Genomic DNA, 70,631 nt, shown 5'->3' on the forward strand with positions numbered 1-70,631 from the left:
TGAGAATCGAATCCACAGGCTTGTATGTGTAGAGCAGGCACTTTGACAGTTGAGCGATTAGAACCATAGACTACTCATAGCACTAACCCCAACTTCAACCAAGACCCTAGCTCATACCAAACTCCTTACCCCAGAACGAGTATTTCCTTGACTTGTTGAATGTATGCTGAATAAAGGGTGTTCCCTTTCCGCCATATCTCGTTTCTGCGTATATTTTGGGGCGACGCCCAACGACGTCCTCTCCAAAATATGTGGGTCTGAGCGTTCACACAAAGTCAGTGAGCAACAGCAATCCCAAGTGTGGCAACTAAATCATTATCAAGCATGTCCAAAACTTGACATCACGTTATAATTCCGGCAATGCAAAAATTGTTTTCACTTTTGAATCATCTTACCATTTGAGTTACAAATACTGTTACATATGTAACCAAAACCCTAAGCCAAGTTCCAACACCAACCACACTAGTCCAGGCAATAACATGAACATGAACGCCACCTAAAACCTGAACCCTAGCTCCTTAACCAAACTTAAACCCAGCATTTGTACTCGCATGACTGGGGATCTAACCGGCAACCCCGTGGGTGTAATGTGGGTATCTAACCAGTTGGGACCAAAACTTGAACCTTGAACCCAACTCCAACAAAAACCATAGCCCTAAAACCAAAGCCTTAAACCCAGCCAAAACACTTTAATAAAATCTGCTTACTCTTTCTCATTCGATGGTTTCTTTTTATTCCACACAGAAGTAAAAACAGGGAAGCCAAGACAGCATCTGTAGAATAGATTTTTTTTTACATCTTCTGGGTCATGGAGAAATGAAAACAAAGAGACGGAGTTTATTTTTTGTTTTTATTGAGGATTGTTTCCTTACAAAAAAGTGACAAGAAACAGCCAAACACGTTATGGATATTCAAGGGAACAGGAAGTGCTGCAGGATATATATAGTGAAAAGAAACACAAAATTAGTAAAGTGAAAAGAAAAATAGCAATGGTGACATGTTTGACTCAATACGGGGAGAGGGGCAGATTCTCAAGCATATTATATAAAATTTGCACATTGGGAATGTTTATCATATTCAATTGAATAAACCAAAAATATTGACAGAATTTTGAGAAGTGAGTTTACATTTTTGATTTTTGTGGATAATTTGCTACACATAAAATGAAATGTTTTGGTCTTCCATTGTTTTAGTTTAGTATGATAAATCCAAATGTAAAATGATCGCTGTATAAGGTGGTAGGAAAAGTAGAAATGATAGGAGTGACCTAGAGTTGAATTACTATCATTTTGTCAGTGCGCAGGGGATGGGAGAGCTTAAAATGAGTCGCATGGCTCAGCATGTGTACAAGCTGTTCAAAATTCTGAATATTTGAGTTTGCGTATATGTGAATGACAATTTCATTAGTATTGACCGATGCAGTAGTCTATGATGATCGACAGCTGCGACACGGTCGGCAAACCAGTGTCCCAATCACAGCACAATGTGTTTCCCCACAGATTCTTTAGCAAATGTAAGACGGAACATTCAATTCAAAAACAAATCTTGCATGGAAATGTTGTGGATTAACTAAGTTAGCTTCAAGCTGCCAACAGAGCTGACAACAGAATTGATAACAAACATCTGGATGTTATGAAGCAATGTTGATACTAGAAAGATGTTGACTGAGCAGAGTTGGGGCGGGGAAAAAACCACGGTTGATTCTGAGAAAGAATATTTTCGGTTCAGAGGAAAACAATACGTAACCACGAGGACACAGTATAAAAACGTTGGGCGCCACTTATTTTGGAGAGGACGTTGTTGGGCGTCGCCCAAAAATATACGCAGAGACGAGATATGGCGGAAAGGGAACACCCTTTATTCAGCATACATTCAACAAACAAGCCACCTTCAAAGTCTGTCTGAGAGACGGTGAGCTTTTTATACTGTGTCCTCGTGATTACATAATGTTTTCCTCTGAATCGACCGTGTTTTTTCCCCGACCCGACTCTGCTCAGTCAACATCTTTCTTGTATCAACATTGTACAGAATTTTTACCGGACAAAAAGCCTTTGCGCGTTGAAGGATTTTATGCATTTGACTTAAAGGATTTTATGCCATCAAATACAAATTACATTTAAATGCAAATTATATTCACTGGCTGACCTGTGGGGTGAGGTCAATGCAACCTGGTTGAGAATGATGTTTACAGGAACAGCAGGGAACTGAGACAAAGGGCTGATAAGATAATCAGCACTTCTCGACACAGAGGGGCCCTGGTCACGTAGAAACGCTCGGGATGTTTTGACCATTTCAGACATTAAGGCGAGGGGGCTTTCCTGGCACGCCCAAGGGAGGAGCCGGCACACTTGCGGGGAAAAAAAGGTGGGATGGGAGAAAAAAGAAAGGAGATCGAGAGAGAACGCTTGACAGAGACTCGAGCGACACTAATTCAGCTAATTCGATGGAGTTCACGTAGTTAAATTATTTAAGAAATTAAATCTGCCCCCGTGTGGAAATGCCGGTCTCTAGTCCATATTTTCCCACCAAGAAACGAGGGCGCATTGTTAAGAGAATGCAGGTTGTGTTTGGTTAATGGAGTCAGATAACTAATTCGAACAATTTGGTAAACGGTCCATTTTAATATCAACTTCCTAACAGCGTATAATCTGTAACAAAAGCAAAAGAGGTAATGTCATCGCCACAAAGATTGTTTTCCAACAAAAATATGCAAGCCAAAGTGATGCAATGTGCATTGGATGATTTGATACTCAAAATTTCAGAACAAAATAGTTTATCCCCGGTGATTAGTATTGTCGCACGCCGCTCCCTGACAATTTACACCGAAAAACAACAGCGACCAAACGATGACGGTGAGGTATCGGAGTCAGATCAAGATTTCTCCCGCTACTGGCAGCAATGTTCATGGAGAGGGATGGGTGCTAGCGGGCTGTACTTGTTGTGGAATCTTGATAATACCTAATGATAAGTATGTAGGCATCCGGTGAAGGTCGTGGGATGACGTTGTTGCAAGAGGTCACAAGCTGATATGTTGAGGGACGACCTTCACGAGATATCATTACTTTATTTGAGAACACTATAAAGACCAATGTTGAACGTGTGGAACTTTGAATGTTTCCCGAATGCAATAAAGTGCGTTCCCTTTTTGCCATATCTCCTCTCTGCGAATTTCTTGGGGCGACGCCCAATGACGATCTATCCAAAATACTTGCCCAAGACACACCACAGGAAGGAGATGCCCAACGAAGCGTGTATTTGAATCGTGATATCAAAATGGTAGCCATTCGCACCAATCAGTAACAAAAAAGGAGCTCTCAGCTTCAAAAAGGTTGGTGACCCCGTTTTACACATATCACTGCCGCCATGAAAACACAAATCTGTTATGGGGTGGTAGATTTCGTAAATGTAAATGAAATCATATCAAGCAGAGTTAATAATGCTATGTTCACCGGCGCACTCGTGACTCTGAGCTTTTTCCTCACTTGAGAATCTCAGACCGCAAACTGAACATCCAAAAGGTGTCTCAACGGTGTGGGTTTTTGTGTGGGATTGAAGTATATTTTTCCACCTGAACTTTTCACCGCAAACTGAGCAGGTAAAAGGCTTCTCACCAGTGTGGATTCTTGAGTGTTTTCTCAAGGTCCCACGCTCAGTGAATTTTCGACCGCAAACAGAACAGGCGAACGGTTTCTCGCCAGTGTGGATTCTTGTGTGTGATTTTAAGCTCCCACTCTCGGTGAATTTTTGTCCGCAAACGGAGCAAGTAAAAGGCTTCTCCCCAGTGTGGGTCCTTTTGTGGTTTTTTAAAGCCCCGCCTTGCGTAAATTTTTGACCACATATTGAACAGGCATAACATTTCTCACCAGTGTGGGTCTTTTTGTGGTTTTTTAACCTGGCACCTTCAGCAAATTCTTTACCGCAAACTGAGCACGGAAAAGGCTTCTCACCAGTATGGCTTCTTGTGTGTATTTTCAGGCGTGTCTTCTGTCTGAAACTTTCACCGCAAATTAAACATGTAAAAGGTTTCTCACCGGTGTGGATTCTTGTGTGTGATTTTAAGCTCCCACTCTCAGTAAATTTTTGACCACATATGGAGCAGACAAAAGGTTTCTCGCCAGTGTGGGTTCTTGTGTGTTTTTTCAAGCTCCCTCTCTCAGTGAATTTGCGATCGCAAACTGAGCAGGCGAATGGCTTCTCACCAGTGTGGATTCTCGTGTGCGATTTTAAACTCCCGCTCTCTGTGAATTTTTGACCGCAAACCGAACAGACGAAAGGCTTCTCGCCAGTGTGGGTTTTTGCGTGTTTTTTCAAGCTCCGAATCCCGGTGAATTTTTTACCACAAACTGAACAGGGAAAAGACTTCTCACCAGTGTGGACTATCATATGGGATTTCAAATAAGACTTGCACAAAAACGTTTTCCCACACTGAGAACACTTGTTATCACCTTCTGACTGTTCGTCGCCATCAGTGGGCGCAGAGTCGCACGTATCGTCGTCATCGTCGGTTCCCTCATGTTGACGGGAAGTGCCGCTTAGAGGTTCCTGCCAGTTGTTTTCTTCATGTTGGCCTCGATCTTCGGCAGTAGAACGAACCTCAGCCGCGAGCAACTCTGTGAAATGTTCCTCTTCTTTAACGTGAATCGGTACCACAGCTATCTCTTCTTTAACGTGAATCGGCTTCACATCTTTCTCCTCCTCTTTAACGTGGAAAAAATCCTCATCGTCATCATCCATTTTAATGTGAACAGGCCCCAGATCTTTATCCTCCTCCGTTTTAATGTCCCCGGGCTTCAGATCCTCCTTCTCCATTTTAATTTGGGGTAACTCTGGTTCCTGGCACGCAAGAGGAAGATGATTTTCACTGACATCTGCAGACACAAGACACACATGGTTTTGGAAAATCCACACAGCTAGAGCACCAAAATATACATATCTAAAAAAAATTTTTTTTCACCGAGAGAGAAGAACAGGCCTAACTTGAATGTAAAAGTATCTCGCAGTGGACATCAGAGGACATCGGGAGCAAAAATATTGTCAAAGATGTTGTAGACAGTGTTAAGAGTAATTTGTTACAGTGTCTGAAACTCAAAAGAAAAAGCGGACACCAGGGCGGACCAAAAGTTGCCTGCCCAGCTATAAAGTTGCTTGCCCCATTTTTCACAACTTGAAACACAATAAGACGACTCATCGAAAAAAAGCACATTGTTGCAAAGTATTAAAGATTGATAATCAGAATAAATAATGAAATTAAGTTTATTATAAATCTACTTATAACATTCATTGCATGTTTATGACATGGCTGTTTTTCATCTGCCATCAGTATGTACCTGTATTTAATCATCTTCATTCATGCGATGTTTGCGTTGCGTTGTCTGCTCCAAGCCACGTGAACTCCTCTTTCCACGATGCTTTTAATGTACGTTTACCTTTTGTAGCGTCATCCATTTTCTTATCTTCTTTTGAATATTTCTCCTGGAGCTGAGGTTTTGGCTTGATTCCTAACCATTTCTCCATTTTTCTTGTGTTCCCTCTGCATCTACTTTGGAAAATAGCATGCAAATGCACGACCTTATAACGCTCCGGAGAGTCGAGGAAACAGGAAGTTATTCGATGCAGGCGTCTGATCGCTGCCGAGTATGCAAATTGCTAAACGAACCGAAATTTCCAAACCGAACTAGGATTTCGAAATCGGAATAAAGCAAATGTTTGATTTGGAAAAAAAAAAAAAAGATATTTTTTTCCCGAAAAAGTTGTCAGCCACCTGGGCGGAGACTTTTTGTAAGTTGTACGCCTGACGTAAAAGATGCAGGCCCCGGGCGTCTGGGCAGACGTTACACTGCTTGTTACAAGATACAGGTTCCTGAAAGTCAAGTCATTTCAAGTCATTTTTATTTGTATAGCCCTAAATCACAAAGAGTCGAAACACAACTACTTTTTTCAGCAACGAGTACAGTACAACATAGTACAATACTTTGCTACTTTTTAAAAGCAGACCGTAAACCACAATGCCCACTGCGATTTGGCGGTTTCTTCTTTCTTGTGAAGTTCGATCGTTGGTAGCAGACAACAATATCATCGTAAATTGCCAATATTGTCGCCTTTCCAATTTCCTCTCATGTCTCAAAAAACATTAATAGCTGGTAGATCGGTAAGTCCATATTGGGTGCTGTTTTGCCAGCAAGACAACTCTGCATACAAATGGGCAAGGCTGGGATGTTTAGATCGACCTACAAAACTAAATACAGTTAGGGTGGCGCCGTCCTTAAGCACAGAGTACGATAACACACCATTTCTCCCAGCTGATTTTCTTTCTACTGTATATATTACAACTATTGACAACAACGCTGGTCTACGAGTGATCCCAAGAGCCAAGAAGAAATCCGCAGGTTCGAGAGTGTTCTCCATTCGGGCCCCGGTGCTGCGGAATGCTCTCCCCCCTGAGATTCAATCTGCAACCTCAGTGGAAATGTTTTAATCTAAGCTTAAAACACACTTCTACTCGATAGCATATGAATAACCTATATTTTATGTAGATATTGTGTCTATTATTTGCCCTCATGTAGGTTTTAGATCAGGGGGATGATGTCATAATAGTCTGTAATAATAGTTTTCAATAGTCTTTGATCTGTGCAGCCCTTTGAGACTCTTTGTGATTAAGGGTGTCACAAATAAACATGACTTGACTTCAAAGTAAAATACTGAAATTAGGGTGTCATCTTATAGGTGCATTTTTGGTTGTGTGTCTTGGTGGGCAGCACGTGGGGTGTAAAATGCCCCGATTCCTTGGACGATTGAATTTCTTGTTTACCTGAGTGGCGATCTACCCCAAGCCAAGAATTCAGCTAGGATCTGATAGATCATGAAGCCCTGCATCAAAGTTGTGGTAGGGATTGGATTATTCCTATGATCTTGTCTGTGGACTCATGAACGTTGATAAACCAGCAATACACATGGATTTGGGATTCCATGAATTGGAAAACGTCAGAATTGTTTTCTCTTTGGTTATTTGATTAAACATCTCGACTTTATTTGCTCTTGTATTTTTATAACTGTCATTGAAATTTGCAGTGTATAGTTGTGCTACTCCAAATTCTGACACACAAAAAAAAGATTTAGGTTGATTCTAAAACCCTATCAAGTGCACATAAATGTAAATTGTAAATAATGGGTTACCATCGGAAATGAGGGCAGAAGACCAATCAAATTGAAAAAGAAATAAAACAGGGTTGGTAAACCTTACACTTATGATTTACGGGTCTTCTTTTATTGTAATTTCTGTTGAATATTGTCTTTTGTCTTTTACTTTGTTATCTATATTATTGGCTTTTGTTCCAATTCTATTGACTCTGATGATTCTTTTGTTAAACCTAGAACTAGTTCAGGAGCTTTTCAACAGTATAGGTGCTACACATGGCTTATACAGAAACAAGGATAACAATGGGGCAAATGTGAGCACAGAATATGCGGCATGAGTGCAGAATTTTGGTCTTTAAATTTGTAAAATTATGTTAGCAACACAACATGCCTGGAGAAATTACAAAATGCTTCTGCCATTACCCAGAAATTGAGAACAAAACATTCGAATGGTTTCAAGAAAAATGGATATGGAGTGTCTCAACTGTTTCCAAGCTCTTAAGATTGCACAAGCCAAGAAAGATTCACCGCTTCCACAGATTGGTGTACACGTTTTCTTATATTAATTTTATCATTTGGCTATTATTTCATCAGTTTTAAAGGGTCAGCTTCAAAGGGAGTATATACAAGGTAATTTGTAACTTCAGTACTGTAGTTACTTTCAGATTAATGCGTTACTTTAGGGTGTCAGTCATCTTGAGGGGTTACGCAATCGCTTTTTAAATGAATTAACTGTGAATAACTATTTTCTTCCAGTATTGTGCCCAACACAAGTATTACAAACAAAAACGACCAACCAACCTGCTCTGTTCAAGACAACTAGAAGCTGCTTGTTAACAGCGTCCGTCTGTAGAAGTTCTCGCTCGGTCTCCTCTTGCTCATCTTTGACGTTTCTTGAGCACATTATCTTCGCATTTGGAGCTCACTCTTGATTTTCGACAAATTATATGCAAGTATTTCTTTTTTTCACATGACTTGAGCAGAACACCACGTAGTCAGAGGTGAGACCGACAAGAGTGGACAAGGGAAGCGAGAGTTGGAGAGCAATACTGCTCTACAAACAGTACAGGCTATAAAATAATAACTTTAAAGTTATCTTAATCTCCAGTTTAAATTGTTGTATATCTAGCCTATCCAAAATGTTCGTTTTCTTATCTCACACCATCTTTTCCGGCGGCCGCCATCTTCTCCTCTACCCAGACAAGACCGCAATGTATTGTGGGATAGGGACCACAAAAGTAATGTACATTGCATTGTGGGTATTTTACTTGATCATGTAGTGGATGAAACGAACTAAAAAAAAAGGAAATGCCCAAATTATATACTGTATAAATGTCTTAATAACTTCACCATTGTATTGAATGAAATATGTCCTTAATAAGATCTCATCTCACTAGCTTAACCGCTTATCCTCAGTAGGGTCGCGGGGTGCCGGAGCCCATCCCAGCAAGTGGGCAGGGGACACCCTGAACTGGTTGCCAGCCAGTCGCAGGGCACACAGGGACAGACAACTCGCTCGCTCATTCACACCTAGGGACAATTTGGACCGGCCAATCTACCCGAAATGCATGTCTTTAGAATGTGGGAGGAAACCAGAGTGCCCGGAGGAAACCCACGCAAGCACGGGGAGAACATACAAACTCCGCACAGGAAGTCCGGTAGCTGGATTTGAACCCACACAAGGGTTTCCAAGACCTTAGAACTGTGCCGCACACGCGCTAACCACTGCGCCGCCGTGCCCCCTCCTTATTAATATATTGTTTTTAATTTTATTTAATGACTTTCTTATGTACAGTAATTTATCTTCCCCTGCGACTTGTTGAGTTTGTATTGTCGCCTGGCTGTTTCATGCTGATTTTGTTTGGAATGATGCAATCTTCCAAGAGAAAAAAACAGTGTGTAATAATAGGTGTCTCTTAGTGGGGCAAAAATCCCTTTATTCATTAAAAAAAAAAAAACCTTGATTCGAACAATGGAAATCACCCTAATTCAGTCAACATGATAATCTTAAAAGAAAGTCAAGTAAGAGGTTCACAATGAGAATACATTTATATGTGATACAAATGAATTAAAGCCACATAAAAAGTCAGCATGCATTTTTTACATGATTAGCAAAAAGGAATGCGGTGTACGATCAATCAGATCTAAATTAAATCTTGGAAAAGATCATCTTTGATTTGTTCAACTCATGTGATAACATGTATCCAAAATACATAACAAAATCTTATATTCGTTTTGGGTATTTTCTTCTACAACACAGTAGAGGTTGCAGTTGTAGAAGATACATATTATATTCTGTAAAATGCTTTTTCATTAAATGTTGAATTGTTCTTAAAATCCGCACGAGGAGAAGATGTACAAGACTGTTCCAAATCACAAAGAGACGGAATCTAGTTACATTCTGTTTTTTTATATATCATTTGACAGAAATAAAAACACAGTAGATAAATCAGTTCCTGTTTTTTTTGTTCACATAAATTAAAACAGAAACCTTAAAGGGACAGTGTGTAATATTTAGTGCCTCCGAGTGGTACAAAGAACTTTCATCCAGTAAAAGAAAAAACAAAACTTTGAAAACTCTGAAAAACACACATGAACTATCATATCAATGTTTTCTTTTTTTATAAGAAATAACTCGAAAAATGTGTATTGTGTTTTCACAGTGGGATCCCTTAGTTGTAGGTTCATTGAATCCCAATCGGAGACATTCAGAAAAGAAAGAGTTGAACTGTGTGACGTTTACACCACGAGTCTCCAATGTGGTGCGAACCAAAAAAAAGCAGCAGTGAAACAAAAATACATATACTGTATAAAATTGTCAACAAGATCACTAAAATACATTCCATTGCACAATATTTCAAAAATAAAGTTAGTAATGAAAATAAAGTGTCAATTGTCTCTTTGGCTCTGTGTGGGGTCTAAAATGACCACTTACGTGTGGGAGAGCTAAGAAAATATTTTGGCTAATCGTAGAAGGAAATTCAGGCAAAGACATTTTGAGTTTTCTAGACAACTGCAGTTGGACAAGGTAGCTTTCGTCTCGCCGGCCGCGCTCCTTCTAACCACCTTCCCCCACTCTCAGTAAATTTTTGACCACATATGGAGCAGACAAAAGGTTACTCGCCAGTGTGGGTTCTTGTGTGTCTTTTTAAGCTCCCTTTCTCAGTGAATTTTCGACCGCAAACAGAGCAGGCAAATGGCTTCTCGCCAGTGTGGATTCTCGTGTGCGCTTTTAGGCTCCCGCTCAACGTGAATTCTTGACCACAAACTAAACAGGCAAAAGGCTTCTCGCCAGTATGGCTTCTTGTGTGTATTTTCAGGCGTGTCTTCTGTCTGAAACTTTCACCGCAAATTAAACATGTAAAAGGTTTCTCACCGGTGTGGGATCTTGTGTGTGATTTTAAGCTCCCACTTTCAGTAAATGTTTGACCACATATGGAGCAGACAAAAGGTTTCTCACCAGTGTGGGTTCTTGTGTGTCTTTTTAAGCTCCCACTCTCTGTAAATTTTTGACCACATGTGGAGCAGACAAAAGGTTTCTCGCCAGTGTGGGTTCTTGTGTGTCTTTTTAAGCTCCCTCTCTCAGTGAATTTTCGACCGCAAACTGAGCAGGCGAATGGCTTTTCGCCAGTGTGGGTTCTCATGTGCGATTTTAAGCTCCCGCTCAACGTGAACTCTTGACCACAAATCAAACAGACAAAAGGCTTCTCGCCAGTGTGGGTTCTTGTGTGTCTTTCTAAGCTCCCGTTCTGGTTAAATTTCTGACCGCAAATCGAGCAGGAAAAAGGCTTCTCACCAGTGTGGGTTCTTGCGTGTTTGTTTAGGTTTCCTTTCAGGCTGAATTTTTGACCACAAACGGAACAGGAAAAGGGCTTCTCACCGGTGTGAACTACCATATGCAACTTCAAATGACACTTGAATTGAAAGGTTTTCCCACACTGAGAACACTTGTTATCACCTTCTGACTGTTCGTCGCCATCAGTGGGCGCAGAGTCGGACGTATCGTCGTCATCGTCGGTTCCCTCGTGTTGACGGGAGCTGCAGCTTAGAGGTTCCTGCCAGTTGTCTTCTTTATGTTGGCCTTGATCTTCGGCAGTAGAATAAACCTCTGTAAAATGATCCTCCTCTTTAACGTGAATCGGCACCACAGCTATCTCCTCTTTAACGTGAATCAGCTTCACATCTCTCTCCTCCTCTTTAACGTGGAAAAAATCCCCATCCTCATCATCCATTTTAATGTAAACAGGCCCCACATCTTTGACCTCCTCCGTTTTAATGTCCCCGGGCTTCAAATCCTCCTCCTCCATTTTAATTTGGGGTAACTCTAGTTCTGGCACACAAGAGGAAGATAATTTTCACTGAAATCTGCAGACACAAGACACACATGGTTTTGGAAAATCCACACAGCTAGAGCACCAAAATATACATATTTAAAAATAAAATCAACATTGGTCTTATACAGCCATATCCCCCTAGTGGGAGGTGACTAGAGTCATTTCTGACTCTTTTTGGGAGATTGATTTAGAGGAAGGGATTCCCAGCCCCCTCGCTCAACCCATTAGGTCATTAGGTGAGCAAACCCCCCAAATTCCAACCCCTAATGCTGAATGCCAAGCAGGGAGGCAACGGGTACCAATGTTTAAGTCTTCGGTATGACTCAGCCGAGGCTTGAACCACAAGCTCCCAGTCTCGGGGCGGGCGCCATACCCCCAAGGCCACCGAGCTGGTCTTTATAGTGTTCTCAAACAAAGTTAAAATATCTGGTGAAGGTCGTCCTTCCCGGCTCCCTCAGCATATCAGCTTGGGACCTCTTGTTGCAACAACGTCATCCCATGACCTTCACCAGATGCTTACATACTTTTTTTTAATAATTGTGTTACTTCAAATTCTGACACACACAAAAAAATGATTTAGGTTGTTTCTAAAACCTTATCAGTGCACATAAATGTCAATTGTAAATAATGCGTTACCATCTGAAATTAGCGCAGAAGACCAACCAAACTGAAATAGAAATAAAACAGGGTTGGTAGACCAAGTGTAACCAAAGTTATGAATTACGGGTCTTCTTTTATTGTAATTTCTATTAAATGTCGTCTATTGTCTTGTACTTTGTTATCTATATTATTGGCTTTTGTTCAATTTCTATTGATTCTGATGATTCTTCTGTTAAATCTAGAACTAGTTCAGTAGCTTTTCAACAGCATATGTGCTTATACAGAAACAAGGATAACAATGGGGCAAATGTGTGCCCAGAATATGTGGCAGAGTTTTGGTCTTTATATTTGTAAAATTATTTTAGCAACACAACATGCCTAGAGGAAATAGAAAATGCTTCTGCCATTACCCAGAAATTGAGAACAAATCATTCGAATTGTTTCAACAAAAATGGATATGAAGTGTCTCAACTGTTTCCAAGCTCTGCTAAGAACATTATCGGGGACCCCTCTCACCCCCATCATGGACTGTTCACTCTGCTAGCCTCTGGGAAGAGGTACTGCAGTGTGCGGTGCAGGACCACCAGGTTCCGCAGTAGTCTAGTCCCCCTGGCCATTAGACTGTTAAATGGTCAATCTAACATATAGTTAACCTAAATCTAAACGGCTGCTAATCTGACTTTTTGCACTACTGGCAGTTCTTTATAGCTTGCCACTCCTTGCACATTTGCTCTCTGCACTATTGTACTTACAGCGTTACTGTTACAGTGTTAATGTTACTGTTTACCTGACTTGTTAACCTGACTGCCCATTTTGCACATCTGGTTAGCTACTCCTCTTGCACTATCGGCACTATGGTAAAATACTATACGTAGCCATAATACAATACAACTTTTATTTATATCTGTACATTCAAGGAAACTGTGCGGGTCAGATGTATCGACATTTCGTTCTGTATACACGTGTACTAGAATGACAATAAAGTAGATCTAAGTCTAAGTCTCTTAAGATTGCACAAGCCAAGAAAGATTCCACGCACGTTAGACGTTTTCTTCTAATAATTTTATCATATGGCTATCATTTTATCAGTTTTAAATGGTCAGCTTCAATGGGAGTATATACACGGTAATTTGTAACTTCAGTACTGTAGTTACTTTCAGAGTAATGCGTTACTTTAGGGTGTCAGTCATCTTGGGGGGTTACGCAAACGCTTTTTAAATGAATTAACTGTGAATAATTACTTTTTTCCAGTAACGTGCCCAACACAAGTATTACAAACAAAAAAATGACCAACCAACCTGCTCTGTTTAAGACAACTCGAAGTTGCTTGTTAACAGCGTCCGACTGTAGAAGTTCTCGCTCGGTCTCCTCTTGCTCATCTTTGACGTTTCTTGAGCACACTATCTTCGCGTTTGAAGCTCACTCTTGATTTTCGACAAATGATATGCAATTATTTCTTTTTTGTCACACGACTTGAGCAGAACACCACGTAGTCAGAGGTGAGACCGACTCGAGTGGACAATGCAAGTGAGAGTTGGAGGGCAATACTGCCCTACAAACGGTACAGGCTATGAAAAATAACGTTAAAGTTATCTTAATCTCCAGTTTAAGTTGTTGTATATCTAGCCTATCCAAATTTTCCGTTTCTTATCTCACACCATCTTTTCCGGCGGCCGCCATCTTTTCCTCTACTCAAACAAGACCGCAATGTATTGTGGGATAGGGACCACAGAAGTAGTGTACATTGCATTGTGGGTATTCTAAATGTGCCACACTAAGATTTATGACTCGCACATTTTTTAATATCCAACAGAGTTATTTTACACCAATCCAAATATACAACATGCATTGACATTTTAATTGTATAACTCAGTGTTTTTCAAGCCTTTTTGAAATAAGGTACACTTTTGTTTATAAAAAAGTTTCGAGGCACATCGTCCGTTTAAAATGTTTCAAAATAAAGTTGTCAAATATGGCCTTTCCATTGCATTTCTTCTTCCCTCTCGCCAGGTCCTTAGCTTGGCCTGGCCTTGGCCTTTGGCTAGGTCCTTAGCTTGGCCTTTTGTGTACTTTCTATGAAGTCACTATCTTTGATTTTTGCATTTCGGAGATGGAATATGAGCTTGCTCTGTCCACTCCACGCATCGGCCCGGTATTGCAGTACCTCCGGGAACGGTGCATTCGCAATGATCGCAGCAAGGCTTTAGGGCTAGGACCTTAGCTTGGCCTTTTGGCTGAGAGTAAGTGTCCCGGCTCCTAGGCTATGTAGCGTATTATGAACTGACCGATAACGGATAATGGATAATGAATAACGAAAATAGATCAATAACCCTTAACCCCCCCCCCCTCACTGTACTACATCCTAAGCAGATAATTACTATATAAAAAGAAGAAAAAAATACCTAAAATAAAAAAGAATGTGCTTTTTTATTTTTACAGTGCAATCTTTGTTAAACAAATTAAGTTATTAAATGTACTGTGCTACCTCAAGAGCAGATAATTAGTCCATAAAAAGTACTTAAAAATCTAATGCCACATACTGATATGGATGACGATTACAGTTCCTTGTCTGAAGAGTGCAAAAATACTGAATAATGGCCTGATTTTTTGGGAAAATTCCAGCGGCACACTAGACAAGGTCTCATGGCACACAAGTGTGCCCCAGCACACTGGTTGAAAAACACTGGCATAACTAACTTATTCATCTTCCACTATTCTTGTTCATCAATTAACTAAAATATGAATGTGAACAACATGTGGAAAGGCCTGTAGCCATTCTGACTTCAACTTTTTACCACAAGAATTAACCAGAATCAACCATTCTTCATTACCTATAAACTACAATCAAAAAACAAGTACTATGATCAGCTACTATACCATTCATCAATGATATATTGTCGCAGAAAATATCAAAACAGCAGCAATGCAGAAGGCACACACACGCTTCTTTAAAATATTCGCCATCAGTCAATGGTTTTCCGTGCTTTGCTATTCAGTGAGCAATTTGTTAGATAGCTACAGTGGTGGTGTTTTTAGCAGCGACAAAAGGTTTTAAGGGTCTGTGTTTGTTTGCTACATGGACCCAGCGCGTTTTAATGTCTCCGCCTTGAATTCATATTCATGTTCCGTCTCGTAATGATGTTTAAATCTTGATGCGCAAGGTACAACGCGGTCGGGGCATAATGCACAAAACAGCACTGTCAGCTGTCCACGCTGGCTGGAAAGAACGAAATGTTTTCGCTCGAGGAGCCGTCATGATTCGTTGAATAATGTCCTACTCTATTCTCCCGAGAGGATAGGTATCGGACTCCACAACGTTATCTACAAAACTGGTGGTCGTAAAAGTACCAAAATAAGACTCCAGAAACAGTGAGAAGAAAGGAGATTGGTTCAATTTCTGATATTGTTTTGTTGAAATCTCGACCTTAAAGACTGCTTTATTACATTGGTATCAGCTCTCACACATCACACAATTTTATTGATACTAGCCAGATATTCCACAAGTCTCACATACTTACACATCGGACCCCACAACTATAAACATAGATACTGGGTTAATCAAAAATAACACAGATTAATTGATTGATTCTTTGATTGACATTTTTGTTTATTCTCTGTTTAACAAATACTTGGTTCAAATGCTAGGTCAAAAAACTTTTGGCAATTGAGATAACAGAAGAGGAAAAAAATGTATTTTCACATGAATCAGATCATGTAATGAACGTATTATGACAAGGTATTTACATTTAGTAGCACGGCGGCGCAGTGGTTAGCGTTTGTGCGGCACAGTTCATGTCATGGGAACCTGTCGTGGGTTCAAATCCAGCTCCAGACTTCCTGTGCGGAGTTTGTATGTTCTCCCCGTGCTTGCGTGGGTTTCCTCCGGGCACTCCGGTTTCCTCCCACGTTCCAAAAACATGCATTTCAGGTGGATTGGCCGGTCCAAATTGTCCCTAGGTGTGAATGAGCGAATGAGTTGTCTGTCCCTGTGTGCCCTGCAATTGGCTGGCAACCAGTTCAGGGTGTCCCCTGCCCACTGCCCGGAGATGGCTGGGATGGGCTCCAGCCCCCCCGCGACCCTAATGAGGATAAGCGGTACGGCTGATGAGATGAGATGAGTTCAAAGCGGCGCTGCCACGAGCGGCTGCCTTTTCCAGCAGCTGCCCTATTGTTTTATTGTCTGCTCCTATCTTCGGTGTTTTTTCTTCCCGTTTTGACAACTACACTATGGATTATTTATATCCTATGGGACATGGGTTTTAGCGCACAAAAAATGCGTGTATTCAAGGAATTTCAACTCCTTACCCTGAAGAATTCTCGTGCCGGCGTGATGAAGGGGCCTATCGAGGAAGAAGAGCCGGAGCTAGCGAAGCGGCTAGCGGCGTTATAAGTCTTCGGTACCATCCGTAATCATGGTAAATGCGAACTCACGACCAAATAAGATCATCGAGTGCTGGTGGAAAACATCGAAGCGCACAGGGAGCGCAGTTGCTGTGTTTTGCGGAAACGTGGCTCACGTTTAGCATTCCGGACGCTAACGTGTAGCCACCCGGAGCTATACGGCTTCAACGCCGCTAAACAGAGACACGAAAGCCGGGGGGAATCGGAGACGAGGCGGACTTGCTAACACGAGGTGGTGTATCCCTGGATTTTCACAAAGAAGTTTTCCATCTGCCGCAGGGATGTCGAACTTTTGGACTAGCGTGACGTCATCCACTCCGCTACAAGCACCCCATAGGGCATCATGTTAATCTGTTAATAAACAACGGGGTAGACTGCTGGAAGTGTGAATTTCCCTACGGGGATGAATAAAGTATATATCTATCTATCTATCTATCTTTACAAGAAAATACATCTTATCACTCAAAGGTTTTTCTGATGCGTTTCGACATTAGGTCTCAAACTTAATGAAGGATCAATCTTGGTAACAGGCGATATTTTAATAATGCTTTTGATTGTTTTTATTCCTATAGTAAGACATCCACACATTTTATCGATGCCGGTTGTCATATTTGCTAGAATTTAAAATTAAATATTTTTCTTAATGAAATACGGTTTTGAAGGTTTGTTTATGCATACAATTTTTGATAAATTGGCATGCAATCGTATTCTAATCTCTTGCCTAACTCGTAATGCTACAGTTTCGAAAATGATTTTAGGGTTCTTTTCATCCTGTTTTATTCTGTTTATTTAAATTCTCGCGGTCTCCATCAATGACTTTATAGTTAACGATTGTTTAACTAGAGATTTGTCTTCATTTTTGAAAAGAATGAACCACACTAAAAATAAGGCTACTTTTTGTTGTTCGTTTTAGTTGTCCAATTTTTTGTTTGTATGTTTTTGTCTGTTTTTGTTTTATCCTCAGTTTTCCCAGAAAAAGACATTCCTTGAAGGAGAGGAAGTTTTTTCCTTTTTGAAGGTTTTTGCCTCTCCGTGAAATTACCAATCTGATGTTCTCTTCTGTAAAGTTCTTCGAAATTCACAACAGGGGGGAAATGTAAAGTTGGCCATTTTGGATATGTGCATTTCTCAGAATTCAATGCAATGAAAATAACTAGTTTTGATATTCCTAAATATAAAAACCACCTTTCTCACACACACACACATAAAGTCACGTTTCAAACATCAGTCTAATTTCCTCTTTTATACGGTTCTCTATCTTGTATCCTTTTATTGTGAAGTCGCGTGTGTGTGTGTGTGTTCCTTTTCCTGTTTTCTACTGACAAATAATAAACCGCGCCGTGGCGTTAGCAGGGGTGCAGCTACCACGAAGTAGTTTTAAACCAAAATAGGTGTTTTTACTTGAGTAATATTGCCACCAAATAGTTTATATAATGTTTAACTTTAATGTTTAACAGCAGGAAAAAGACATCTCACCAGTGTGGAGATATGTGTGTCTTTTCAAGGAATGCTTCCAGGTGAATCTTTGACCACAAACTGAGCATGAAAATGGTTTCTCACCAGCATGAGTTCCTTCATGTGTTTTTAGGGGCCTCTTCTGTCTGAATGTTTCGCCACAAAACGAGCAAGAAAAGGGCTTTTCGGATGTGTGGATTCTTGCATGGTCTTTTAAGGCCTGCTTCCAGCTGAATCTTTGACCGCACACTGAGCAGGAAAATGGCTTCTCACCAGTGTGGATTCTCGTGTGGTCTTTTAAGTTTTTTTTCCAGGCGTACTTTTTACCACAAATTGAGCAGGAAAATGGCTTCTCACCAGTGTGGGTTCTTGTGTGGTCTTCTAAGACATGCTTTCGGCTGAATGCTTGACCACACACCGAGCAGGAAAAAGGCTTCTCACCAGTGTGGGTTCTCGTGTGTTGGTTTAAGTTTGCTTTCAGGCTGAATCTTTGACTGCAAACTGAGCATGAAAAGGGCTTCTCACCGGTGTGGAGTTTAGTGTGTCTATTTAAGGCATGCTTCCAGCTGAAACTTTGACCGCAGATCGAGCAGGAAAAGGGCTTCTCACCGGTGTGGAGTTTTGTGTGTCTATTTAAGGCATGCTTCCAGCTGAATCTTTGACCGCAGATCGAGCAGGAAAAGGGCTTCTCACCAGTGTGGATTCTTGTGTGGTTTTTCAAATGCCCACTAAAAGTAAATCGTACACCGCAAACTGAGCATGAAAATGGCTTTTCACCAGTGTGAACTACCATATGCAACTTCAAATAACGCTTGAGTCGAAACGTTTTCCCACACTGAGAACACTTGATATCGCCTTCTGACTGTTTGTCACCATCAGGATGCGCAGAGTCTGATGTGTCGTCATCATCAGTTTCCCCGTGTTGACTGGAGCTGCTGCTTGAAGGTTCCTCCCAGTTGCTTTCTTCATGTTTAACCTGATTCTGAGTGGTTAATGAGGTCTCAGTCACGGGCAACTCCTTTGAAGGTTCCTCTTTTTTAACACAAACAGGCTTGACATCCTCCTCCTCCTTTTTAATGCCGGGAAAGTCTGGCTCCTGCAGCTCAGGAAGAAGGAACTCTTCACTGACATCTGTGGGACACAAGACACACATGGTATTGTATCGTCCAAAATACACCACAAAATACCATATTAAAGAAATGTCAAAATGTATAAATATATGAATAGAGGGGATTTATTTAAATGTTTGTGGGACGGTAAGTGAAAGCGCTCCTGGTAATGCGCTTTTACTGTTTTGCGGTTCATTTTCAGGTGAAGCAGGTGTTTAGGTTTTGGTCCTTGTGGACATCCCTTATTTTGCTTATGTCTCCCTGTTTATTTGGGTTTGTTAAGGTGAGGACGTATGTATTTGTTCTCTATTATTATTTTAACATGCTGTTTATAATATGTATTGTATTAATTTAGTGTTATGTCATGCTTACTCATTTTTTTATGCAACAAACATTTAGGACAGTAAGCGCTTTCTGTAGGGGCGGCAGTAGCTCAGGAGGTTGAGCGCTCGTCTTGGGATCAAGGGATCCCAGTTCGAATCCCGGCTCGTACGTGTTACATGTCGAAGTGTCCTTGGGTAAGACACTGAACCCCTAATACCCCCAATAAGCAGGTTAGCGCCTTACATGGCTGCAAGGCCGCTATTGGGAAATGTGGAGCACATTGTAAAGCGCTTTGGGAAGTCGTTGACTTGAAAAGCGCTATATAAATGCAGATCATTTCATTTTATTTCATTTCATTTCTTTCTTGACCTGTTTTATACCTTGCGGTGTACTTTTGCTATAAGCAGTGTCTGAAATAACGTCTGCCTGGACGCCCGGGGCGCGCGTTATTTACGTCGGGCGTACAACTTACAAAACGTCTCCGCCCGGGTGGCCGACAACTTTTTCAAGAGAACAAAACAATAAAAAAAATCAAACTTTTGCCTTATTCCGATTTCGAAATCTTCGTTCAGTTTGGAAATTTCGGTTTGTTTGGCAATTTGCATACTCGGCAGCCAATCAGAAGTCTGCATCGAATAACTGCAGTCCAGGGTGTCCCCCTACCCATTGCCCGAAGGTAGCTGGGATGGGCTCCAGCACACCCGTGACCCTACTGAGGATAAGCGGTGCAGATACTGGATAGATGGATGGCATTATTGTGTGATTTCGGGTAAATATTTTACATTCACTGGACTCTGGTGGATGTAACGAGGCTATATTTGGGGACAATCATCTCATTTGATGACATATTATTATTATTATTAATGAATATTGAAATATTCATTCATTTTGTGCATTATGTTACTTTATTATACTGATTAAAGGGACCCCCAAAACCCTGTATTTTCAAGTCATGTTTATTTGTAAAGCCCTTAATCACAAGGGGTCTTAAGGAGCTGTACAGACTACAGAATACTATTACACCATCCCCTGATCTAAAACGTTCACGAGGGCAAGGAAAAACTCAAAAACCTCAGCATGAGGAACATGAAAAAAAAACCTTGATCAGGAGCCGCACATTAGGTCATCCCTCTTCCAGGATGACCAGGCCAAGATGGAGGATGCAAGGTCATCAACAGACAGTATACAGACATCCATCCATTATCTGGACCGCTTATCCTCAGTCGGGTCACTGGGGTGCTGGAGCTATCCTTGGGCAGTGGGCAGGGGACACCCTGAACTGGTTGCCAGCCAGTCGCAGGGCACACAGGGACAGACAACTCACTTGCTCATTCATACCTAGGGACAATTCGGACCGGCCAATTAACCTGAGATGCATGTTTTGGGACTGTGGGAGGAAACCGGAATGCCAGGAGGAAACCCAAGCAAACACAGGGAGAACATGCAAACTCCACACAGGAAGTCTCCGGTAGACAGCCTCCTGGGGCTAGCATAAGTTATAAACTTTAAGTGTGTTTTAAGTCTCGATTTAGACACAGTGAAGTTGCAGAACGGATCTCAGAGGGTAGAGCAGGGGTAGGGAACCTGTGGCTCGGGAGCCATATATGGCTCTTTTCATGAGTGCATATGGCTCGGAAATAAAATGTAACTATTGCACATCTCTCTGTGGCGTTCCAAAGTCAAGTGATTTCATCCCGATTTTGGTCCATATAAGGGCGAAGCAACTTCATGCAGAAGTTCGATAAGAAACCATTTAAAGTGATAAATAAAAACGCTGGCAAACGACTTTGATTGGGTGAGCAGTACAGGTGGGAGGATCCCTGCATACAGCGCAAGGCACTTCCTTCTCTCTCTCTCGGTCAGTGCAGTCTACACCCAAAGTGAATATGACGATATTCTTATCGTTTGCAGTCATTTGTGACATTTTTACAAAATAACTTTGCATGCATATTGTTTGGAAACCGTTTTGAAGGACGAATTTCATGGAAAAAAATGCCTCAACACTCTTAACTGAAGGTGGAAGACAAATTGTAAATGCCATATTGACAATGATTTGGGACACAGGATTTGGCATTATTATCATTTCATACATTTGATGAAATCATCAAATGACACACAGTGAAATAAAATATGCTTTTGTCCAGAGAGCGTGTTTGGCAGGTTTTTTTTTTCAATTTTGTCTGAAAATATGTGATGTGGCTCTCTCAATTTCTTTTTAAAACATTTTTTGCTTTTATGGCTCTTTGGGTCAAAAAGGTTCCTGACCACTGGGGTAGAGCATTCCACAGCACCGTAATATGTCTCAGAAATTTTGAGCCGCAAAATCAATGCTTGTTGTTATTACAAATGCAAACTGCATTTAAAGATTTACATCTAGAAAAACTGTTGATGATTCCATTTTTAATGTTTTAAGGACAACTCTTACGACCATTGACAACCACCAGTGCTAACTCATACCAAGTATTTTATGGAGTATAACAAGGCATGTGGATTACTTTACATCACAGGCGTCGAACAGGCGGCCCGCGGGCCAAATCAGGCCCGCTAAGGGATTGAATCCGGCCCGCGAGACAACACTCAGAGAAGCGCAAGAGAAAAACAAGCTACAGGTTGAAATAGGTCAACTTGATGTTGCCAAAGCCAGGCGCCTCTCACAAAGACATTGACATCTCTCTCTCTTTCTTTCGTTTCCACCCCTTTTCTCCCACTATGTCTCTTTCACTCTCTGTGTCTCTTTTTCTCTTCCTTTGTTGCTCTTTGTCTCTCTCTCTCTGTGTCTTTTAACCTCTTTTGCTCTAACTTCCTTTTTTCCTTTTCTCTCTTTTCTCTTCAAACCCTTTACACTTTCTTTTCTTTTTTTTCTCCTTCTGTCTTTTTATTTCTCTTTGGATTTCTTTATTCCTGTCCCTTTCTTTTCCCCCTCTCTCACAACTTTATCTTTTGTTTCTCACGCTCTCTCCCTCTCTCTCTTTGTCCCGCCCTCTCTCCTTTCCCTCCCTTTTTCTCTTATTTCTTTATCTCTCTTTTACTTTCTTTTTAATCTACTAGTTCGGCCCCCGACAGAATGTTTGTTCTATCGTGTGGCCCCCGAGTTCAAATGAGTTTGACACCCCTGCTTTACATCAATCATCCTATTCATTTACAGAGAAAGCCTTCACAAATGTGCTTGATTTAACTTGTGTTCACACGTCAAACTGCCACATTTTTACGGTATGTGACCACTGCTAAGGTCATCTACAAACAGGGTTGGGTAGGGTTACTTCAACTGGATTACTTTACAATTACTTTTGGATGACTCCAATACCCAATATGCTAATAAAAGACAAAAGAAACTAAATATGAATTAAATGACTCAATTTTGTGCAGGCTTGGGGAGTAACGGAACACATGGAGCGGCAAAAATGATGTTGGCAAGCTGTTTGGATTTATTTTCATTTTTTTTCTGTTGCATTTTATGTTAGTTTTGCCGGAGATCAAAGCCAGGAGAGAAAGCTTACCACGTGTTGTGAGTCATCATTGTATTCATATTTAGTTTCCTTTGTCTTTTATTGGCATATTTGGTATTGGGGTCATCCAAAAGTAATCAAGTTAAAGTAATCCTACCCAACCCTGTCTACAAATAGGGTAACAAAGTAGGAAATAAATGACCAACCTTTTCTGTTCAACACATCTCGGGGCTGCTTGGAAAACGCCATTTTGTGGCAGTGACTGGAGCTCCTCGTGGGGACTTGGAAGCTTTTTTTTAGCATTCCTTTCCCTCTTTCGCAGACTTCAAGCACTCGCTTGATTCATTTTAAGCAAAATTGTGCTTTCCCTCGCGACTGGATCGAAACACTTCGTTGCCGAAACAAGAGACTGGCTACAGTCATACAAAAAAGCACGAGTTCGGTTTTCGTATTTTGCCACCGGAAAAGGCTTCAACTTCCGGTTATTGATCTAAGCATTGCGATCACATCTGAACTTTTCAAACAAACACACATTAACTAAAATTAAAAGAAAATTAGCACATTACCTGAATTGTTTTGTTTTATTGCTTCTTAGACATGGTCAATGTAACATAATCCCGGTTTCGCTTTAAAGGCCAAATTATTTTGAAACTTGGTCTTACCTCGTTTTTCGCTGTGTTATTTTCCAAAAAGGTCCCGCGGTAGTCAGTAACTGTATGTTTTTTATTGATATATTAAATAGTCTATTATACATTGAAACCAAAGAATAAACCCAATTTACAGGCTTGAGTATTTGTTAAATATAGGTACTGCACTTTAAACATTACTATATATTCATTCATTCATTAGCTGCACCGCTTATCCTCAGTAGGGTCGCGGGGATGCTGGAGCCCATCCCAGCCGTCTTTGGGCAATGGGCAGGGGACACCCTGAACTGGTTGCCAGCCAGTCGCAGGGTACACAGGGACAGACAATTCGCTCGCTCATTCACACCTAGGGACAAATTGTACCGGCTTATCAACCTGTCATGCATGTTTTTGGAATGTGGGAGTAAACTGGAGTGCCCGAAGGAAACCCACGCAAGCACGGGGAGAACATGCAAACTCCACACAGGAGGTCCGATTTCATGACCTCAGAACTGTGCCGTACACGCGCTAACTGCTGCGCCGCCGTGCTGCACACATTACTATATATTATTAAAAATAATTAATATACTGTCAAATTATAATTTTAAAATAATCTTTCCATTTTATCACACAACTGTAATGATTAGGGACACGGATATACTTTACTTCACATGATACTTTGTCACCTTTATGTGGACATAGACAACTGCATTTCAGGATTCATGACGGAATTCAAGCACTTTTTAAGGACTTTCATAGCCAATTGCCAATATCTCCAGTGACATTCAAAGGAGAAAAATTAATTATTGTTAATAATATTGATTATTAATTAGTCGTCATTATCATAGAATAGAATAGAATATGCCTTTATTGTCATTGTTACAACATGGGATATGCTGTGACAACGAAATTGGACGACTCCAGTCCCACATAAAAGTACAAATATATTTAAAGCGGGTACAAGCCAAGGAAAGTCAATTCTTCTGAAGTTTGTGTAACCTAAGTTACGTGCGAACCTTGTATGTTTACTTTCCGGTTGGCTACTGTAGACCTATTGTACATGAAGTATATCAGCTTTTATAATTTTATTATACCTCATGTCAAGAAACCACGAGACCAAGGTGCAAACAGAGGTCGGGGGAATTCTCGAAAAAAGCTGTTCAAAACGGGATATGGTGTGTAGTGAAACTTTTAAGAATCGGCTAATAACACAAGAACGTGCAAACGGTGGCAAGCAGAAACCTGAGGTTTCAGTTTTCTGTTGACCTATACAACACCTAAAAAAAATAGGTATGGAATTCTTGCATCGAAATGTCAGAGAGAGACTATTGCGAAGATTGTCCGAGTGAAGACTTGTATTGCGGTGGTCTCCCACTAAAAACGCGAAGAACAAGATCAGAATCCATGATCCAGGCCTATGAACCTCCGGCTGAGGTGGTGGTCGGCAGACAGGACATCGGGCCCAAATAATAGAAGGTGAGAGGACACTTACCCTCCTGGTTGAAATTTCAAGTTTTCACGTCTTTAATTCATGACTAAAAATGTAAAAGAGCTGGATGAACTGAGACGGACAAAAATTAAAGACTCCGGTTAGTCTCTTTCCATTGGATTCTTCTGGACTAAAAATCCTTCATTTTTGTTTTTTGTCATCAACAAAAGAATATTGTGTGTTTTTGTTGAAGATAAGACCAATTTGTTGAATCGCCTCATACGTGTTCAAAGAAATGCAGGAATCAAAATGACGTAAGAGGGAGTTCTTTTTATTGATACACAATTTCAACAAGAGACTCAGCGAATCAAAGATATGCGTGTGTCTTTATAGTTTTCAACATAGCACGTGTACCCGGTTTGGCCCCGTCCCTTTTCACGCCTGAAGACGTACATGCCCAGGGTTCCGTCTTTATTTGGAAGTGTTCTTAAGTTTATGTCACCTTGCCCTTTGCCGTTATCTGTTGTCCTCCCTTAAGGAGGATTGTTTATCCGCCGAGACCTTCCCGAGATGTAAACAACATTTCTCCCAACTGTAAGCAAGTCTTTCTACATTTCTTTCTAAATGTATGCAAATCTATTCTACAAATGCAAGTTTATTTTCTACAACATTTTTTTTTACTCGTAAATAAAGGTGGAATTTGTACCAATTTGGGAATCTTATAAGTTAGAATTTCTTTTTTTTGTCCCAGTGTTTGGTTATTGAGGGATTTTTGAGAATCCAGAAGACAGAGGTGTTCTGTATGTATTTCCCAGAGGTTAGACAGCTTTGGTTTTTGGGCATTGAGAAGTTTTGTCGATCCAGAATTTAGTTTTCAAGAGGAAGGTTTTGCCAGAAAAAAACCCCACTTCTTGTGAAAACGAGGATCGTACATGCTTGGCAGTAAGACCAAGCGCTTCGAAGTATTAAACACAAATGAATAAAATCAATGTGCAAATGTGGTACCACATGAAAATAGTATAATGGATGGAGACTTTGGTCGCTGAAGTTATATACTATTTTATACACTGTTTTGTCGTACGTAAAGTGAAATATACTTGTTCCAAAATCTGACTTCAGTGTTTGAGGGCAAACTATGAGAGAAGGTTTGTCGTGAACCGCACTTTGCCTTGGAATGTACCTTTTCTTCTGTCTGTGCAGATAACAGTGATTTGTCACTTCCTGGTGTGTCGTGCCCCATTCTGTACAGAGGGCGATGACCTATCACACTTCTCCCAAGCTTCAAAGGACGATTGGGAAATTTGCATCAACACGGCGCGGACCAATCAACCAGAGGCTTTCCGGAGGATGAAATATCAGGAACTAAAACCAAATTAATATGTGGAATATACTCAGCTCAATAACTTCTCCGGCTTCTGGACATGTTCCAACTGTAAGGGTTTGGACAAGACACGTGAAGTGTCTTCGGAGTCGGGAGTGACTTCCTGACGGACGCTCCTCTCCATTAGCCCCAAACAGACCTTACCAGGGAGGCTGAAATGTGTGATTCCCCTGGAGTAGGAACACACTCTCCAGTACCCAATTCTTGAAATGGGGATACACCATCCCAGTCTGCCAGTCCAGAGGTACTGTTCCTGATGTCCACGCGATGATGTAGAGGCATGTGAACCATGATACACTTACAACATCCAGGGCCCTAATTGTAAGGAATATTATGGTCTAAGTGTGCCTTTTATACTATATTACAATGCTTTTATACATTTATATTTACTCAATAAGTTTCCAAGGCCAAAGGACCTTTGGTTCTACAGAGCAGGAAGTTGCCAATCTGTTTTCAATCAGGTACACTGAACTCCTTTTGGTAAAACTGTGCAACCCAAGGACGTGAGCATAACTTTCTCATAACCAATTTAACTTTGTCTCCACAACTTTGAGGTCACTGATCATTTTCCCAAGACTCCTATCCATGTCCTAGACAATAAACTGCTGTGACGTTTCATTTATTATGCTCTTACGCCATCTAGCGACCAACATTATACACTGCATTTGAATATGTGATTCCTGCCTAAACCATTCAGGATGCGCTTATGTGCCAGTGTTATACCCTATCCTCCAATCAGAAATTTATGAAACAGTATAAAAAGGAGGGTCACACTTCAGTCTGTGGAATTATTTCATCACAATCCAAGAACGCAAACTTTGCCTTGTTTCAATGTGCTTGCAATTCTTTAATAAACGAGTTTGATTGTAATAAAAAAAGTTTATTTCATCCGGACATCGTTTTGAACCTGACGTTTTGAACTCCTAGAGGATCTCATCAACCGCCGGGGCTCTGCCACCAGGGAGCTTTTGGACCACCTCAGTGACTTCAACCCCAGAGATATATGAGAGGCCACCTCAGAGTCCCGTGGCTCCGCTTCCTCAGAGGAAGACGTGTCGGTGATCAGAAGCATCTCCACTATACTGTGTCGAAGGCACAATGCTCCCCCCCCAAAGTTTAGACATTTCAATGAGTACACAAATCTGCAAAATCAGTTCTGAATTTCTTTAATGTAAATGCAAGACATGAAATCATATACAGCCGTGTAACCGATGCTATTCTAATTAGCACACGTGTGTTCCTGAGCTCTGGCCTGACTTGAGTATCTTAGCCCGCAAGCTGAGCAGGAAAAAGGCTTTTCACCAGTGTGAGTTCTTGTATGTATCTTTAAGTATGCCTTCTTTCTGAAATTTTCACCACAAATTGAGCAGGAAAAGGGTTTCTCACCAGTGTGGATTCTGGTGTGGTCTTTTAAGACCTGCTTCCGGCTAAATCCTTGACTGCAAATTGAGCAGGAAAAAGGCTTCTCACCAGTGTGGATTCTTGTGTGGTCTTTTAAGGCCTGCTTCTGGCTGAATCTTTGACTACAAATTAAGCAGGGAAATGGTTTCTCGCCAGTATGCGTTCTTTCATGTGTTTGTAAGTGCCTCTTCTGTCTGAATGTTTCACCACAAAACGGACAGGAAAAGGGCTTTTCGGGAGTGTGGATTCTGGTGTGGTCTTTTAAGGCCGGTTTCCGGCTAAATCTTTGACTGCATACTGAGCATGAAAATGGCTTTTCACCAGTGTGGATTCTTGTGTGGTCTTTTAAGGCCTGCTTCCGGCGAAATGCTTGACCGCAAACAGAGCAGGAAAATGGCTTCTCACCGGTGTGGAGTTTTGCGTGTCTTTTTAAGGAGTCCTTCCAGCTGAATCTTTGACCGCAAACTGAGCAGGCAAAAGGTTTCTCACCTGTGTGGACTCTCATATGCAACTTCAAATGACACTTGAATCGAAACGTTTTCTCACAGTGAGAACATCTATTATCACCTTCTAACTGTTCGTCGCCATCGGTGCGTACAGACTCATATGTTTCGTCATCATCAGTTTCCTCGTGTTGACGGGAGCTGCTGCTTGGAGGTTCCTCCCAGTTGCTTTCTTCATGTTTAACCTGATTCTCAGTGGTTAATGAGGTCTCAGTCATGAGCAACTCCTTCGAAGGTTCCTCTTTTTTAACACAAACAGGCTTGACATCCTCCTCCTCCTTTTTAATGCCGGGAAAGTCTGGCTCCTGCAGCACAGGAAGAAGGAATTCTTCACTGACATCTGTGGGACACAGGACACACATGGTATTGTATCGTCCCAAATACACCACAAAATACCATGAAATGAAATGAAATGAATAATAAATATAAATAATAAAGATATGACAAAATGTATAAATATAAGAATAGCTTTATTTCGATGTTCATGGGGCGATAAGCAAAAGCGCTCCTGGGAATGCGCTTTCACTGTTTTGGGGTTCATTTTCAGGTGAAGCCGGTGTTTAAGTTTTGGTCCCTGTGGACATCCATGATTTAGCTTACGTCATCCTGTGACGCCATTTTATTTTTTTCACAGCTTCGTGCTTTATTATTCTTGCTCTTTTACTTCATCTGTTCTTCAGTTTCACTTTTAAGGCATTGTGTGCATAATGTTACACGATCATTGGTAATATATGGATGAAAGCAACTAAGACAACGTGAAAAGCCGTTTGGGAGCCGAAAGCGCTCCTTCTGGCAACATCACGTCGCCACGTAATAGCCACTTCTCTAAATTTCAAAGTTCTAATAGTAAAAAATACAATCAAATGTTTTTTTTTAAACACAAACTCACTTAGAAGGGACGTTATTGGCCGCTATGTGGGCTCGACAGTTAGCGGCCTTCTACTGCACTTGCTGATCTCGTCTTCGATATATATCTGTGAGTTTTACCCACTACCCGCCCAATTGTATTTTACTTACAAGAAAATATGATTTCAAGGAGATTATATGAAAGGTAAAAAAGTAGGAAATAAAAGACCAACCTGCTCTGTTCAGCACAATTCGAAGCTGCTTGCAAACCGCCATTTTGTGGTGGTGACTGGAGCTCCTCTTTGGGACTTGGAAGCTTATTTTTGAATATTCCTTTCCCTCTTTCGTAGGTTTGAAGCACTCGCTTGATTCATTTTAAGCTAAATTGCGCTTTCCGTCGCGACTGGATCGAAACACTTAGTTGCCGAAACAAGACACAGTCTCCTGTAATACAAAAAAGCACGAGTTCCATTTCCGTATTTACCATCGGAAAAGGCACCAACTTCCGGTTATTAATCTAAAAGCGTTGCTATAACATCTAACCTTTTCTAATATACACGCAGTAGCTCAAATAAAAACGAAATTAGCATATTACCTGGATTGTTTTGTTTTATTGCTTCTTAGACATTGTCAAAGCATCATAATTGCGGCTTATTTTTATTCGACGAATTATTTTGAAACGTTTGTCTCACAGTAATTTTTCGGTTTTCGCAGTGTTTTCCTAAAAGGTCACGCGGTAGTTAGAAACAGTTTACAGTATTTTTATTTATGCATTAAATAGTCTATTATACATTGAAATCAAAAAACAAAAAAGAATTAAGCTTGAGTATTTGTTAAACACAAATACTATACCTTAAACACGAAAATACATTGTTCAAAATAACTGTCAAATTATAATTTTAAAATCATTCCGTTATTGCATATCTGTATTGATTAGGGAGGCCAACCAATTTACTTCAGATAATACTTTGTCACCTTCGTGTGGACATAGAAAACAGCATTTTGTGTTAATGACCAAATTCAAGCACTCTTTAATGTTTCCATTATCAAACCTTTTTGAAAAAGCCACCCAATAGCACCAAATTTTGTTGAACAATCTTCCTCTGCGTCTTGGTGCTTTTGTGGGTCCAAAGCGTTTTGATAACATGATGGCTTTTAGAAATTTGGAAGTTGGAAAATATTTACATATAAACAGGTTTTAAGTACGTGTAAAACTCAAACTTTAATGTAATTGTCGCACAGGCAAGAAAAGAGGCTGGGAAACTGTTTAGCCAATAAAAATCTGCTAAGTAGCAAAACCGCAATAAGTAAACCACGATACAACAAGGGATGACTGTATATGAATGATTGACCTTACAATGGCGCCATCATGCAACAATTTGGATGCAATACTAACAAAAAAGACATGGATAGAATTGCGGTTTAAAAATAAAGACAGAAGTTGACATCCTCCTGCGGAGCTAGCTAAATCGGAACACACATCTGCACATTCAGTGGTAGATTTCTTAAATGTAAATGAAAAAAATGAAATCATCTCAAGCACAGTGACCGTTTTTCACCATCACCCGTGTGACACTGAGTTGTTGCCCGACTCAGGAATCATAGCCCGAAGGAAAAAGGCTTCTCACCAGTGTGGGTTCTTGTATGTCTTATCAAGTACGTCTTCTGTCTAAAATGTTCACCACAAATTGAGCAGGAAAAAGGCTTCTCACCAGTGTGGGTTCTTGTGTGGTCTTTTAAGGCCTGCTTTGAGCTGAATCTCCGACTGCACACTGAGCAGGAAAAAGGCTTCTCACCAGTGTGGGTTCTTGAGTGTTGGTTTAAGTTTGCTTTCAGGCTGAATCTTTGACCGCAAACTGAGCAGGAAAAAGGCTTCTCGCCAGTGTGGGTTCTTGTGTGTTTGTTTAAGCTCCCTTTAAGTCTGTATCGTTGACCACAAACAGAGCAGGAAAATGGCTTCTCACCAGTGTGGATTTTCGTGTGGTCTTTTAAGGTTCTCTTCAAAGTGAATTTTTCACCGCAAATTGAGCAAGAAAAAGGCTTCTCACCAGTGTGGGTTCTTGTGTGTTGGTTTAAATATGCTTTCAGGCTGAATCTTTGACCGCAAATTGAGCAGGAAAAAGGCTTCTCGCCAGTGTGGGTTCTTGTGTGTTCTTTTAAGACATCCTTTCGGCTGAATGTTTGACGGCACACTGAGCAGGAAAAAGGTTTCTCACCAGTGTGGGTTCTTGTGTGGTCTTTTAAGACACGCTTTTGGCTGAATGTTTGACCACAAACTGAACAGGAAAATGGCTCCTCGCCAGTGTGGCTTTTTGTGTGTGATTTTAACTGTGTATTCCACCTGAATTTTTCACCACAAATCGAGCAGGAAAAAGGCTTCTCACCAGTGTGGGTTCTTGTGTGGAATTTTAAGGCATGCTTCCAGCTGAATGTTTGACCACAAATCGAGCAGGAAAAAGGCTTCTCACCAGTGTGGGTTCTTGTATGTTGGCTTAAGTTTGCTTTCAGGCTGAATCTTTGACCGCAAATCGAGCAGGAAAAAGGCTTCTCGCCAGTGTGGGTTCTCGTGTGGTCTTCTAAGACATCCTTTCGGCTGAATGTTTGACCGCACACTGAGCAGGAAAAAGGCTTCTCACCAGTATGGGTTCTTGTGTGTTGTTTTAAGGAACTCTTCCAGCTGAATGTTTGATCGCAAACTGAGCAGGAAAAGGGCTTCTCACCAGTATGGATTTTTGTGTGGTCTTTTAAGGCCTGCTTCCAACTGAATCTTTGACCGCACACTGAGCAAGAAAAAGGCTTCTCACCAGTGTGGATTCTTGTGTGGTCTTTTAAGGAATACTTCCGATTGAATTTTTGACCGCAAACTGAGCAGGAAAAGGGCTTCTCACCAGTGTGTGTTCTTTTGTGTTGGTTTAAGTTTGCTTTCAGGCTGAATCTTTGACCGCAAACGGAGCAGGAAAAAGGTTTCTCATCAGTGTGGGTTCTTGTGTGTTTTTTTAAGTTTCCTTTCAGGTTGAATCTTTGGCCGCAGACCGAGCAGGAAAAAGGCTTCTCAGCAGTGTGAACAACCATATGCAACTTCAAATGACGCTTGAGTCGAAAGGTTTTCCCACACTGAGAACACTTGATATCGCCTTCTGACTGTTCGTCGCCATCAGTGTCGTCATCATCAGTTTCCTCGTGTTGACGGGAGCTGCTGCATGGAAGTTCCTCCCAGTTGCTTTCTTTATGTTTAACCCGATTCTCAGATGTTAATGAGGTCTCAGTCACAGGCAACTCTGTTGAAGGTTCCTCTTTTTTAACAAAAACAGGCTTGACATCCTCCTCCTCCTTTTTAATGCCGGGAAAGTCTGGCTCCTGCAGCACAGGAAGAAGGAATTCTTCACTGACATCTGTGGGACACAGGACACACATGGTATTGTATCGTCCAAAATACACCACAAAATACCATAATAAAGAAATGACAAATTGTATAAATATATGAATAGATTTATTTAAATGTTCGTGGGCCGGTAAGTGAAAGAGCTCCTGATAATGCGCTTTCATGGTTTTGGGGTTCATTTTCAGGTGAAGCCGGTGTTTAAGTTTTGGTCCTTGTGGACATCCATCATTTTGCTTACGTCTGCCTGTGACGCCATTTCCTTTTTTTCATAGCTTTGTGCTTCATTATTCTTGCTCTTTTTCTCTCTTTGTTCTTCAGTTTCGCTTTTAAGTCAATGTGTGCATAATGTTACATGATCATTGGTAATATATGAATGAAAGCAACTAAGACAACGTGAAAAAACGTTTGGGAGCCGAAAGAGCCCCTTCTGACAACATTGTGTAGCCATGTGACTTTTCTCACTTTAGAAATTTAAGTCAAACAAACTCCTCTATATTTCAAAGTCCTAATAATGAAAAATACAATCAAATCTTTTTTAAAAAACACAAACTCACTTAGGTTAGTGGCCGCTATCTGGGCACGACAGTTAGTGGCTTTCTTCCCGCTTAACTCATCTCATTTTACCCTGTACCCGGCCAATTGCGTTTTACGTGCAAGAAAAGATGATTTCGAGGATATTATATGAAAGGTAACAAAGTAGGACATAAATGACCAACCTGATCTGTTCAACACAACTCGAAGCTGCTTGCAAACCGCCATTTTGGGGCGGTGACAGGAGCTCCTCTTTGGGACTTGGAAGCTTATTTTTGAATATTCCTTTCCCTCTTTCGCAGGTTTCAAGCACTCGCTTGATTCATTTTAATTGAGCTTTCCCTCGCAACTGGATCGAAACACTTCGTTGCCGAAATAAAAGAAACTGGCCCCGATAATACAAAAAAAGCACAAGCTCCGTTTCCGTATTTACCACCAGAAAAGGCACCGACTTCCGGATTATGATCTTAAAGCATTGCCATCGCGTCTAAAATTTTCAAATATACACGCAGGAGCTAAAATAAAAAGTAATAAGCATGTTACCTAAATTTTTGTTTTGCTTGATTTCTTCTTAGACATGGTCAAAGCATCATAACTGCGGTTTCTTTTTATATGATAAATTATTTTGAAACGTTTGTCTCACAGTAATTTTTCGTTTTTCGCAGTGTTGTTTTCCCAAAAGTTCTCGCGGTAGTCGGAAACAGTTTACAGTATTTTTACTGATGCATTAAATAGTCTATTATACATTGAAATCAAAGAACAAAAAAAATAATTAGGCTTGAGTATTTGTTAAATACAAGTACAGTGGAACCTCGGTTCTCGACCGTAATCCGTTCCATTTCTTTGTACGAAAACCGATTTGTACGATCACCGAAGCCGTTTTTTCCCATTAAAAGTAATGTAAAATTGTTTTAATCCGTTCCAACACCCTGAATGTTTATCTTGAATATTTAACGTAAAGCTAACCCAGGCTAATCATAGGTTTGCGTAATCATCCGTACGAAAGATTACGCTAACATGAACGTGTAAAAATAAAAAAACCAGGTCGTTTACACGTCATTTAGCACCCGGGTCCCCACAACAAGTGGTGAGCGGTTAAAGGATAAAGAAAAGAATTATGAATAGGATTTCTTACCGGTCGGCAGAAGCCATCCTTTCACCGCTTTTGAAAAACGAAAACAGAAAAGGAGTGCGCGTTGCCGTGACAACAGTTCTTCACAAGGGGTGGGGGCAATCTACACTCGTACGCCGCTCAGCGTCGCCCCTAGCGTACCGGCGTTCGTACTCCGATTTTTTGAACGAAAAGCGAAGCAAGAATTTCTCAAAATTTTTGGTCGAGAACCGATTTGTTCGAACTGAGAGGCGTATGAAAACCGAGGTTACATACATTTCCCTGCGGTGATTGGGCCTCTTCTCGTGAGAGATAAGAGAATTCCTCCTCCGTAACCCGCTGCGTGTCGTAAGAGGTGACTAAAGTAGGGGGAGCGAGGGGATTGGGGATCCTCTCCTCTCTATCTCTACTCCCCAAGAGACAGAAAGGCAAAGAAAGGGGGGCGGGAGATTGAAAGGTCTCGCAAACACTAGTTATAGGGTTACCAAATGTGAGAGGATGTGGAAGTAAAGCAAATTAGTAAATTCATTCTTTTTTCATTTATATTTCCTCGTCTTCCGTGCTCCGACCACAAACGTTTTTAACCTACAAAACCGAATTCGATTCGCACGCACACTTTGTCTGACAGCCCCTAATACACGCGGTGCCCACATTCGCAAACCAAAAGGATAGAAACAGCTGGAAACATTTAACACACGCCACACTTTGGCTCAGACGCGTGCTCACACACATACAACAGTAGTAAACGGAAGGAGACCAAGAGGAAGGCCGCGGTTGACGTGGATGGATGGTGTTATAGGTGCACTGGAGGAAAGAGGTCTAAATCTAGTGGAAGCTAGAGCTCTTGTTGGTGATAGGAATGAGTAGAGAGGTGTTGTAATAGGATAGTAGGATTGTGGACGTGTTCTTAAGGATGGCCTGTATGATGCAGCAGGGGTAAACCAGTGAAAGCTGTCGGGCCATTCTGTTGAACAAAAGAGTGTGTTGTGTCACCCTGACCCGAGTGACATTGCCGCTTTCTCGTGTCCAGTTTCATCTGGAGGGACGAAAGCATGACCGATTTAGGTGCCGAGGTGCCTAAATTGTTTGGGCATTTGGGTTGGCCAGGGTCCCAAAATGTTTGTATTTTTGCTATTTTTTTTTCTCATTTTATTTTCTTTGTCATTTTATGCGTTTGTCTTGCTGTCGGTCACCCCTCGAGGGATATGACCAAGGTAGGTCGATAGATACATTAAACATGACAATATATTGTTAAAAATAACTTACTGTCAGATTATAATTTTAAAATAATCTTTCCATGTTATTGCATATCTTTATTGATTAGGGAGACGAGCCACTTTACTTCAGATAATACTTTGTCACCTTCGTGTGGACATAAAAACGGCATTTGGTGTTAATGACCAAATTCAAGCACTCTTTATTGTTTCCATTATCAAACATTTTTTCCCAAAAAGCCACTCGAGAGCACTAAACAGCCACGTGCTGTTGCAGGCAAGTTTGTTGAACAATCTTCCTCTGCGTCTTGGTGCTTTTGTGGGTCCAGAGCAATTCAATAACATGATGGCTTTTAGAAAACCCTGTATGTAACATCCCACATGCCGACATTTCTTGTGTAAATACCATGTAAATTATAACTATAGCCTTATCCCCCTTGTCTTATAACATTATCTTCTCTGTTCCTTTATCTTCTTGCTCATACCTCACTATGAATGTGTAAAACTGGAGTGTCATGCCCAATTTCGTTGTCACAATATGTTAGCCCATTTGTAGCAATGACAATAAAGGTATATTCTATTCTATTCTATTCTATTCTAAAAACTGGAAGTTGGAAAGGATTTACACATAAACAGGTTTTAGGTACGTCTACAACTCAAACTGTAATGTCATCGTCGTGCGGGCAAGCAGAAAAGAGCCGGGGAAACCGTTTAGCCAATCAGAATGCAGAACACAATGCACACAAAAAAATCTGCCAAGTAGCTATACTGCAATAATTTAACCACGATGCAACAAGGGATTACTGCATATGAATGATTGACTTTACAATGGCGCCATCATGCAACAATTTGGATGCAATACTAACAAAAAAGACAGAATTGCGGTTTAAAAATAAAGACAGACGTTGACATCCTCTTGCGGGGCTAGCAAAAAGTGAACACACATCTGTACATTCAGTGGTAGATTTCTTAAATGTAAATGCAAAAAATGAAATCCTCTCAAGCACAGTGACCGTTGCTATTATCACCAGTACCCGTGTGATACTGAGCTCTGGCCTGACTCAGGAATCATAGCCCGAAGGAAAAAGACTTCTCACCAGTGTGTAATGTTGTGTGTCTTTTCAAGTGTGTCTTCTGTCTGAATTTTTTCCTGCAAAATAAGCAGGAAAAGGGCTTCTCACCAGTGTGGGTTCTTGTGTGGTCTTCTAAGACATGTTTTCGGCTGAATGTTTGGCCGCACACTGAGCAGGAAAAAGGCTTCTCACCAGTGTGGGTTCTTGTGTGTTTTTTCAAGTTCCCACTAAGAGTAAATCTTTCACCGCAAACTGAACAGGAAAAGGGCTTCTCACCAGTGTGGGTTCTTGTATGTTGGTTTAAGTTTGCTTTCAGGCTGAATTTTTGACCGCAAATTGAGCAGGAAAATGGCTTCTCACCAGTGTGAACTACCATATGCAACTTCAAATGACACTTGAATTGAAAGGTTTTCCCACACTGAGAACACTTGATATCGCCTTCTGACTGTTCGTCTCCATCAGTATCGGATTTGTCGTCATCAGTTTTCACGTGTTGATGGGAGCTGCTGCTTGGAGGTTCCTCCCAGTTGTTTTCTTCATGCTTAATCCGATTTTCAGTAGTTAATGAGGTCTCAGTCACGGGCAACTCTGTGAAATGTTCCTCCTCTTTAACACTAACAAGCTCCACATCCTCCTCTTCCTCTTTAATGCTAGAAAACTCTGGTTCCTTTCGCACAGGAGAAAGGAATTCTTCACTGATATCTGTGGGACACAAGACACACATGGTATTGTATCATCAAAAATACACGAAAAAAATACCTGAATAATGGATTTGTAAAGGTGAGGACGTCTGCATGTAAAGTATTTTAACATGCTCTTTATGGTAAATGGTCTGCATTTCTATAGCGCTTTTCAAGTCAATGAAGACCTCCCAGAGCGCTTTACAATGTGCTTCACACTTTCACACACACACTCACACACTCTTTTTTGTGATTTATCGTTTTAAGTTTCTGCTTCTATCTTCGGTGTTTTTCGTCCCGTTTGACAACTACACTTTGGATTACTTTCTATCCTATGGTTATGGGTTTTAACGCACAAAAATGCATTTATTCGACGAATCAACTCCTTGCCCTGAAGAATACTCGTGCCGGCGTGATGCAGAGCCGGAGCTAACTAAGCGTCTAGCGGCGTTATAAGTCTTAGGTACCGTCCGTAATCATGGTAAATGTGAACTCTACCAAATAAGACCGACGAACTGGCTGTGCGCCTGAAAAACATTAAACCGTACAGGGAGTGCAGTTTGCTGTTTTACGGAAACATCTAGCATCCCGTACGCTAACGTGGAGCTACCCGGCTTCAGCGCTGTTAGACAGACACACAAAAGCCTGCGGGAAGCGGAGAGGAGGTGGGCTCGCTATCTACGTGAACACGAGGCGGTGTAACCCTGGGCACAAAGATTTCCAACTGCTGCAGGGACGTTGAACTTTTGGCATAGCGTGTGACGTCATCCACTCCTCTGTTGCTAAATTACAACACAGCACCCCAAGGCCATCCTGTTAATAAACACCACAAGGATACTGCTGGAAGTGTGAATTTCCCTACAGTGATAAATAAAGTATCTATCTATCTAAACTAGCCACCAGAAGGTGCTACGACTCCACAAATAGTTTACCCTTTTTAACAAAAGTGCTAGTGTTAAATAAGGATGATTTATTGTGGAACTTTCATTATAAAGTGACATTGGGGACAATGTTGGCACCAAAAAAGTTGACCACTCTTGGGGGCTCACTTATTCATTGGGCAGGCCCCCAATAGCGTTAGTTTTTAACACACAAAAATAATCAGATTTTAAAATTGTTGGTGGTTGGATCCTTTAACCACACGGGTTGAAGGGGCACCATTACTTGTGGTGTGTCTTGGGCAAGTACAGCCAGGTGGTGCTCAAATCTCACAAGGTAACATATGTTTCTACCCAGAGTCACAACTACTAGTAACTTATTTTAAAAAGCAGGTATTGGTAGTTACTTTTAATGGTTTTATCAGCATCTGGTTAGCAGGGGCATTCCTTCAGAAAACTTATTTGCTTCTCGGTTTCTTAACAGGCATTTATTATACTGTTGCTGACATGAGAAAAATAGGTTTTTATTTGTTCATTATTGACTGTAAATTATCCTAAATTCATTTATTAAATGTGCTCAATAGAAAATGAAAATCACAGTTTCTCAGCCTTATAAGTGCTGTCCATAATTTTAAACTTTTTTACTCTCTGCCATCTCCTGGCTTAAAATGATGATAGCAGCCTCAGGCAGTTTATTCATCAAATGCATATCTTAGATGCACTTGAATTAACTCTTCTTTTCTTCATCTTTTGAGGGGATTGGGTTAGCATTTGAGGTGTATTTGGAACAGATCTTTTTTGTCACCCTGGAAGGGCGATTACCTCATGTGGGTCCCTTCTCAAGGCTTCTTCATTTTCCTAACGGTAAGGGTTTTTGAGTTTTTCCTTGCACTCATGTAGATTATGGGATGATGTCATAATAGTCTAGTTTGCAACAGTCTTTGATCTGTGCAGCCCTTTGAGACTCTTTGTGATTAAGGGCAATACAAATAAACACGACTTGACTATTTGTATAATTACTTTCATAATACACTACGCATGGCGAAAAACAGAAAACGTCTTGGTCATTAGATAGATAGATAGATAGATAGATACTTTATTCATCCCCTAAGGGAAATTCACATTTCCAGCAGCATCCCTGAGCTGAGAACAATACAATAATAAAGCCAAAAGAATACAATATACAAATACCCAGTGTGACGTGCAAATGCCCACTTTAGCATGTTATATAGAGTAACTAAATAGTGCTACACAGAACACATAATGCCGTAAGATTCGGTAATATCCAATGTAGGTGGTGTGGTTTAATGTGGGCCTTTACTCTGCCGGGTGGAGTTAAAGAGCCTCATGGCATGAGGAAGAAAAGATCTCTTCAGTCTGTCCGTAGTACAAGACAGTGACAGCAGTCTGTCACTGAAACTGCTCTTCTGTCCGGAGATAATGCTGTGAAGCGGATGCGATGGATTGTCCATGATTGACCTCAGCTTTTTCAGTGCCTGTCTCTCAGCTACTGTTGTTAGGCTGTCCAGCTCTTTGCCCACAACAGAGCTCGCTTTCCTAGCCAGTTTATTGAGACGAGAGGCATCCTTCTTCTTGACGCTGCCTACCCAACACAACATTAACCAGAAATTGATGAGGAATCAATTGAGTGGTTTCAGGACAAAATGGATATGGAGTGTCTCAACTGTCAATTTCCAAGCTCCCATGATTGCACAAGCCAAGAAATATGAAGGATTCTTATCTTCCACGGGTTGGCCTGTACACTTTCTTCTATTTACTTTATGTGGCTATTTTTGATAAGTTTTAGGGGGTCGGCTTTAAAGTGAGTATGAACGGTAATTTGTAACGAGTTACTTTGAGAGTAATGCGCTACTTTATGGTGTAACTGAAAGGGTGGGGGGTTGTTACGCAATTAATTTGTTATATGAAGTAGCTGGAACTAATTACTTTTTCCCACCACAGGTAATAGAAACAAAAATGACCAACCTGCCCTGTAAACAGCGTCCGGTTCTAGATGTTCTCGCTCGGTCTCCTCTTGCTCATCGGTAAAGTTTCTTGAGCTCATTTTTACTGCGTTCGAATGTTGATTTTTTTACCAAATTAAATGCAAATATTTCACTTTCTCCACACGGCTGAAGCGGAACGCCACAGAGCCCGAAGACAGACCGTGTCAAGTGGATAATGGAAGTGTCAGTCGGGAACAAACAATGCCCTGCAAACAGTACAGAATTTGGAGAAAAAATAAGAATTTTAAGTCGTTCTAACGTCCAGCTTAAGTAGTTGTATGCCCAACATAGGAAATCTGTCAGTTCTCGTACTTGCTATCTTATTCAGCTAGTGGTGCGGTCGCCATCTTTTCTTCGACCCAATCACGACCGCAATGTATTGTGGGATACAGAGCACATTCGCAGTACACATTGCATTGTGGGTATTCCACGTTCACTACGCATAGGATAATACTAATGTTTCGTTGTGCAATTGGTTATATAATGTTACGCAACGTTGCAAAGCGATTCTTGTATTGTAGTGTGAATGCGTTAATTTTTAATACATATTTTTTAAAAAAAAAGTATAAGAGGAATGGGCGCCAACGGGATTTACTTGCCCAGGACACACCACAGGAAATGGTGCCCCTGGGACCAGAGTGGTGAAGGGATCCAATTAACCAACCACGCAAACACTCCTAATGCCCAAATAATCTCTAATATACTCATGAGCCTCACCTTTGTATGGAATTGAACAAGTCATGATATTTTGATTTTTTTTTTTTACTTTTACTGTAGCCCAGGGGTCGGCAACCTAGGGCACGCGTGCCACTGCTGGCACGCGAGGGGTTAACCAGTGGCACACGAGCACACGGCAATGTAATAATGCATACATGTTAAGTTTCAGAAATGGGAAATCGGGAGATTTTTTTTTCAGACGCGATTATTATTATTATTTGAAAAAACAACGATAAAATTCGTTTTTCAATCTACTTTATGGTTATTTTATGTTTACATGTGATTATTACAATGTTTGATTATTCCAAATTTTCTGGTGTTCTTTAACATAGTCATAAGTCTATTCTCGAAGAAATGAGATCACGTGGAGTTCGAGATTATGATTGCAGAGTCTCGATCAAAGCTTTTTCTGGTGCAGAACGGCGAAAAAGACTATGATAAAGACGATGGATAATTCGGCTACATTTTAATCGGCAATACTTTGTTCACATAAAAATTTCGGCGACCAAAAAAAAAAAAAAAAAAAAACTTTTTTGAAATTGGTAGATGTTGTTTTTAGATCGGTAGGCGGGAGAATCATAGCCAAAGCGGTAGTCTCCCGACCAAATCGGGAGACTTAACAAGTGTGATATTGATTTTTTAAAATGTGCATTTTTACCTGAAATTTAGACATTTTCATTGCGCGCTTTCATTGTTCAGCAGCTTTACGGTGAGCGTGTGTCTGCGCAGTGCCTCGCAGAGGAGGAGAGATCTGTTTTAACCCTCCCACAGAAACACCTGCGCGCGATAAATGAAGGAATCACGACAGCCAAATCATGACAGCTCCTCGAGCGGAAAAATCTCGTTCTTTCCAGCCAGCCCGGACAGACGAATGGGGCTTTGTGCAAAAAATGACCGTGCTGTTTGTGCATTATGCCTCACGCGTCAAGTGTTAAATGTCATTACGAGACGAAATATGAACATGAATTCAAGGATGAGTCTGAAAAGGCGGATACATTTAAAAAAATACTCCCTCCATCGCATGAAAGCGCATTCTGCTGCGCTCCGACAAAAGCGATCGCATTCTATATAATAAGTTTATTAAAACAATAAAGCGAGCTACCTAAAACAATTAAGCGATCGTAGTCTATAGAAGAAAAAGTCACCAACACCGGAGACAGGAAAATTGCAGATGTGTCTCCTTGTATCGCAGAGAGAGCTGCTTACGAGATCAAAGCCAGCAGAAAAGCTAATGTTGTGACTCATTTCATCTGCAGTAACTGTAATAAAAACCTCATCATCCAGTCCAGCGTGAATGTGGATCTTTGGTGGGACATTCTATGTAATAAGTTTATTAAAACAAAAAAGCGAGCTACCTAAAACAATTAAGCGATCGTAGTCTATATAAGAAAAAGTCACCAACACCAGAGATGAATCAATGTACGCCATGATATCCCCGATCACAACTACACAAATAGCCTTTATTTGATGTACCGTACTATAATAGCCATATGTTATGTATTTTATTGTGAATGAAACCCTGGTTGCATTGGATCCCGCGGTGTAAACAAATCGTTTTTTTTTTCCATTTAAAACAGACTTCCCTGCTTGTACTGTTTGCAAAGTAAGAAACACTTTAAACCTATTATGTTTTTTTTTCGCTTTGGGATCCAACTACAGAGGAATACCTCCACTTTGTGATGTGTTCCTGAATAGGTGTTCAACAAATCTAGTTCGTTTTATTACTACTATTATTATTATTAATAATAGTAATATTATGAGAAAAGTTCTGAAGCTCTTCAAAATCACTGTGCTGACATATTTATGTCACAGAAGGTTACCCTAGAAGTCACAAGTCTATATCTCAAACAGGGTCCATATTAGCAGGGCAGTCAGATTTTGACAGGTAAAATGCCTGCAAGGTTCAAATGAAAAAAAACATTAAAGGGACATTATGTACATTCTAGTAGCACAAACCACCTTCATTCAGTAAAACCAAGCAAAAACATAGATTTAAATAATAGGCAAACAAAAATTAACCATCTGTAAGGTTTTAACATTTATTAGCCTGAAATCTGACCCTGAAGACACCTCACGTGTCTTGTCTAAACCCTTACAGTTGGGGCATATTCAGAAGCCAGAGAAATTTAATCACCTGAGCGACGAGCATAGTCCACACATTAATTTATTTAGCCGAATCAAAGAGTTGAACAAATCGGGTCTTTCTGCTGTGTCAAAATTACAATCGTGTGTAGAAGACGAGGGGCTTCCAGGGTTTTCCCATGTTACACGACATGCCAATGAAATGTTCGCGCCCCATGACCAAGCTGCTGCCGATTGGTCCGCGCTGTCGCTGATGCAGATTTCCTAATCTTCCTTTGAAGAATGGAAGGAGGGGTGATAGTTCATTGCCCTCCTGACAGAATGGGGCAAGGCACACACTCCAACCCCCCCAGGCGAGGTGATAAGTCATTGTTATCTGCACAGAACGGACCAAAAGGCACATTCCAATGCAAAGCGCGGTTCACGACACCCTTCTTCCAGAGTTCGCACTCAAACACTGAAGTCAGATTTTAAAACAAGCATATTTGACTTAACATAAGATAAAACAGTGTATAAAATAGGATATAACTTCATTAAATGCATACACAGCTTCGGTCAAAATGACCTTAACCCTTTTTAATGTATTTATTTTCAAAATTGGCAACATATACATTTTTACTTCGGAATATAAATGAAGTTATGAAATCGCATTCGGTTTAAAATAAATTAAGTATGGAAAACAGAGAACATTCATTTCCTGTTTCTGAATATTTGACATCAGAACGAAATACGTCTTGCTTAGTTAGTAATAATAATAATCAAAAAAAGGGTCAAGAGGCTTCACGTAATGTTTATATTTCGAGTTCAGATCCGCAAAACAATATTGATATAAATTGACGTCGAGTCGATGAATAATCTCAGTCAGTATCCAGTCATTTGGTGTGAGAGGATTAAATAAATATGACTTAACACAATGCTTTTGTTACAGGTTACTATTAAACAATATTTAATTGTATATAATAATCCGTTAAAATGACACACAAAACCAACATATTTAATGAAAGTGTTTTAAAAACAGCACAACTATGTATGTAAATATATATGACACACACACACAAATATATACACGCGTATCAAGTTTAGACCAAGGGTCTCCAACATGGTGCCCGCAAGCCCAACCATGCCCGCTAAGGACAGCTGACCATGGACCTGTCCTGAAAATAGCTCAGTGCTGGGTCATTGTGAATTTCGAGTAAAATGATTTTTTTTAAAGATTGACCTCGTCATTTTAACCATACTTTCAAGAATTACCTTAAAATAGTTGTTGTCATTTATTGATTTGGAATATCACAAGCAGTGCAAGGTTTCCTGATCCTTGTCCCAAAATTAGTTACGCTGACTCCCTCCATGGTAAGTGGTCATTATTCTGTTAATATCATCTTATTTATGTTATTGCTGTATTTTTTGTTTAATTATTAATTTTATTTTTATTAATTGTCAATTATTTAGAATGGGGAAGATTTGCTCGTTACACAAGAATCATGCACCAACCTGGCACGAAATAAGTTCATATGACGAGGTTAAACTGTGTGTGTAATATGCTCAAACCGGAATATGTGGTTTAACAATTATCCTCTAATTTCGATTGAAATTTGCAAAATGACAATAAAACCATTCATTCATCCGCAATTACGTGTTGTGTGTTATTATTTGTAGATTTGTGTTGGTTATTTTGTTACAGTTGGAAACTCTCAGTCGGTAATGATATCATCTCGAGGAAAGTTTTCCCTTTTGAGGGATTTTAGGAAGGTGGTACGCTACTTTGCAGATTTTCACCTTTCCGGGTGTTCTAGTCCCGATGAACCACAAAAAAACGGACACACACGGACACATAGCAAGTTTAGCCATATCTGTGACATCAAGAGTACACAAATCGGTTCATACAGTAGTAGATTTTTAAAATCTAAATGCAAGGAATGAAATCATATCAAGCAGAGTGACCAATGCCGTTTCCACCAGCACACATGTGACCCTGTGCCTTGGGCTGACTTGAGAATCTCAGGCCGCAAGCTGAACAGGAAAAAGGCTTCTCACCAGTGTGGATTCTTGTGTGTTTTTTTAAAAGTTCCTTCTGGCTGAATTTTTGACTGCAAAATGAGCAGGCAAAAGGCTTCTCACCAGTATGGGTTCTTATGTGCATTTTCAAATGTGCCTTCTGTCTGAATATTTCACTGCACAAAGAACACGAAAAAGGCTTTTCATCGGTGTGGGTTCTTGCGTGTCTTTCCAAGGCCACATTTTCTGCGAATCGTTTTGCACAAACTGAGCAAGAGAAAGGCTTCTCACCCTCGTGTGTCCTTGAGTGAGCTTTTAATGCCACTTTCTGTCTGAATTTTTGTCCGCAGACTGTGCAGGAAAAAGGCTTTTCACCGGTGTGGAGTCTCGTGTGTCTTTTTAAGTGTGTCCTCTGTCTGAAATGTTCACCACAGATTGAGCAGGAATATGGCTTCTCGGCAGTATGGTTTCGTGTATGTATTTTTAAGTGTCCCTTCTGTCTGAAATTTTCACCGCAAAATGAGCAGGAAAAAGGTTTTTCAGCAGTATGAGTCCTTGTATGTATTTTTAAGTGTGTCTTCTGTCGGAATTTTTCACCACAAATTGAGCAGGAAAAGGGCTTCTCACCAGTATGGATTCTTGTGTGGTCTTTTAAGGCATGCTTCCGACTGAATCTTTGACCGCAAACTGAGCAAGAGAAAGGCTTCTCACCAGTGTGGAGATTTGCGTGTCTTTTTAAGCTTTCTTTACAGCTAAAATTTTGACCGCAAACTGAGCAGGAAAAAGGCTTCTCACCAGTGTGGGTTCTTGTGTGTTTTTTTAAGTTTCCTTTCAGGCTGAATCTTTGACCGCAGACCGAGCAGGAAAATGGCTTCTCACCAGTGTGAACTACCATATGCAACTTCAAATGACACTTGAGTCGAAAGGTTTTCCCACACTGAGAACACTTGATATCGCCTTCTGACTGTTCGTCGCCATCAGTGTGCGCAGAGTCGGACGTGTCGTCATCATTAGTTTTCACGTGCTGACTGGAGCTGTTGCTTAGAGGCTCTTGCCAATTGTTTTCTTCATGTTTAACCCGATTCTCCGGAGTTAAACAAGTCCCAATCACGGGCAACTCTGTGAGATGTTCCTCCTGTTTAACACAAACGAGCTCCACATCGTCTTCCTCCTCTTTAACACAAATTAGATCCGGATCCTCCTCCTCCTCTTTAACGTGAACAAGCTCAAAATCCTCCTCCTTTTTAATGCCAGGAAACTTTGGTTCCTGCCGCAGAGGAGAAATGAATTCTTCACTGACATCTGTGGGACACAAGACACACATGGTTTTAGATCATCCATAATAAGCCACAAAATACCCAAATAATGGGCTTGAAAAGGTGAGGACGTCTGCAATTGTTATTAATGTAAAGTTTAATTTTATAGGATTTATCAGAATATTTTAGTCATGCTCAATTATTTTTTGTTAGTCATGTACCCTGGGCTGTACTTTTGTTGTTCGGCCATCATTTGTCACTTGGTCTGCAAAAATGAAAGCAATTTTTGGGGGGTTTGTAAAGGGATTAAAGTTGAATGTCTCACCATCATCATAAATAAAGACGTTTTCCACTCTCCTGAGTTGTTTACGTCACGTCTTTTCGGATCATGTCCCCATTCAAAATAGCGAGTACCAGTATTTACTTATGCGACAAGGGAAAAGGCAAATTGGCGAATGTGGCGGATATCGACTCGTGTTGTTTGCGAACAAAAAACCTTTAAGAGAAAGTGGGAGCCGGCTACCCACCAATGGAGAGCCGGCTCCCTTTGTTTTCCCTTTGCTTTCTTGTGATTGCCTAAAATTCATTTTTTTCTGGATCTCTATGCTGATGACTTTGACTTTGTTGAGTATAAAAAAGGTTACAATTGTTTTCTTTTTTTTTTTTATCCTTTTCTTTGTAGATTTATAAATATTTTAATTCACGCTTCCTTTGTGTTGGATCTATGTCGATCTCATGTAGAAAGAGCTATTTTCAAGTTGGCTGAGCATTAAAAAATACACCAAGCATTTTGTCTTATTTTTACAACTAGCTAGTTGGAGAGGGAAGGGCTGGGCCTCCTCCTTTGGCCGTGCTCCTTAACTCTGAGGGGCCCGTCCCGCCCCAACAGCATTTATTTAGATAGAACAAAGAAGCAGTTAACAGTTACTAACTCGGGTACTTTAAGGGAGAAGTAGTGACTAACAATAAGTAATTCGTTTCTTTTAAGTAACGTGCCCAACACCGGTAATGGGAATGGTCTCACTAAAACGGCACATCAGATTGTTTTTGTTGCTTTTTATCCATATCTATCTATCTACCTTGGTCATATCCCTCAAGAGGGGTGACCGACAGCAAGACAAACACATACAATAACAAAGAAAATAAAAGGGAAAAAATTAGAAAAAAAACACACACAAAAATTTTTGGACCATGGCCAACCCAATTGCCCAAACACCCAAACAAGTTAGGCACCTCGGCACCTAAGTTGGTCATGCTTTCGTCCCTCCAGATGAAACGGGGAACCAGAAAGCGGCCATGTTACTCGGGTCAGGGTGACACAACACACTCTTCTGTTCAAATGCAGGGCTTGACAGCTTTCACTGGTTTACCCCTGCCGCATCATACGGGTGCCCAGCCCATGCTTAAGAACGCGTCCACAATCCCACTATCCTTTCACAACACCTCTCCACTCCTTCCTATCACCTACAAGAGCTCTAGCTTCCATTATATTTAGACCTCTTTCCTGCAGTGCACTCATAACACCATCCATCCACGTCCATCGCGGCCTTCCTCTTGGTCTCCTTCCATTGACTTCTGCTCTGTAGATCCTTTTCAACATTCGCTCCTCATCCATCCTCTCCATGTGTCCAAACCAACCGAGTACTCTCTTATCAACACGCTTGCTCAGTTCCACGACTACTCCAGTTCTTTCTCTCACAATTTCATTTCTCAATCTATCCAATCTTGCCACTCCTAACATAGTCCTCCAACACTTCATCTCAAAAACGATTATTCGTGAGCGACACATCACTAATACAAATGATGTTGTGCCAAAAATGGTCCATCAAGTCTTGAAATGTCGCTCCTAACGCAAACGTTACTAAAACAACTTCGCATCTTATTTTGGGGAGAATGGATTACATGATGACTCGGCTAGAGTAGCCAAGATGGCCGCTCATCGTAACATACAGTGTGGAGCTGTTGCCTGTCCCCCCTCGATTGCATTTTATGGAGAAGAAAATATGATTTCAAAGATATTATGTGAAAGGTTATAAAGTGGGGAATAACTAACTAACCTGCTCTGTTCACACAAGTCGAAGCTGCTTGCAAACCGCCATTTTGGAGCGGTATCTCCATCTCCTCTTTGGGACTTGGAAGCTCCTTTTTCAACATCCTTTCCCTCTCTAGCCCTTTTCAAGCTCCAGATCGATCCTCTCCCTTGTCCAAAGGCGCCTTTCCACGCAAATAAATCAGTCAAATGACGAGATTCCACTTAGAGTCTCGCTGTGTGCTTCGTTTCCGCACTTATGACCGGAAATATGAATCAGACGGTAGGGGGCAGCACAACGCTAGAACAGTGATGGGAATGACAACTCGTTTTTTCTACCTTTCGTTTTCCCCCCAAAAAAATCTCAAGGCACGCTGTCAGTTGAAAATGCTTCAAAATGTATTTTTTTTAATTTAAACTGACATCATAACGTTTTTCTTGTTGTTTGTGGTCACCGTATATCCCGGATGAATAGTCTACAGGTTAATAATTCTGGTTAATAATTTTGCTGCAATATGAGATTTTACGAGATTTCTAACCAGTTTTTCAAGTTTTACTATAATTCTATGTTATTTTATTCATTTATCATTATGATTATTTTCAGAAAATAAAACGAGCAATAATTGTTTTCAGTTCTATCTACCTTGGTCATATCCCTCGAGAGGGGTGACTGACAGCAAGACAAACACATACAAAAACAAAGAAAATAAAAAGGGAAAGGCAAGGCAAAGAAAGGGGGGTCTCAAGACTCATGGGGGAGGACTTAAGTTCGCCCAAAACTGAATAATCAAAGGGGTGGTTATGTGAAAACGCCAACGATCAGGAAAACCTATACAAGATAGTGAAGCATCCGCATTAGGAGAGAAAAGTAAAATAAAATGATAAAGTAAACTGAATAAAAGGAAACAAAAAACATGGAAATAAACATAGTATTGGAATTTACCATGGAAAAATCATACCTGTCGCGCTCCAGGGCTCCATGCCCTTACAAACTGTCGTATTTTTCCTTACAAAATAATCTTACACCATACATTTTTTTTCAAACGTGTTTTTAAATGTAGTGTAACATGTTATATTGTACATGTGTTTCTTTATATCATTCTGTACATATTCTTAAGAAATGATTATTTTACAAGTGTTGCTTATCATTATTATTATTATTATTATTGATTACTACAGTATCAAAATGCATATTTAAATAAAAGAAACCGGAGGCAGCTACTCTCACATCTTTTTTGCAAGCAACACAATACAAATATCCCACACGTTTCTTCAAAGCTTTTATCAATCCCTCGTATCGTCCTCAAGTCAAGTCAAATTTATTTATATAGCCCTTAATCACAAAAATGTCTCAAAGGACTGCACAGGATTACAATTACAAAATTACACAATTACCTGATCTTAAACCAGCATGCGGGCAGGGAACAACTCAAAAACCTCAGTGTGAGGAGAAAAGAGAAACCTTGAGAAAGGACCTCACATGTGGTAATCCCCCTTCCAGGATTGACCAGGGTGAATTACAATTAGCATTACTGTACACATAATAGTAAACATTAGGTAAGATGTTGAAAATGTCCGGAAAGTGCATGACATCAACGACGCCCCCAGCCTGCAAACCAGTCCAGAAAGTCTATGACGGCCACGACGCTGCCTCCCGTCTCTGCCAGCTGGTTGGTCCTGACATTTGCTCCCACTCTTTGTGATGCATGCCTCTTCCATTTAACGTACGGCTTTTTAATTCAGGTTTAGCCATTGCGACCTGATGATTGTATCATAAGAAAATTCATAACTATGTTGTAATGTGTTACCTGTGGTGTTCCGCAGGGTTCAGTGCTTGGCCCCCTTCTTTACAGCATTGACATGCTTCCATGAGGTGATATTATTCGCAAGTATAATATCAGTTTCCATTGCTACGCAGATGACACTCAACTACATCTCCCGATGGAGGAATCTGCCACACTAAACTGTGCAAATTTGGAGGCCTGCTTCACTGAGATAAAAGAGTGGATGTCACTCAAATTCTTGCGTCTTAACTCTGAAAATACCGAAATGTTAGTTATTGGTCCATCTAAATGCCACGACTTATTCTCTAAAACTGCTGTGAACATTGACAAATGTCACATCACACAGAGTGACTCACTTAAAAATTTAGGTGTCACATTTGACACCGATCAGTCCTTTCAAACACATGTGAAGAAAATTACTAGAACCGCTTTCTTCCATCTTCGTAACATTGCTAAAATTCGTCCTATACTGTTTCAGTCGGATGCGGAGATTATAATTCAAGCGTTTGTTACCTCCCGCCTCGATTACTGTAATGCACTACTCTCCGGTCTTCCGATGACCAGACTCAAGAGTCTTCAGCTGGTACAAAATGCCGCAGCAAGGTTTTTAACTAGGACAAAAAAGTCCAGTCACATCACCCCAATTTTGGCTAAACTGCATTGGCTCCCTGTTAGCCTAAGATGTGATTTCAGGGTTCTCTTATTATTATACAAAATCAGACATGGACTTTCCCCCTCATATCTTTCAGATCTGATTTCCCCCTATGTTCCGGCCCGAAGCCTTCGTTCTGAGAGCGCCGGTCTTCTGGTGATCCCAAGAGCCAAGAAGTGTTCCGCTGGTTCGAGAGCGTTCTCCATCTGGGCACCGGTGCTGTGGAATGCTCTTCCCCCTGAGATCCGATCTGCAACTTCAGTGGAAATGTTTAAATCTAAGCTTAAAATTCACTTCTACTCTATAGCATATGAATAACCTAAACTTCTCATGTGTAATAATCTGTGAAGCCCTTTGAGACTCTTTGTGATTAAGGGCTATACAAATAAAAATGACTTGACTTGTAATGTAGGCCTACTGCTCTGCTTTCGCTTTGTTCACGTGTGATCGGAATGATACATGATGGGAAATCCCAAATCGGCAGACGCATGCGCACAGTAGCATCAAAGCGCTCACTTTGTTTGCAACGAAAAAAAACGATGGATATAGAGGCTACCGCGGCGAACTCGTCTGACTTGATTGATTTGCCCTTTCGTGATAGTCTGTGTATACCGAATGGTACACGAATTTGCGTTTTTCCGTACAGATTTTTTTGTATGTCGTACACGTCTTAAAATGCATAACAAACGTACTTTGTACGGCAAAAACGTACAGGTTGACAGGTATGGAAAATCAACAAAAAACAAGGATCCGGACTAATTACATATGTTACAATATCCAACAGTACTCTCATCAGACACGTAATACACTAATACACTTGGAATAATTGCTACAACTTCATTGTTTTCTAATTGTGATTCTCTTGTTGGTATGTCACAACACCGGGGAGGAAGCTTTCGGTTAAGATGGTCAGGATGCAACGTTGCTTCCGGACTTTGGGCTACACAAAAGCTGAGCGTGATGCCTGCTGGAATTGTCTCGGACTCAGACATCTGACTTCATGACACCCGAAGACGAATATGAAGAAGCATGGTCTTGGAAATCTTCAAGGGGTGGTGTCAACGCCAAATGCCAACATGAACATAAACTATATTCATATTCATTCATGTACTCATACTGACATGTATCAACAACTACTACCATAGTTTTGCGCTGTTACTACTTATTTTCCCGCTTATCAGTTCATCCATGTGTGTACCTTTATCATGTATCAATCAACCATCAACATTTTGCAAAAGATATTCCAGTATTTACCAAAAAAAAGAGGGGGTTTAGTGCATTTTTTGAAATGTTCAAGTAAATGTTGGAGTGTCTGAGATCTTTTTAAGCAAAGCGTTAACAATAAAAGTAGAATTAATTACAGCAGGCTGACACGCAAGCAGCTAGAAGTGCAATTTGGGTCATTATGTCTGTGTATTAGAAGTACAGCTAATTAGTATACTTTACCTTTACTCTGTATTATTTTTTTTATATTTCTTTTTTGGTTGTTTTTGTTCATGTGTGGGAGATAAAAACTCCCAAGGGGAGGTTTGTTGTGGATAAACTATAAGTCAGAAGCCTCATGTGTGTCTTGCGTCCCACAGATGTCAGTGAAGAATTAATTTCTCCTCTGCGGCAGGAACCAAAGTTTCCTGGTATTAAAAAGGAGGAGGATTTTGAGCTTGTTCACATTAACAGTAGCCCATTGTGTGAAGACATCTGGCGGGAGTCGGGAGGGAAATCACAAGGTGTTGACTGAGAAAATCCGGCCTGGGAAATCATGAGATAATGTGACAGTAAGTCACAAGCTAATGATTAAGCAAGCGGGGAAGGAAAAACATCATGAGATGCTGTAAAATAAGAGTATTAGAAGCCCAACTGTCTCTTAGACGGACTTGATACGCTGTAGAATCGCTGATGAATGAATGGATGAAATAAATGGGCGTTTTCTCTCTATCCTATCTCGGCTCTGTTTATGTTTTGGGGCGACGCCAAACAACATCCTCTCCAAAATTGACGCAGGTCACTACGATCAAATACTCACAGAAACATAACTAGCACAGAAGTGGCCCTTTTCTTATTAAATTGAAAATCGCATAGAATTAGCAATACTGGTCTGAAAGAATCGCATTTAGGTTCTTTACCCCCAAATCATGCAGCCCTAATGTACACACACATTAAGTTTACCAATGACATCGAGAGTACACAGATCTGTACATGAAGTGGTAGGCTTATTTTTTTCATGTAAACGTAAGAAAAAAAATCATATCAAGCAGAGTGACCAATGCTATTTTCACCAGCACACGTGTGATCCTGAGCTCTGGCTTGAATTGAAAATCTTTGACCGCAAACCGAACAGGAAAAAGGCTTCTCACCAGTATGGGTTTTAGTGTGTGCTATGACGCTTTGTTTCTGAATAAATTTTTGACCACAAATTGAGCAGGAAAAAGGCTTCTCGCCAGTGTGGGTTCTTCTGTGTCTTTCTAAGCTCCAGCTCTGAAAAAAATTTTGACCGCAAACTAAGCACGAAAAAGGCTTCTCACCTGTGTGGAGACTTGCGTGCCTTTTTAAGCTCCCGCTCCGGTTAAATTTTTGACCGCAAATCGAGCAGGAAAAAGGCTTCTCACCTGAGTGGAGACTTGCATGTCTTTTTAAGCTTCCTTTACAGCTAAAAGTTTCACTACAAATCGAGCAGGAAAAAGGTTTCTCACCAGTGTGGGTTCTGGTGTGGTATTTTAAGGAACTCTTCGAGCTGAATCTTTGATCGCAAATTGAGCAGGAAAAAGGCTTCTCACCAGTGTGGAGACTTGCATGTTTTTTTAGGCTCCCACTCTGGTTAAATTTTTGACCACAAATTGAGCAGGAAAAAGACTTCTCGCCAGTGTGGGTTCTTGTGTGTTGGTTTAAGCTACCTTTCAGGCTGTATCTTTGACCACAAACAGAGCATGAAAATGGCTTCTCACCAGTGTGGATTCTCAAGTGGTGTTTAAAGGTTTTCTTCCAGGCGAATTTTTGACCACAAATTGAGCAGGAAAAAGGCTTTTCACCAGTGTGGATTCTGGTGTGGACTTTTAAATTTTCACCCGTAGCAAATTTTCGACCGCAAACTGAGCAAGAAAAAGGCTTCTCACCCGTGTGGAGACTTGCGTGTCTTTTTAAGCTGTCTTTCCAGCTAAATTTTTGATCACAAACAGAGCAGGAAAATGGCTTCTCACCAGTGTGAACTACCATATGCAACTTCAAATGACACTTGAATTGAAAGGTTTTCCCACACTGAGAACACTTGATATCGCCTTCTGACTGTTCGTCTCCATCAGTGTCGGATTTGTCGTCAGCAGTTTTAACGTGTTGATCGGAGCTGCTGCTTGGAGGTTCCTCCCAGTTGTTTTCTCCATGTTTAATCCGATGCTCAGTAGTTAAAGAAGTCTCAGTCACGGGCAACTCTGTGAGATGTTCCTCCTCTTTAACAAGCTCTGCATGGTCCTCCTCCTCCTCTTTAACACAAAATAGCTCCGCATCCTCCTCCTCCTCTTTAGCGTGAACAAACTCCACATCCTTCTCCTTTTTAATGCCAGGAAACTTTAGTTCCTGCTGCAGAGGAGAATTTAATTCATCACTGACATCTGTGGGACACAAGGCACACATGGTTTTTGATCATCCATAATAAACCACAAAATACCCAAATAATGGGCTTGTAAAGGTGACGACGTCTGCATTTGTTATCTAGGTAAAGTTGAATTTTATAGGATTCATCAGAATATTTTAGTCATGCTCAATCATTTTTTTGTTTGTTAAGCATTTTGGGCTGAACTTTTGTTGTTAATTGTTACTTTGTCTGCAAAAATGAAATCAATTTTTCGGGGGTTTGCGAAGGGATTAGTTGTTTTAGATGAGGGGATGGTGTCATAATAGTCTGTAGTTTGCAATCATCTTTGATCTGTGCAGCCCTTTGCAGGGTTGGGTAGGGTTACTTTAACTGGATTACTTTCAATTACTTTTGGATTACTCCAATACGATATATGCTAATAAAAGACAATAAAGGCATATTCTATTCTATTCTTCTATTCTAACTGGACCAAGGCTGCCCTGACAAGAGAGCCTTGCCAAGTCGGCACCCAAGCTTGATCAAGCTAGCGGCCAAATCAGTGGGGCAAGGCCAGCAACCTCAGAGAAGCTTCAAGCCACCAGCAGTCAACCTCTGCCTCAACATCCTACATCCTGTGGTTCTCTTCCCAACCGGCTTTGAGCCTACCAGGATTCCTCGTTGCTCTACAGCCGGGGACATAAAGACACCCAGTCCTTATGTCATCTTCATCAACGCAGAACATCTCGTTGTTGCTAGGTATTGGTGTGACGTAATAAGTCAAGTCATGTTTATTTGTAAAGCCCTTAATTACAAAGAGTCTCAAAGGGCTGCACAAATCAAATACATGAAATGAAATGATCTGCATTTCTATAGCGCTTTTCAAGTCAATGACTTCCCAAAGCGCTTTACAATGTGCTCCACATTTCCCAATAGCGGCCTTGGATTGCAGCCATGTAAGACGCTAACCTGCTTATTGGGGGTATTAGGGGTTCAGTGTCTTACCCAAGGACACTTCGACATGTAACACGGAAGAGCCGGGATTCGAACTGGGATCCCTTGATCCCAAGACGAGCGCTCTAACTCCTGAGCTACTGCCGCAAGACCATTGCAAACTATTATTACAGACTATTAAGGGGAATTCTATCAAATTACAACAACGTAATAATCAAGCCAACGTTGTAGTCAATCCAAAGGGTGCCAGTTCTCAACTTCTAGTTTTGTTTTTGTTTTATTTTCTTATTATTGTTTTGTGTTCTATTCAAGCTTCTTCAAGTAGATGATTAGTAAAAGAAAAGTCCATAAATCCAAGAGTATGCGTGTCTTGATTCAAGTATATTAAACTACCAAAAACTGTAAAAAGAATTCACCTAAAATGTGTGTCGCCACCCTTGAGAATAACTAAACAAGATTTTCCCGACATAAAACTCAACTCTTTAATTGAATTAGTCAATAAATTGTTTGTAAATTTATAAATATTGTGATTCATGCTTCGTTTTTCAGTGTCAAGGTTTTAGTGTTAATATTGCATTATTGTGCTCCCTTCTAAGCCATTCAAAATAAGACATCATAAATGGTAATATATGAATTAAACAACAAAAACAATCTATCGAGCCGAAAGGGTTGGCAAATTTTAGTGACCCAAGATAAAAACAAACAAAAGTTGGTTCTCTTAAAAGAGTCATAATAGCCGTCTCTACAACAGCCCATTACAGTTAGATTGAATTCATTAAACTCACTTTCCATTGTTTACTGCTGATTGTTATTTCATGATATTGTTTATTTTTTGCACATCAAGTGTAAGATACATCTGTTGCTGGCAAGGTCCAATAAATATTACAGGGTTCTATAATCCAACTACCAGTCTGTTCTTCTCTATTCAACTGACTCGAATATTGCTCGATACATTTCAAATTATTTGACATACAACTTATTTTGAAAATAATGGCAATAATTAGTTTCCCTGATAACCAGTTACTTTGACTAGAGTTAGCAGTTACTAACGCGGTTACTTTAAGGAAGAAGTAGTGACTAACAATAAGTAATTACAGTGGAACCTCGGTTTTCGAACGCCTCTCAGTTCGAACAAATCGGTTCTCGACCAAAAATTTCGAGAAATTCTTGCTTCGCTTTTCGTTCAAAAAATCGGAGTTCAAACGCCGGTACGCTAGGGGCGATGCTGAGCGGCGTACGGGTGTAGATTGCCCCCACCCCTCGTGAAGAACTGTTGTCACGTGAGCGCGCACTCCTTTTTGCTTTCGTTTTTTATATTGGTGAACGGAGTGTTTTTACCCCTAATTATGCCTCGGAAGAAGGTCGGTGCAAGCGGCAAAGTTGCTACAGGTGAAAAAAGAAGAGTAGTGCGTACAACTATTGCATTTAAGAAAGATATAATAGCAAAATATGAAGAAGATGTGCAAGTTTCCCTTCTTACGAGGGAATAGAGCATGGCTTCTGCAGACCACCACAAAGGTAAGAAATCCTATTCATAAATTTTTTCTTTATCCTTTAACCGCTCACCACTTGTTGTGGAGACCCCGGTGCTAAATGACGTGTAAACGACCTGTTTATTTTTTTATTTTTACACGTTCATGTTAGCGTCATCTTTCGTACGGAAGATGACGCTAACGCGAACGTACGATTAGCTTCATGTTTACGTTCATGGTAAGCCTTCAAGGATTTGGAACGGATTAAAATGATTTTACATTACTTTGAATGGCAAAAACGATTTTCGGTGATCGACCAAATCGGTTTTCGAACAGGGTTCTGGAACGGATTATGGTCGAGAACCGAGGTTCCACTGTAGTTTCCTTTAAGTAACGTGCCCAACATCGGCCATGGGAAGGGTCTCACTAAAACGGCACTTCGGATTGTTTTTTGTTGCTTATATCCATATAATAACGATTATTCGTGAGCAACACATCACAAATACAAATGATGCTGTGCCGAAAGTTGTCCATCGCGTCATGAAATGTCGCTCCTAACGCAAATGTTACTAAGATAACTTCGTATCTTATTTTGGGGGAATGGATTAAGAGCTTGCTCTGTCCACTCCACGCATCGGCCCGGTATTGCAGTACCTCCGGGAACGGTGCATTCGCAATGATCGCAACAAGGCTTTAGGGCTAGGACCTTAGCTTAGCCTTTTGGCTGAGAGTAAGTGTCCCGGCTCCTAGGCTTTGTAGCGTATAATGAACTGACAGATAACGGATAATGAATAACGAAGATAGAACAATAACCCTTATAAACCCCAAAACCCCTCGGCCAGAGTAGCCAAGATGGCGGCTCATTGTAACATACAGCGTGGAGCTGTTGTTACCCTGTCCCCTTCCGATTGCATTTTACGTACAAGAAAATACGATTTCAAAGATATTATATGAATGGTTACAAAGTATGAAAATAATAACCAACCTGCTCTGTACACACAAGTCGAAGCTGCTTGCAAACCGCCATTTTGTAGCGGTATCTCCATCTCCTCTTTGGGAGTTGGAAGCTCATTTTTCAACATCCTTTCCCTCTCTAGCCCTTTTCAAGGTCCAGATTAATTCTCTCCCAAGTCCAAAGGCGCCTTTCCACGCGAATAAATCAGTCAAATGACGAGATTCCACTTCGAGTTTCGCTGTGTGCTTTGTTTCCGCACTTATGACCAGGAATATGAATCAGACGCTAGGGGGCAGCACAATGCTAGAACCGTGATGGGAATGACAACTCGTTTTTTCAACCTTTTGTTTTCATAAAAAAAAAATCTCAAGGCACGCAGTCAGTTGAAAATGCTTAAAAATGTTTTATTTTCTCCAATTTAAACTGACATTATAAAGTTTTTCTTATTGTTTGTGGTCACCGTAGCTCAGGGATTGTTAGGCTACAGGTTAATCATTTTGGTTATTAATTTTGCTGCAATACGGGATTTTAGAAGATTTTTAACCTGTGTTTCGAGTTTTACTATCATTTTATCTTATTTTATTCATTTATTATTTTCCTTTTTTCCCCCCAAAATCTATATACCGGTATATGTGTCTGTGTCCCTGTATTACCACATGAGCAGATCATTAGTATAGGGAAAATGGTAATGTGTTTCCACTTACTGATAATGATGAAAGTTGCAGTTACTTGGTTGATCACTGGGGAAAAAATGGGATGTTGTTTTTATATGCAAAGATAAAATTGGGCATTTTCCTCCGGTACACTAGACAAGTTCTCACGGCACACCAGTGAAAAAACACGACAATCTCATGATTTGCCGTACAAAAACGGAACGGCTTTATTAACCAGTGTCGTGCCTAATTTCGACTCCCCTGCAAAATCTGACTCCCTTTCGGGTGAACGCACACTATGCTTCTCGAAGATGCCCTTCTGACAGAACGAGTGTCATCATCGTGGTCCGTATTATGTGTCGATTGGCGTGAATCAAACAAAAAGCATTTGTATTCTATATAATGAGTTTATTCAGACATATTAATGCAAACGTCACCAACACCGGTGGCGACCCAATGTAGCTGAATGCTAGAACATTCAAGACCACAACTGGTTGTAAACAAGTATGCTTTTTGGGTGTACTATAGTGGCCTTTATAAGGTAAACCAGTGAAAGCTGTCGGGCGAGTGTGTTGTGTCACCCTGACCCGAGTGACATGGCCGCTTTCTTGTGTCCCGTTTCATCTGGAAGGACGAAAATAGGACCGACTTGGGTGCTGAGGTGCTTAACTTGTTTGGGTGTTTGGTCATTTTTTTTGTGTTTTTTGCTCCTTTTTTTCTTTGTTTTTTGAGTATGTGTTTGTCTTGACGAGTGTCACCCCTCTCAAGGGATATGACCAGGGTAGATAGATTGATACATAGTAGCCTTTTTCTAATGCATGTAACATACAAACATACATATATATACACATGTACCCACACAATGTTTAAACATATCAATGACATCAAGAGTACACAAATCTATACAACCAGTGGTAGATTTTTTTAAATATGAATACAAGTAATGATATCATATCATCATATCAAACAGATTGACCAATGCTATTCTTGTCAGCACATGTGTAACCCTGAGATCTGTCCTGACTTGAAAATCTTATACCGCAAGCTGAGCAGGAAAAAGGTTTCTCACCAGTGTGGATTCTTGTGTTTTTTTTAAACTGTTCTTTACAGACGTTTTTTTAACCCGCAACAGGAGCAGGAAAAAGGTTTCTATGGAATATGGGTTCTTGTTTGTACAGAGTTCTCTCAGTTTTTACAGTTAATGGGGACCACAGCTACCCGCGAAAAGTGAAAATCCACAAAGTAGTCTTGCACCTTCATCAAAGCATCCAAAGGGTTAAACTTACTTTGAGATAATGGTCATTATAGATAGCACTTCGAGGTCAGTAAAATATTGGTCTACCAATTTGCATTTTATGGAAAGGTAGGTACTTACATTGTAAACAAGAAATATCGGTCTGCAGACGGCAGCCCCAACAAAGCTCTGAGATGAGGACATTGTTTTCTTAAGGTTAACACAGGTTACTATAATCAAGAACACCGAAACCATAACTGGAACGTCTCTTATTAAATCGAAAATCACATTAAATTTAGTCATATCAATGGCATCAAGAGTAAACGGATCTGTACATGAAGTGGTAGGTTTCTTTTTTAATGTAAATGTAAGAAATGAAGCATGGCGGGGCAGCGGTTAGCGCGTGTGCGGCACAGTTCTGAGGTCATTGGAGATCAGTTTAGCTGAAAAACAATTATTTGCACCACTTTATTGGTTCCTTCCTCTCAATCAACTTTCTAATCTAAAATCGTTGTTCTTCGGAGCAGTGTCTTGAACAACCCATTTTCCTCAACCTGTGCTGGCTTCTTCATCCTTAAATAGGCACCATCTGATTCACACCCATTTTTTTTCTTCCCCAAAATGTTTAACTCCGAGATTACTAGATAAACTGTTATTTTGTTGGGCAGCACAGCAGCGCAGTGGTTGGCGCGTGTGCAGCACAGTCGAATCTTCCTGTGTGGAGTTTGCATGTTCTCCCCATGCTTGCGTGAGTTTCCTCCGGGCACTCCGGTTTCCTCCCACATTCCAAAAACATGCCTGTCAGGTGAATTGGCCGGTCCAAATTGTCCCTACGTGTGAATGAGCGAGCAAATTGTCTGTCCCAGTGTGCCCTGCACCTGGCAGGCAAGCAATTGAGGGTGTCCCTTGGTCACTGCCCAAAGATAGCTGGGATGGGCTCCAGCAGCCCCGCGACCCTACTGCGGATAAGCAGTGAAGACAATAGATGGAAGGAAGAAATGAAATCATCAAGCAGAGTGACCAATGCCATTTTTACCAGCACACGTGTGACCCCGAGCTCTGGCCTGGATTGGGAATTTTAGGCCGCAAAATGAGCAGGAAAAAGGCTTCTCGCCAGTGTGGATTCTTGTATGCCTTTTTAAGTGTGCCTTCTGTCGGAAATGTTCACCACAAAATAAGCAGGGAAAAGGCTTCTCCCCAGTGTGGATTCTGGTGTGGCGTTCTAAGACCTGCTTCAAGCTGAATCTTTGACCGCAAACCGAACAGGAAAATCGCTTCTCGCCAGTGTGGATTCTCGTGTGGTAGTCTAAGGTTTTCCTCCAGGTGAACTTTTCACCACAAATTGAGCAGGAAAAAGATTTCTCGCCAGAGTGGATTCTTGAATGGTTTTTGAGGGTATTCTTCCAGCTGAACCTTTGACCGCAAACTGAACAGGAAAATGGCTTCTCGCCAGCATGGCTTTTTGTGTGTGATTGTAACTGTGCATTCAGTCTAAATTTTTCACCACAAATTGAGCAGGAAAAAGGTTTCTCGCCAGTGTGGATTCTCGTGTGCTCTGTTAAGGTTTTCCTCCAGGTGAACTTTTCACCACAAATTGAGCAGGAAAAAGGTTTCTCGCCAGTGTGGATTCTCGTGTGCTCTGTTAAGTTTTTCTTCCAGGTGAACTTTACACCACAAATTGAGCAGGAAAAAGGTTTCTCGCCAGAGTGGATTCTTGAATGGTTTTTGAGGGTATTCTTCCAGCTGAACCTTTGACCGCAAACTGAACAGGAAAATGGCTTCTCGCCAGCATGGCTTTTTGTGTGTGATTGTAACTGTGCATTCAGTCTAAATTTTTCACCACAAATTGAGCAGGAAAAGGGTTTCTCGCCAGTGTGGATTCTCGTGTGCTCTGTTAAGGTTTTCCTCCAGGTGAACTTTTCACCACAAATTGAGCAGGAAAAAGGTTTCTCGCCAGTGTGGATTCTCGTGTGCTCTGTTAAGTTTTTCTTCCAGGTGAACTTTACACCACAAATTGAGCAGGAAAAAGGTTTCTCGCCAGAGTGGATTCTTGAATGGTTTTTGAGGGTATTCTTCCAGCTGAACCTTTGACCGCAAACTGAACAGGAAAATGGCTTCTCGCCAGCATGGCTTTTTGTGTGTGATTGTAACTGTGCATTCAGTCTAAATTTTTCACCGCAAACTGAGCAGGAAAAAGGCTTCTCGCCAGGGTGGATGCTCGTGTGCTCTTTTAAGGTTTTCTCCAGGGTGAATCTTTGACCACAAACTGAGCAGATAAATCGTTTTTTACCAGTGTGGGCTGCTGTGTGTCTTTTTAAACTCTCACTAACAGTAAATCTTTGACCCAAAATTGAGCAGGAAAAAGGTTTCTCATCTATGTGGAGATATGCGTGTCTTTTTAAGCTCCCGCTCTGTTTAAATGTTTGACCGCAAATTGAGCAGGAAAAAGATTTCTCGCCAGTGTGGATTTTCATGTGGTCTCTTAAGGTTTTCTTCAGGGTGAACTTTTCACCACAAATTGAGCAGGAAAAAGGCTTCTCACCAGTGTGGATTTTCGTGTGGTCGCTAAAGGTTTTCTTCCAGGTGAACTTTTCACCACAAATTGAGCAGGAAAAAGGTTTCTCACCAGTGTGGATTCTTGAATGTTCTTTTAAGGAACTCTTCCAGCGGTATCTTTTACCGCAAACTGAACAGGAAAAAGGCTTCTCACCTGTGTGGAGACTTGCATGTCTTTTTAACCTGTCTTTACAGGTAAAATTTTGACCACAAATTGAGCAGGAAAAAGGCTTCTCACCAGTGTGGATTCTGGTGTGGACTTTTAAATTTTCACTTGTAACAAATCTTTGACCGCAAACTAAGCATAAAAAAGGCTTCTCACCAGTGTGAGCTCTTGTGTGTTGGTTTAGGCTTTCTTTCCAACTGAATCTTCGACCGCAAACAGAGCAGGAAAATGGCTTCTCACCAGTGTGGACTATCATGTGCAATTTTAAACGATACTTGTATCTAAAGATTTTCCCACACTCAGAACACTTGTTATCACCTTTTGACTGTTCATCGACACGAGTCAGTGCAGGGTAAGATTTGTCATCAGTTTTCACGTGCTGACGGGAGCTGCTGCTTAGAGGCTCCTGCCAGTTGTTTTCCTCATGTTTAACCCGATTCTCCATAGTTAAACAGCTCTCTGTCACGGGCAACTCCGTCAAAGGTTCCTCCTTTTTAACACAAACAAGCTCCACATCGTCCTTCTCCTCCTTTTTAATGCCAGGAAAGTCTGGCTCCTGCAGCACAGGAAGAAGGAATTCTTCACTGACATCTGTGGGACACAAGACACACATGGTTTTAGATCATCCATAATAAACCACAAAATACCATATTAAAGAAATGACAAAATGTATAAATATATGAATAGATTTATTTAAATTTTTGTGGGGCGGTAAGCGAAAGCACTCCTGGGAATGCGCTTTCACTGTTTTGGGGTTAAAACTCAAAAACCTTAAGTCAAGTCTAGTTGTGACGCCCTTAATCACAAAGAGTCTCAAAGGGCCGCATACCACAGATTGTTGCAAACCAAAGACTATTATGACACCATCCCCTGTTCCAAAACCTACATAAGGGAAAATAATTCAAAGATATTGACAACATAAAATATAGGTTATTCACATGCTATAGAGTAGAAGTGTGTTTTAATCTTAGATTTAAACATTTCCATAACACAGGTCTATAATTACATAAGTTTTCTGGATCAAGGTTGGGACGTTTCAGTGTAGGTTTAATAACAGCAGACTTAAAAAAGACTGGAACGACACCTGAGGAGGGTGATATGTTTATAATATCCAGAACTGAGGATCCAAGGATCCCCAAAAGACCTTTAATCAGCGGACCCGGAAGCAGGTTAAACAGGCAAGTACAGTGGAACCTCGGTTCTCGACCATAATCCGTTCCAGAAACGTGTTCGAAAACCGATTTGTATGATCACCAAAAATCGTTTTTCGCATAAAAAGTAATGTAAAATCGTTTTAATCTGTTCCAACACCCTGGATGTTTACCTTGAAAGTAAACATGAAGCTAACCCAGGCTAATCGTACGTTCGCGTTTGCGTAATCTTCCGTGCGAAAGATTACGCTAACATGAAGGTGTAAAAACAAAAAAATCACGTCGTTTACACGTCATTTAGCACCCTGGTCCCTACAAAAAGTGACTAGCGCTTCATTGGAAAGGGAGCTCCATTCAAACACCCTGAATGTTTTACATAAACAAAGCTAACTGAGGTTAAATCGTACGTTCGCGTTAACGTAATCTTCCGTACGAAAGATTACGCCAACATGAACGTGTAAAAATTAAAAAAAGGATTATGAATAGGATTTATTATCTTTGAGGTGGACGGCGGGGAGAGAAAAATCATCAAAAGTTTTTCAACCTCTTCCAAAACTTGCGGCAGTTGCTTGCTTATAAGGCTAACTTCCTTAGCCACATCACTCGATTTCACAGCCTCCTTATTCTTTACTATCGTACTGATCGTAGATTTAGCCGTGATGTATTCATTTGCAAGATTCTGGAAATTTTTGGTCGAACACTGATTTATCCGAACTGAGAGGCGTTCGAAAACCGAGGTTCCACTGTAGTCGGTTTTTCCATATTCGACACCTGTTTAAGATTATCAAGTGACAGATCACTAAATCGGGAAAAAAAATCCCTGGGCAGCCACCATGTCGCGCATCTATAGATTTCAGACCTTTAATATAGCGATCTATTTCATCAGTAAACCAAGGCGTGCGTCTTTTAGGTCCTGATTTAAGGCGTAGGGGCGCTACGGAATCCAGGACATTAGCCAGTGTAGCATCGATCAAAGAGGCGCCGCCACGAGCGGCTGCCTTTTCCAGCAGCTGCCCTATTGTTTTATTGTCTGCTCCTATCTTCAGTGTTTTTCTTCCCGTTTTGACAACTACACTATGGATTACTTCTATCCTATGGACATGGGTTTTAGCGCACAAAAATGTGTTTATTCAAGGAATCAACTCCTTGCCCTGAAAAATTCTCGTGCCGGCGTGATGAAGGGGCCTATCGTGGAAGAAGAGCCGGAGCTAGCTAAGCGGCTACCGGCGTTATAAGTCTTCTGTACCATCCTTAATCATGGTAAATGCGAACTCACGACCAAATAAGATCATCGAGTGCTGGTGGAAAACATCGAAGCGCACAGGGAGCGCAGTTGCTGTGTTTTGCGGAAACGTGGCTCACGTTTAGCATTCCGGACGCTAACGTGTAGCCACCCGGAGCTATCCGGTTTCAACGCCGCTATACAGAGACATGAAAGCCGGGTGGGATCGGAGAGGAGGCGGACTTGCTAACACGAGGTGGTGTATCCCTGGATTTTCACAAAGAAAAGATTTCCATCTGCCGCAGGGATGTCGAACTTTTGGACTGGCGTGACGTCATCCACTCCGTTACAAGCACCCCTAGGGAATCATGTTAATCTGTTAATAAACAACGGGGTAGACTGCTGGAAGTGTGAATTTCCCTACGGGGATGAAGAAAGTATCTATCTCTATCCAAACTCAATTCATGAGTGAGTTAATAGAGCCTTTAAAGAAAGGAAACGACGCAACTACTCGTGAAAGAAAATCAGTGAGTCTTAGAGATATATCTGTGATTTTTACAATGTACACCCCCCTCCCGATTGTGTTTTACTTACAAGAAAATATGATTTCGAGGATTTTATAGAAAGGTAACAAAGTAGGAAACAAAAGACCAACCTTCTCTGTTCAACATGTCTCGGGGCTGCTTGCAAACCGCCATTTTGTAGTGGTGACTTATTTAGAGGTGAAAACAGGCAAGTACAGTGGAACCTCCTCTTTGGGACTTGGAAGCTTATTTTTGAACATTCATTTCGCTCTTTCGCAGGTTTCAAACACTCGCTTGATTTATTTTAAGCCAAATTGAGCTTTCCCTCGCGACTGGATCGAAACACTTCGTTGCCGAAACGAAAGAGACTGGCTGCGGTAATACAAAAAAGCACGAGTTCCGTTTCCGTATTTACCACCGGAAAAGGCACCAACTTCCGGTTATTGATCTAAAAGCATTGCTAGCACATCTAAACTTTTCAAATATGCAACGCAGTAGCTCAAATAAAAGTAAATTAACCTATTAAATGAAGTTTGTTTTGTTTTATTTCTTTTTGGACATTGTAAATGTATCATAATTGCGGTTTCTTTTTAACGATGATTTATTTTGAAACGTTTGTCTCAGAGTAATTCCTCGTTTTTCAGAGTGATGTTTTCCAAAAAGGTCCCGCGGTAGTCAGAAACAGTTTACAGTATTCTTTATTGGTGCATTAAAGAATCTTTTATACATTGAAAGAACAAAATAATGTACAGGCTTGAGTATTTGTTAAATGCAAGTACTATACCTTAAACATTACTACATGTTGATAAAAATAGCTTATTGTCAATTGATAAGTTTAAAATCATCTTTCCATTTCATTGCATATCTGTATCGATTAGGGAGACCAACCATTTTATTTCAGGTAATACCTGGTCACCTGTGTGTGGACACAGAAAACTGCAATTAGTGTTAATGACCAAATTCAAGCACTCTTTAATTTTTCCAATATCAAACATATTTTGAAAAAGCCAATCGGGAGCAATAAACAACCACATGCTGCTGCAGGCAAGTTTGTTGAACAGTCTTCCTCTGCGTCTTGGTGCTTTTAAGGGTCCAGAGCGTTTTGATAACATGATGGCTCACTGTCTTGTTAAGTGTGAGGTGCTGTTACCATTGCTATGCAGATGACACTCATCTGTATGTGCCACTGGAGACAACTGGACAGTTAAGTTGTAGAAATTTGGAGGCTTGCCTTACTGATATTCAAAGATGGGTGTCACTTAAATTTTTACGCCTTAAACCAGAAAAAAAATGAAATCTTAATTATTGGTCCAGCTCATTGCCGTGAGTTGTTTTCAAACTCTGCCCTGAACCTAGACAAATGTAATATCACCCGTAGTGTTTCGGTCAAAAATCTAAGTGTTATATTTGATCGTAATTTGTCGTTTCAGTCACACGCGAAAAATATGACGAGCTTTCTACCACTTCCGTAATATTGCGAAGATTGGTTCGATGCTGTCCCAATCAGATGCAGAGGTTTTAATTCATGCGTTTATTACTTCTCAGCTTGATTACTCTAATGTATTACTTTCTGGTCTTCCGATGTCTAGCTTTACAAGTTTGCAGCTGGTTCAGAATGCGGGAGCTAGAATTTTGACCAAAACAAAATGGTTTGAGCATGTAACTCCTGTATTGGCCAACTTGCAGTGGCTCCCAGTCCACTTCGGATGTGACTTTAATGTTCTGTTATTAACATACAAATGTTTGCATGGACTTGCACCCTCTTATCTCTCCGATTTGATTTCCCCCTATGTTCCTGCACGGAGCCGCCGCTCTGAAAATGCCGGTCTACTTGTGACTCCGAGAGCCAAGGAGTCTGCAAGCTCGAGAGCGTTCTCCATCCGGGCCCCGGTGCAATGGAATGCCCTGCCTCCGGAGATAAAATCCGCAACCTCGATGGAAGTTTTTAAATCAAGACTTAATACACACTTCTATTCCAAAGCTTATGATTGATGCCCACCTATTTTGTATTGTCCTGTCTTTTTCCGACTGCTTGCCTGGTGGTGATATGAAGGAGAAGGACGATATGAGATGAGTCAGCGGACCAGCGTCTGACCTAAAGCATGTCAACGCCTGCATGGACCAGCTGGCAGAGATGGGAAGCTGCGTCGTGGCTGTCATAGACTTTCTGGAATAGTTTACAGGCTGGGGCGTCGTTGCTGTCATGCACTTTCCGGACAAATTTTCAATATGTTACCTAGTGTTCTCTTTTATCAATGTTTATTATGTTTGTGTACTGTAACTCAATGCTAAACCTATTCCACCCTTGTCATCCTGGAAGGGGGATGACCACTTGTGAAGCCCCTTCTCAAGGTTTCTTTTTTCCTCACGCTGAGGTTTTGAGTTTTTCCTTGCCCGATTGTTAGTTTAAGATCAGGTAATTGTGTCATTGTAATCCTGTGCAGTCCTTTGAGACATTTTTGTGAAAATGGGCTGTATAAATAAATGCGACTTGACTTGACAGCGTTTAGAAAAATCGGAAGTTGGAAAGGATTTACACACAAACACGTTTTAGGTACATGTACAACTCAAACTTTAATGTCACTGTCGTGCAGGCAAGCAGAAAAGAGGCAGAACACAATGCAGGATAAAAATCTGCCAAGTAGCAAAACCGCAATAAGAAAACCACGATACAACAAGGGATTACTGTATGAATGATTGACTTTACAATGGCGCCATCAGCTCAGTAGCCTAGATGGTAAGGCGCCCGCTTTGAGACTGGGAGGTCGGTGGTTCGCGCCCCGGCCGAGTCATTCCTAAGACTTAAAAAGTGGTCGGCGGCGCCCTCTGTTGGCTGCGGCTGCATCGGCTCGCTACAACGGGTCAGGTGCAATCGACATTTCGTTCTGTGTACATTGTTACACAGAATGACAATACAAGGAAATTATTATTATTATTATTATTATCGTGCAACAATTTGGATGCAATACAAACAAAGAAGACATTGATAGAATTGCAGTTGAAAAATAAAGACAGAAGTTGAAATCCTCCTGTGGAGCTAGTTAAAGGAAAACACACATCTACACATTCAGTAGTAGATTTCTTAAATGTAAATGCAAAAAAATGAAATCATCTCAGACACAGTGACCGTTGCTATTATCACCAGTACCTGTGTGACACTGAGCTCTGGCCTGTTTCAGGAATCATGGCCCGGAGGAAAAAGGCTTCTCACCAGTGTGGATTCTCAAGTGGTGTTTTAAGGTTTTCTTCAAGGTGAACTTTTCACCACAAAATGAGCAGGAAAAAGGCTTCTCACCAGTTCATCAGCTTTCCTGGAAACTTCAGTGTGTACGTTGCAAGGTTGAATCCCCTCACCCCCCACCCATCTAGCCGCACCGGGAGAAACATACATCGTAACAGTGTTGTTTTCCAAAAAGACACACGGTCGTCAGAAACAGTTTACAGAAGTCAATCGTCTATTATACATTGAAATACCTTAAACATGACAATATATTGTCACCGTACTGCATTACGGTGTGGTATGCTGGGTGCACAGCAGCAGACGGGAAAACGCTCCAGAGGGTCATCAAAACAGCCCAGAAAATCGTCGGTTGCTCTCTGCCCAGTCTGAAGGACATTGCCTGCTCTCGCTACCTCAGCAGAGCAGAAAACATCATCGAGGACTTTTCTCACCCCGGCCCCCACTTCTTCGATCTGCTGCCTTCCGGCAGGCGCTACGGGTCACACAAAACAAAAAGAAACAGACTCAGAGACAGTTTCTTCCCCAGAGCCATTACCACCCCAAACAGACACCGCACAAAAAACTGAAAAACTCTAGCAAAAATACTACCTCATACGAACGTAAAATGGTACTCGTGTCTATGTTTACTGCTCAGATTGCACAATGTTGACTATTTTTGCACCAAATGCATAATTGCACAAACCCTGACGATACCAAACTGTAACATCCTACATGCCGACATTTCTTGTGTAAATATTGTGTAAACTATAACTATAACCTTATCCTCCTTGTTTTATAACCTTATCTTCTTGGTGTTTTTACCTCACTGTGACTGTGTGAACCTGGAGTAGCATGCCCAATTTCGTTGTCAAAATACGTTTACCCATTTTGTAACAATGACAATAAAGGTATATTCTATTCTATTAAAAACAACTTACTCTCGGATTAAAATGTTTAAATCATATTTCCATTTTATTGTGTTATGTTAACAAGAGATCACACAGTGGTTTTACCGTTTACAATGAACTCAACATATTTTTTCTTTAATCTGAAATATAACCAACATCATCCTTTTTATATATATGAGAAAATAGGAATAATTACAATAACTAGTGTAAAAAGGGGAACAATTTATCTGCAATGAGTCGCACAACATATCCACAACATGTGGTTAGCACCTCTGCTGGCTTTCAACACTATAAGGGGAATTAGCATTTTAGTACAACAAAACTAACTTAAATGGCGACAGAAACAAAACGAAATCAAATCCAAACACCCTAACGACATCAACTTCACCACTGTGCATGTTGAGAGATCTGTCAACTGTGGTGTTAATGTTTACGATTAACTTTTTGCGGAGCACCCAAAGATCGTGGCTTACCTTTAGCAGCGCGCTGTAGGCTGCGCACAATATCCGCATTCTGCTCATAAAATCAAATGCCAAACCAAACCTTACCCCATACCAGCAGGTGACACTGTTGGACTCCTCATTGCAGGACGCTTATACATAAACTATACAAACATGTTTTAGCAGAATTTTTTACCAAACAAAAGTTATTAATACACCCATTACACATATCTGTATTGATTAGAGAGACCAACACTTCACTTCAGATAATACTTTGTCACCTTCGTGTGGACATAGAAAACGGCATTTGGTGTTAATGACCAAATTCAAGCACTCTTTAATTTTTCCATTATCAAACATTTTTTTCAAAAAGCAACTCTGGGGCACTAAACAGACACATGCTGCTGCAGGCAACAATCTTCCTCTGTGTCTTGGTGCTTTGATAACATGATGGCTTTTAGAAAAATTGGAAGTTGGAAAGGATTTACACATAAACACGTTAAAGGTATGTGTACAACTCAAACTTTAATGTAATTGTCGCACAGGAAAGAAAAGAGGCTGGTAAACTATTTAGCCAATAAAAATCTGCCAAGTAGCAAAACCGCAATAAGTAAACAACGATAAAACAAGGGATTACTGTATAGGAATGATTGACTTTACAATAGCGCTTCCATGCAACAATTTGGATGCAATACGAACAAAAGAGACATAGATAGAATTGCGGTTTAAAAAAAAAGACAGAAGTTGACATCCTCCTGTGGAGCTAGTTAAAGGAGAACACACATCTGCACATTCAGTGGTAGATTTCTTAAATGTAAATGAAAAAAATAAAATCATCTCAAGCACAGTGACCGTTTTTCACCAGCACCCGTGTGACACTGAGCTCTGGCCTGACTCAGGAATCATGGCCCGGAAGAAAAAAGCTTCTCACCAGTGTGGATTGTTGTATGTTTTTTCAAGTGTGCCTTCTGTCTGAAACGTTCACCACAAATTGAGCAGGAAAAAGGCTTCTCGCCAGTGTGGGTTCTTGTGTGTTTGTTTAAGTTTGATTTGAGGCTGAATCTTTGACCACAAATTGAGCAGGAAAAAGGCTTCTCGCCAGTGTGGGTTATTTTGTGGTATTGTAAAACCTGCTTCGAGCTGAATTTTTGACCGCACACTGAGCAAGAAAAAGGTTTCTCACCAGTGTGGGTTCTTGTGTGGTATTGTAAACCCTGCTTCGATCTGAATCTTTG

General features: G+C 40.8%; 6 protein-coding genes and 3 pseudogenes across 8 annotated transcripts in view; 2 read left to right on the forward strand and 7 right to left on the reverse strand.

Moving 5' to 3' along the window:
• Nucleotides 1–844: 844 nt before the first annotated feature.
• On the reverse strand, nt 845–29,472 carry LOC148349887 (uncharacterized). Its single transcript, XM_088319970.1, has 5 exons — nt 29,223–29,472; nt 27,472–28,483; nt 27,152–27,321; nt 17,946–19,055; nt 845–4,868 (listed from the first exon to the last, which is right to left on the reverse strand). Exons 1-5 carry the CDS (start codon nt 29,263–29,265, stop codon nt 3,421–3,423), a joined length of 3,783 nt encoding a protein of 1,260 aa, XP_088176096.1. The 5' UTR covers nt 29,266–29,472; the 3' UTR covers nt 845–3,420.
• LOC148349888 (uncharacterized) lies at nt 9,529–13,750 on the reverse strand. Its single transcript, XM_088355487.1, has 2 exons — nt 13,367–13,750; nt 9,529–11,499 (listed from the first exon to the last, which is right to left on the reverse strand). Exon 2 carries the CDS (start codon nt 11,439–11,441, stop codon nt 10,251–10,253), a length of 1,191 nt encoding a protein of 396 aa, XP_088211613.1. The 5' UTR covers nt 11,442–11,499; nt 13,367–13,750; the 3' UTR covers nt 9,529–10,250.
• Nucleotides 14,089–14,254, forward strand: LOC148349889 (U2 spliceosomal RNA; annotated as a pseudogene).
• A 720-nt stretch (nt 29,473–30,192) lies between the features above and the next one.
• LOC148349890 (uncharacterized) lies at nt 30,193–40,291 on the reverse strand. 2 transcript variants are annotated; one of them, XM_088355496.1, is made up of 4 exons: nt 40,177–40,291; nt 39,845–40,070; nt 36,493–37,002; nt 30,193–32,381 (listed from the first exon to the last, which is right to left on the reverse strand). In XM_088355496.1, exons 2-4 carry the CDS (start codon nt 39,921–39,923, stop codon nt 30,589–30,591), a joined length of 2,382 nt encoding a protein of 793 aa, XP_088211622.1. In that variant the 5' UTR covers nt 39,924–40,070; nt 40,177–40,291; the 3' UTR covers nt 30,193–30,588. The 2 variants fall into 2 exon arrangements, 1 of the variants encoding a protein (XP_088211622.1); XR_015853006.1 differs by lacking the exon at nt 30,193–32,381 and adding an exon at nt 35,306–35,590 and having other exon boundaries at nt 35,833–37,002.
• Nucleotides 40,292–42,606: 2,315 nt separating this feature from the next.
• LOC148349891 (uncharacterized) lies at nt 42,607–48,228 on the reverse strand. The gene is made up of 2 exons (XM_088355474.1): nt 47,972–48,228; nt 42,607–45,960 (listed from the first exon to the last, which is right to left on the reverse strand). The coding sequence occupies exons 1-2, from the start codon at nt 48,066–48,068 to the stop codon at nt 44,591–44,593; spliced, it is 1,467 nt and encodes a 488-aa protein (XP_088211600.1). The 5' UTR covers nt 48,069–48,228; the 3' UTR covers nt 42,607–44,590.
• A 4,344-nt stretch (nt 48,229–52,572) lies between these two features.
• LOC148349892 (uncharacterized) lies at nt 52,573–57,592 on the reverse strand. Its single transcript, XM_088355479.1, has 2 exons — nt 57,353–57,592; nt 52,573–53,981 (listed from the first exon to the last, which is right to left on the reverse strand). The coding sequence occupies exons 1-2, from the start codon at nt 57,447–57,449 to the stop codon at nt 52,627–52,629; spliced, it is 1,452 nt and encodes a 483-aa protein (XP_088211605.1). The 5' UTR covers nt 57,450–57,592; the 3' UTR covers nt 52,573–52,626.
• On the forward strand, nt 56,915–57,043 carry LOC148349893 (U2 spliceosomal RNA; annotated as a pseudogene).
• A 3,016-nt stretch (nt 57,593–60,608) lies between the features above and the next one.
• On the reverse strand, nt 60,609–65,223 carry LOC148349894 (uncharacterized; annotated as a pseudogene). Its single transcript, XR_015853002.1, has 2 exons — nt 64,960–65,223; nt 60,609–62,522 (listed from the first exon to the last, which is right to left on the reverse strand). The product of XR_015853002.1 is annotated as an uncharacterized LOC148349894 (transcript).
• A 4,679-nt stretch (nt 65,224–69,902) lies between these two features.
• The window catches only part of LOC148349895 (uncharacterized), a 3,519-nt gene continuing 2,790 nt past the window's right edge, over nt 69,903–70,631 (reverse strand). Inside the window, exon 2 of the mRNA XM_088355488.1 lies at nt 69,903–70,631. This exon is cut by the window's right edge and continues 806 nt beyond it. Within this exon, the coding sequence (XP_088211614.1) occupies nt 70,299–70,631 (333 nt within the window). The 3' untranslated portion in view covers nt 69,903–70,298.

This window comes from Urocampus carinirostris, chromosome 16, assembly GCF_059441175.1.
Source record: "Urocampus carinirostris isolate Australia breed hairy pipefish chromosome 16, RoL_Ucar_1.0, whole genome shotgun sequence".
Classification (NCBI taxonomy): domain Eukaryota; kingdom Metazoa; phylum Chordata; class Actinopteri; order Syngnathiformes; family Syngnathidae; genus Urocampus; species Urocampus carinirostris.

Excerpts from the sequence above, each read along its gene's own strand:
- LOC148349888 (XM_088355487.1), bottom strand. The coding sequence starts at position 11,441 with ATGGAGGAGGAGGATTTGAAGCCCGGGGACATTAAAACGGAGGAGGTC.
- LOC148349887 (XM_088319970.1), bottom strand. The coding sequence starts at position 29,265 with ATGGCGGTTTGCAAGCAGCTTCGAATTGTGCTGAACAGAGCAG. Across the intron at positions 28,484-29,222 it reads AATTGTGCTGAACAGAGCAG|ATGTCAGTGAAGAATTCCTT; the intron begins GTTGGTCTTTTA and ends TGTGTCCCACAG. Across the intron at positions 19,056-27,151 it reads ATCCTCTAGGAGTTCAAAAC|ATGTCAGTGAAGAGTTCCTT; the intron begins GTCAGGTTCAAA and ends TGTGTCCCACAG.
- LOC148349890 (XM_088355496.1), bottom strand. The coding sequence starts at position 39,923 with ATGAGCTCAAGAAACTTTACCGATGAGCAAGAGGAGACCGAGCGAGAA. Across the intron at positions 37,003-39,844 it reads GGACGCTGTTTACAGGGCAG|ATATCAGTGAAGAATTCCTT; the intron begins GTTGGTCATTTT and ends TGTGTCCCACAG. Across the intron at positions 32,382-36,492 it reads ACACACAAGAACCCACACTG|ATGTCAGTGAAGAATTCCTT; the intron begins GTGAGAAGCCTT and ends TGTGTCCCACAG.
- LOC148349891 (XM_088355474.1), bottom strand. The coding sequence starts at position 48,068 with ATGTTGAAAAAGGAGCTTCCAAGTCCCAAAGAGGAGATGGAGATACCG. Across the intron at positions 45,961-47,971 it reads GACTTGTGTGAACAGAGCAG|ATGTCAGTGAAGAATTCATT; the intron begins GTTAGTTAGTTA and ends TGTGTCCCACAG.
- LOC148349892 (XM_088355479.1), bottom strand. The coding sequence starts at position 57,449 with ATGTTGAAAAATGAGCTTCCAACTCCCAAAGAGGAGATGGAGATACCG. Across the intron at positions 53,982-57,352 it reads GACTTGTGTGTACAGAGCAG|ATGTCAGTGATGAATTAAAT; the intron begins GTTGGTTATTAT and ends TGTGTCCCACAG.